The sequence below is a fragment of the Pipistrellus kuhlii genome, unplaced genomic scaffold, assembly GCF_014108245.1.
Source record: "Pipistrellus kuhlii isolate mPipKuh1 unplaced genomic scaffold, mPipKuh1.p scaffold_m20_p_1, whole genome shotgun sequence".
In the NCBI taxonomy this organism is placed as follows: Eukaryota; Metazoa; Chordata; class Mammalia; order Chiroptera; family Vespertilionidae; genus Pipistrellus; species Pipistrellus kuhlii.
In genome coordinates, this window is record NW_023425404.1 from 38323486 (window position 1) to 38395574 (window position 72089).

At 38.3% G+C, this 72089-nt stretch overlaps 3 protein-coding genes across 8 annotated transcripts; 2 read left to right on the forward strand and 1 right to left on the reverse strand.

Annotated features, from left to right (window-relative positions):
* Window positions 1-12230: 12230 nt before the first annotated feature.
* BNIP2 (BCL2 interacting protein 2) lies at window positions 12231-49747 on the forward strand. Of its 6 annotated transcripts, XR_004988422.2 has the most exons (12): window positions 12237-12369; window positions 16941-17047; window positions 18334-18401; window positions 18822-18998; window positions 20654-20830; window positions 24513-24615; window positions 25407-25538; window positions 26654-26740; window positions 26861-26959; window positions 44825-44943; window positions 46177-46281; window positions 49452-49747. XR_004988422.2 is itself a non-coding variant. In XM_036440146.2 (11 exons), the coding sequence occupies exons 2-11, from the start codon at window positions 16998-17000 to the stop codon at window positions 30882-30884; spliced, it is 981 nt and encodes a 326-aa protein (XP_036296039.1). In that variant the 5' UTR covers window positions 12237-12369; window positions 16941-16997; the 3' UTR covers window positions 30885-35412. The 6 variants fall into 6 exon arrangements, 4 of the variants coding, with proteins under 4 accessions (XP_036296057.1, XP_036296039.1, XP_036296047.1 ...); XM_036440146.2 differs by lacking the exons at window positions 44825-44943; window positions 46177-46281; window positions 49452-49747 and adding exons at window positions 28192-28227; window positions 30833-35412; XM_036440164.1 differs by lacking the exons at window positions 18334-18401; window positions 44825-44943; window positions 46177-46281; window positions 49452-49747 and adding exons at window positions 28192-28227; window positions 30833-35412 and having other exon boundaries at window positions 12231-12369.
* Window positions 44825-49747, forward strand: GTF2A2 (general transcription factor IIA subunit 2). The gene is made up of 4 exons (XM_036440184.2): window positions 44825-44943; window positions 46177-46281; window positions 47186-47312; window positions 49452-49747. Exons 1-4 carry the CDS (start codon window positions 44872-44874, stop codon window positions 49475-49477), a joined length of 330 nt encoding a protein of 109 aa, XP_036296077.1. The 5' UTR covers window positions 44825-44871; the 3' UTR covers window positions 49478-49747.
* A 9432-nt stretch (window positions 49748-59179) lies between these two features.
* Window positions 59180-62627, reverse strand: GCNT3 (glucosaminyl (N-acetyl) transferase 3, mucin type). Its single transcript, XM_036440141.1, has 2 exons — window positions 62383-62627; window positions 59180-60983 (listed from the first exon to the last, which is right to left on the reverse strand). Exon 2 carries the CDS (start codon window positions 60935-60937, stop codon window positions 59606-59608), a length of 1332 nt encoding a protein of 443 aa, XP_036296034.1. The 5' UTR covers window positions 60938-60983; window positions 62383-62627; the 3' UTR covers window positions 59180-59605.
* Window positions 62628-72089: the final 9462 nt, after the last annotated feature.

Here is a 72089-nt window from a genome sequence, read left to right on the forward strand (position 1 = left end):
TTGTTCTACTTAAGAAAAAAGCTACCAATTGAAATATATACACGCAATAGAACCTATACATAAAAACAGAGTGGGACACAAACAGGTTTATAGTTGTGAGTATGCGAATCTCATTCTCATAACATTACTTATTCTTGTAACATTATTTATTATTGTATTATTTTCCAAATGAATACATGTAAGCCTACTTTGCCCCATCCTATAAATAGAAAATAAATATATATATATATATACACACATACATGTCATCAGAAAATATTATAAAATGACTCTATAAAATGTATGATAAACAGTTAAACTGTTAAAGATTCTTTCAATATCTAAGGTCAGAAAATTATCAGATTTTTTTTCATTTAGGAAACAGCATAATTAATTGCAGATAAGCCCTTGTCTGATCAATCAAGTCCATGAAAACTTTCTTCTGATTTTTCACTCATTATTTATGTTTCCCCATTACAAATTTTATAACAAATTAGAAGAATAAGTCCAATTTGTTAGGACCCAACCGTTATGAGCTTTTACAGTGTCTTATTTAACCTCCAGACTATAAAAGACCCACGTTTACTTTCCATTGGAATGGGTATTGAGAGAAATGAGAGAGAAAGAGAAATATGTCTTTGCTTCATAAAGACTAATTATTGCCAAAACTGGTTTGTCTCAGTGGATGGAGCGTCGGTCTGCGGACTGAGGGGTCCCGGGTTCGATTCCGGTCAGGGGCATGTACATTGGTTGCGTGCACATCCCCGGTGGGGGGGTGTGCAGGAGGCAACTGGTCAGTGTTTCTCTCTCATCAATGTTTCTGGCTCTCTCTCCCTTCCTCTCTGTAAAAAAATCAATAAAATATATTTTTTAAAAAGACTAATTATAACCTAAAAAATTAGTTTATTGTCCATGGTTAAGTATTTGACCCTTATAAAAAAGTTGCATGATATGTTTTAGAATCGCTTTAATTACTAATTGCATTTCACTGCTATAATTATTTGCAATTCTCACCCATTGCCTAAATTAGTTTTTCCCTTTGACTAGTTTATTTTAATTATCATGTTTATTTTTCCAAAACTAAATTTTCTATTTTCCATTATAGAATTAATAAATTTTTCTTGCCCTAATAACCCAAATACGGTACATGCATATCTATTATTAAATGAGTTGCAAACATTTTAGGAATAAATACCAGAAATAGAAATTGATACCAAGTTTTAAGAATTTTATTGGAAAGTTTTATGGCACTCCTCTGGTCCCAATTTATAGGTGAGAATCTAAGAGCATAACACTCCAACATATAAATCGACAAATAAGTAACCATGCCTGACATAAATGTTTATTTCTCATGAACATGTCTCATCTACCCTAGTTAGCTAATTAGCCTTTCGGGGACAGAGCCAATAGGATATGCCCCCTGCATCTAGCATATGCCCAGTAAATATTAGGAAGTACTAAATGTTTGAATTGGTTTTGTAAAACAAATGAATCTTTGCCATATTTATTTATTTACCCCAAAATAACATGTTATGCCACTTAAGTTGTTCAGCTACTAAATTATTTGCACATCTGGTGAGTTCTTCCAGTTTAACAAGTCAGTGAACTTTATTTTTTATGGTGAGTACCTGAGTTTACACTTTTTCAATATACCAATTACAGGGGACGAGGTTGCTTTTGTTGCCCTAAGAGTATAGGTCAATCTTCACAATATTCTACAAAGCAGACCATTTCTTTTAGAAAATAACTTTTGTTCCCAGCTTACCATTTTTGCTTTTGACATTGACATTTTATGCTGATAGAAAAAAATAAAATTATTTTAAATATGCAAATGAAATAAAAGCCAACAAAAAATATCCTCTGCATTGGATAATAGAGTTTTAATGTATTTCTGCTGTCAGGTTGGTGTATTTGTGTGATAATTTTATGTGACAGCATAATTAAATTGTAAAACAATTCCCATTTCCTATGTATTTTATCTATTTATCATCATTTATTTCTTTACCTTCTTTTTCTGCAATAAATATTATTGTAAGGAGAGTTAAATAAGTTAAACCAATGCAATTACTTTTATAGATTGAAATTAACTTCATATATCAATTTGTGCACATTTATACAAAATACCTACAACTTGGATGGTATAAATAAATGTGTTTATTGCAGTATATTTATGATGTCACTGTGGTTTCCATGTTTGCCTTCCTTTTGAGTAATGATCTATATGTTTAAACTTGACATTTTAACAGTATTTTCAAACAATTTCATTCATTATCAAATAACCATTTATTACACTATGGCAATTTCATACCACTTACTGAACCTTTGAGACAGTCTTAAACAATGATTTATCAACCAATATAGAGATTTTAATGCTTATCACAGCAAATATAGAAAGTAACATTAAACAGTGACTTGACGAGAGATAACTAAATTATCTTTTTTTTAATCTTGATGAGTCATGTTTAGTAATAGCCAGTATGCACTTATAGCTATACTAGAAATTAGAAAAGTATATTTGATTGTTATATCTTCAAATATTAAGATGGTTCGTTATAAAATCTATATGCACATCAACCATATAACCCCAAATGTTGACTTTTTTAAAGAAAAGAAGGAAGAAAGGATATTGTAAATGATTTCAATGTTGACCAGCTAGGTAGCTTTCTGTGTCTGGACTTTCCCATAGTAGGGACAACAATTCCTGCTCAGGAAAGTCATTCCTCCGAGTGACAGATCTGGGTGATACAGATGGATTGTGTTGTGTGAAACCAATGGCTAGTGACAATAATCCTATCTGCTTGCTGCACACAAGACATACCCAGATCATCCTCATGAGGCCTGGTCATATTATCCTTGCAAGAGCATCCCACACAAGTTATGTGGTTGTGAGCTTTATTAAGGAGAAAATTTAATTTATCCACCCATAGGAGGCAAGTCACACAGCTGATCCAGTGAAAACTCCAGTCCTCATAAAATGCGGAGAGAAAGTTTAGGTTTAAAAACAAACAAGGATCAAAAGGGAGGAGGGAAAAACAAGACAACCTTCCTTTCAGGTAGGATCATTTACATAAAATATTAAACCTGATAAAGGTTTCTGTCCATGTGTGGAAGGTTCTGTATTTCTTTAGTTATCCACATCCAGAATGAATTAATTTGACACTAATTGCAGAAGGATTAAATTTATTCAATCTTTATAGACTATTCCTTGACTATTAAAATTAAATGAAGAAAAAAATAAATTATTCTTTCCTAGATCAAAAATTAAACAGCAAGCCAATTTATGAGGTTTTGTGGGGGTGAAACAGGCAGTGAACTTCACAACCTGTGACTTTTTCCCCAAGAGTAGATTGAAATGAGAAGCTAATTTTAGGATAGATTTATTAATTTAACAAAGGGATCTCTTATTTAGGAGGCACTAAGACATGTTTAGAAAATATACCCTAGCTATAAGAACCTAAAATTATTGTATACATTTTTATTAATACTTTAATAATATATAGCTATGCCAAGAAATTGATTTCCTGGGGAATGGCATTTTAATACCCAAAACACAAAAAGAATTATTAAAATGAAAAAGAAGGATAAGTTTCAAGTAATTTCATTTCAGTATGTGTCTTCCATAGATACCTCTAGGTCTGATAAGGAACTAAAGCAAGGACTGTTATAAGAAGAGGCAATCTTATAAACTAAAGTTTGAAGAAACACCTCATTTTCAGAATGGAACTTAAACAATAATGATCAGCTTAGGGCATGGCCCGAGACTCTCTGAGACTGCCATCCCTTTTCCCTTTGCCATGGCCTGTTTCCTAGTCTTAGAGAATGAGTATTGCATATGTATATTGTATATTGCATACTGGCATAGATATATGTGTGTATATGGATTGTCTTCTTTTTTATGTCATTTTTTTAAATGACATATAAGATGCGTAATTTTCAGATGTTTAAGATACACATAACATTTTATTGAATTCCTAAAATTTAAGGAAAGGAAATGATAAGCCCCACTTTAGGCAAAATGCTCAATTAGGTAAAAGGAGTCTGTGGCACCTCATAAGGTACTGGCAAGGAAACTGGTGAGGATATGCAATTTGTTCAAGGTCACAGAGACTGTTGCTGAATAAGGACTAGAATGACTCTCTTAATCCCAATCCAGTCTCAGCCTTCCATTTTAGCAAAAGGTTTATGTGTTAAACCCTTCTGTAAAAAATAATTGCATTTAAACATGAATCGGTGTCATAAGCTAATTAAGGAGATACTAATAATGTAATTTCAGGCATTAGTCATCTTATTGATTCAAATTCACCTCACACTCTCATATCCCAAACTACACACACAAGGCATATTATATACAATTTTTGTAAATTGTGTCAATAGTGCCTGGGTAAAATTGTTTAATGAAATGCTATCTCAAATTTATATAAATTACATTTATATGTATGTAAAGTCCCTCATATTAATAAGTGGTCTACTAAAGAGTTAGTACTACTTTTAAAATATCTATAAAGTACAGCAAAAGGAATATAGTTAATATTGTGACCTGGCCAGTGTGGCTCAGTGGTTGAGCATTGACCTATGAACCAGGAAGTCAGGGTTTGATTCCAATCAGGGCACATTTCAGAATTGTGGGCTTAATCCTCAATAGGGGGTGTGCAGGAGGCAGCCAATCAATGATTCTCTCTCATCATTGATGTTTCTATCTCCTTCGTCCTTCCTCTCTGAAATCAATAAAAATATTAACATAAAAAATAATAATATTGTAATAACTATATATCGTATCAGATGGGTACTAGACTTGTCAGGGTAATCATTTCATAAGTTATATGAATATCTACTCACCATGTTGTATAGCTGCAACTATTATTGTATGTCAACTTTTAAAATGTTTTAATTCTTAAAAATAAAATTTTTCTTTAAATCTAGAATTTTAGAGATTAAATATCTTTTAAAGATGACAATTCATGTTAAACTTTTGTCATTTCATCTCTTCTCATTACATTAAAATTCTGAAACTGGAAATGTTTTCTTAGTAAAGTATATTTTGGTGCTTTAACAATTACTATATTAGAAGAAAGTGTTTGTCTTTTTAAGTATCTTAGGGGAACCATGTAAATGAAAAATAATATTATACTATTAATATTTTCTCCTAATTTGTGCTGAAAATTATTTAAAATAATTGAATTAGTACATTTTACCTACAGAGTTCCCATGCTTTAAAATATAAATAATCACCTAGATTCTCTCAGTTGAGGTAGTTACTTTAATGAAGTTAAGTATCTTTGGACATACAGTTACAAAACATTTAGCCCATTGCAATAGTAATTTTTTTAATTTTTATATTTGATTAAATAAAATGCATTTGCCTTATATAGATCAATATTAGCATTTTGTTTATTGTGTGTTTTTTTAAGTATATTTTATTGATTTTTTACAGAGAAGATGGGAGAGAGATGAGAGTTAGAAACGTCGATGAGAGAGAAACATTGATCAGCTGCCTCCTGCACGCCCCCCACTGGGAATGTGCCCGCAACCAATGTACCTGCTTTTGACCAGAATCGAACCTGGGACCTTTCAGTCCGCAGGGTGATGCTCTATCCACTGAGCCAAACCAGTTTTGGCTAGCGTTTTGTTTTGTTAAATAGAATGAAACTTCCAATTATCCCAACAATAATTGGTATATTTTGAAATGCACTTGTTTTCTTGAAACAAGATTATAAAAGAATTTAAAAAGTATTGTCACTGGTAAAAGTGATCAATAAAGCAATCAATTAATCAATCAAATTCTGCTTTTATCCTAAAAACAATTTGAGGGCTATTACTAATTTGTATGTTTCTAAATATATATGATTGTACTGCTACTAACATTTAACATTTAACATAGTAAAGAAGAGTGAAATTTACTTCCCTCTTTGAAATTAATATTTATTTTAGTCATAAGCCAAGCATGTGATATTATGTTCTGTACTTTTATAAAAGCATTAATTAATAAATGGAATGGTTTTTTAATGACCCTTATTCAAGTTAGATGGATCTCTGTCCATTGTCTTTTTTCCAAGTGATTGTATTATAAAATGTATACCCTCAATTTTAAACTCATTTGACATTTCTTTTATGACATTGAAGAATGAATTCAAAGAGGACTTGAAAATGGACTCTAAGATTGGTCCACACTAATAGTTTTGATGAGTAATCTGAAGTAGTACTAGCCTTTTCTATCTTGTGTTGGATGAAATGCACATCTCTCATTAACATGACTAGTCTAAATCTGAACTCTTGCTCTCACATGACTTCAATCCATAACTTAGGTAATTCCCTAAATGACTTGAATCCTTAAAGTCCTATGAACTAAAATTATCCAGCAAATAAGCCTAGTTTTTCCCCTTGAATGGCCATAATTAAACTGTACATATGGGAGTACAGAGTTTGGTAAAAATAGATTTACAGTTGCTTGTATAGAGAATAATACAATAATTAATCCTATTTAATAAAAGAGTAATATGCAAATTAGCCAACATTTCACTATAACCACAAGCCATGCCCACCAGCCAATTAGGAGGGAGTATGCAAATTAATCTCAACCAAGATGGCTGCGGCCACGGAGCAAGCAGGAGGGAGGCTTGGGTTTCCCCAGCAATGGAGGAAGCCAAGCTTTCCACATATCCTGGTGGGCCCAGGCCTCCACTCAAGGCTACAAAGTTTCAATTATAGAAGATAAATAAATCCCAACAAAAATGGCAGCAGCCCCAGAGCTGGAGAGAGCAGGAGGCTAGGGTTGCCCCCAGCAATGGAGGAAGCCACGCTTCTGCAGCCCTGGCCTGTCTCGGCCTCCGCTTAAGGCTACAAAGTTTCAATTATATTGTAGAAGATAAGTCCCAACAAAAATGGCTGCCACCACGGAGAGAGCAGAAGACTTGGTTTCGCTCCAGGCTACAAAGTTTCAATTATAGAAAATAAATAAATCCCAGATACCAGGGACTCCATGTGGACACAAGATGGCTGCCACAAGATGGCCAGCAGAGGAGGGCAGTTGGGAGGGACCAGGCCTACAAGGGAGGGCAGTTGTGGGCGATCAGGCCAGTAGGGGAGGGCAGTTGGGGGTGATCAAGCCTGCAGGTGAGGGCAGTTAGGGGTGACCAGGCTGGCAGAGGAGGGAAGTTGGGGGTGACCGGGCCTGCAGGGTAGGGCAGTTGAGGGGGGGGAGACCCAGGCTTGCAAGGGAGAGCACTTGGGTGAGACCAGGCCTACAGGGGAGGGCAGTTAGGGGCAATTAGGCTGGCAGGGGAGTGGTTAGGGGTGATCAGGCTGGCAGGCAGAAGTGGTGAGGGGAAATCAGGAAGACAGACAGGTGAGCAGTTGGGAGCCAGCAGTCCTGGATTTTGAGAAGGATGTCCGACTGCCCGTTTAGTCCCTATCCCAGTAGGATTGGGCCTAAAGGGGCAATTGGACATCCCTTAAGGGGTCCCAGATTGGAGAGGGTGCAGGCTGGGCTGAGGGACACCCTCCCCCCCCCCCCAATGCATGTATTTTGTGTACCAGGCCTCTAGTTAGTAATACAAGAATACAACTGTAAACCTGTTTTTGCCCCACGCTGTATTTCTTAGAAATGTTTGCTGCTGCTTCCCTCTATGTACTCTGTGGAATGTGGAAGCATCACACAAAGTGATGTGTAATATATGTGTATTGTTCAATTTGATTTTCTGAAGAATGAAAGTACAAATTCTGTCTGGAATAATTTATTTCATACTGATTCATTATAGAAAAGAAACTTATCACCATGCCAAAGACAAAACTGCTTCTAGGTTAATTTTGAATTTTATAAAGTGAATAAGTGAAAAAAATATATGTACATTCATTTCAGACTCAACTTATAAATAATTAAATAACTATATAATTATATCTAGTTTTACCCTCGAGCTCAGCCAGCAAAGACATATCAGCCCATGTAAAAAGAAGAATAAAAATCTCTCTGTAAAATTATACATTGAAGAGTGTAATGGCATTCAAGAGTTTTGTTTAATGTACATTATGCCTTCTGAAACTTAAACTTACACAAGCATTTTCTTCAGGGTGTCTTAAATGTCTTCATCATCTCTTTTCTTCTTTATCATCTTTTATTTTACCTCTGGTCTAAGGTTGGGGTGAAGCTGGGGAGCAAGTACAGACTCAGCACCCCTTCAAGTTTACCTTGGGGTTGAATGCTGTATGAAGTATGATAAAGTAACATGAATAAGTTTAATGCACACACTAAAGAATGTTTTCCAGCTAGAGGCCCAATGCACAAAATTTGTGCAAGGGGCTTGGCCCTCGAAACTGTGGCAGCTGCTTTAGTCCTTGCTGCTCTAGCTTCATGTGGAAGGATGCCCAGAACGTCGTTTGGCTGTCTGGTCTAATTAGCATATTATGCTTTTATAGATAAGTATTGTTTCTCTAAAAGCACTTCTCTCATCATATATATATAATTCTGTCAAAAATTATGCAGGACATGTTTCAATCTCTTCTTTTGAAATGCAGTTAATAAATAATAGTTGATTGCTTTTGCATGTTGTTCATTATATTGGTTCTGAATAAATCCTTAGCATTAAAAAAAAAAATCCCTTGTTATCTGGCCTTTGGCTACTTATTTTTTACTATTGCCCTGGTGTACAGATTCATGCACATTAAAAGGAAATTAATTAGGAGAAATATTTTAAAATCACTATTCACCCTTTATAATAGAAGTATCAACCAAATTCAAGATCAACAATGACAGATTGAAACACACCCATTTGATTGGCACTAGGAAGAGCTTTATACTAGTATGTATCGCGCATGTACAAGTCAATTAGCCTTTTATATATACATTAGAGGCCTGGTACACAGAATATTGTGCACGGGGGCGGGGGTCCCTCAGCCTGGCCTGCACCATTTTGCAATCTGGGACCCTTCAGGAGAAGTCTGATTGCTGGTTTAGGACCGATCCCTGTGGGGAGGGGCCATGGGTGGTTGGCCAGTGGCCCTGACCCTGATTGGAGTGGTGAGCTGGTCTGGGGTGGGGCCACGTGGGGGAAGGGGCTGCAGGAGTTTGGCCAGCTGGCCAGCCCCACCCCCTATAGGAGTGGGGATGCAATCAGAGGTGGGGCTAGCCAGGGGTAGGAGTTGTGGGCATCAGGGTGGTGGGGGCCCTTTGGGAGCATGGCCAGCTGGGAGGGAGGGGCTGCATGAGGTTGGCCAGGTGACCCCGCCCTGTATTGTGGTGGGAAAGGTGATCAGGTGCAGGGATGCAGGCTGATCAGTGTGGTGAGGGCCCATCGGGGGAGGGGCTGGCTAAGAGGAAGGGAAGGGATTGTAGGGAGGTTGTTTGGCCAACAGCTCTGCCCTTGACCAGGTTGGGAGTGTCTGATCGGGGCAGGTCGGCCAGGGGGAGGGGCCGAGGGAGTTCGGCCAAGGCCCCACCCCCTAATCAGTGAACGTCATAATGACTGGTTTACTGTCACTGGCTTTATATATATATATATATATATATATATATATATATATACAGATAGATAGATAGATTGTTATCTAAACTAATAAAAGAGAAGCATGCAAATTAACCATTCCTCTGCTACACCCACAAGCCATGCCCACCAGCCAATTAGGAGCAAGTATGCAAATTAACCCAATCAAGATGGCTGTGGCCACAGAGTGAGCAGGAGGCTTGGATTTCCCCGGTGATGGAGGAAGCCAAGTTTCCTGGCCTGCCCTGGCCTCTGCTCAAGGCTACAAAGTTTCAATTATAGAAGATAAATAAATACCAGGTCCTCCACTTGGGTCGCTGGGAGGGCGTGGTTGGCCTGCAAACCACCACAGGCCCCTTGCTTAGCCACCCCACAACCCAAGGGAACCCCTACCCTGATCCGGGATACCCTTCAGGGCAAACCAGCCAGCTCCCACCTGTGCACCAGGCCTCTAGCCTACCATAGCTAATAAAAGAGTAATATGCAAATTGACCGTCACTCCAACACACAAAATTATTGCCCCCATGTGGACACAAGATGGGTGCCACAAGATGGCCTGAAAAACTTATTTTCAGGACATATAAAATAATTACAAAATTTGTATTATTAACCAGTTAATAGCTAATTAATCCACATTATTATCTAGTTAATAGTTAATCAAAACTATTAACCAGCTAATAATTAATCTGCATTTTTAACAATCAATAGTTAATCCACATTTTAACCTATTAATAGTTAACCTGCATTATTAACCAATTAATAGTCTGTACTATTAACTGGTTAATAATCTGCATTTTAATTGGTTAATAGTTAATCCGCATTAACTTTGTAATCAAAGAAAGCACAATAATTTTAAGAGAAACATCACAAGTGCTTTATTCAAAGTAATGTCTATAGCTAGCTACACATTTCCTCCATCTTTCAGGTAATTTGTGAATACTATCCCAATAGAATTTTCCTTGTTTTGAGGCAAACCATTCAGAGACCCAATTTTCACTTTGTACTTTTTGAATTGCTGCTCAGGAAGTGCATGTGCCATCAATCTGAACTCATGGTAATCTGAGAGAGCAATACAACAAAATAGCATACATATCATATCATATATATATATCAGAATATGTGTAACTCCATCTATTGAAAAAAATCCGCATTATTAACCAGTACACCTAGTATCTGTAAGTTTCTAACGTTTCAACTATAAGTATAGATAATTCATGAAATGGGGATAAGACGAAGAATGGAAGGCCTTATTCAAAACCAAAGACAACACTGATTAAGCTTATTAAACAATAAAGTTACTGAAAAGAAAAATAAACTACAGATTGTGAAATTATTGTATATGGTTTCAAATTATTTCTTGCCACCATGTGGAGAATACTACTCATTGCAGGTCTGAAATAAGCAAAATCTGGAACCATGAAAAGTCTATAAACGCAGATGAAGTTATAGGAGCATGGCCCAAGAAGTTAATTAAAACTGTTCATCATTTGATCAGTTTTGTTTTCTCTGCCAGCTATTTAACAAAATTTCTAGGATAGAAGGATAATAATAATACCTAACACATATATGATTACAATATACCAAGTACTGTTATCATATACAGGGTAGCTAAAATAAGTTTATAGTTATGAGTGTGCAAGACAGTTTATTTTTGCATTATTATTTGTTATTTTATTATTTGCCATACGAACAACTGAAAACCTACTTTTGTTCATATAAGTAATTATTATCTCTCTTCCCGATCCCATCTCCGCCCCATTTTATCAATGAGACACAGAGAGTTTAACCACCTACCAACAGTGAGTAAATGTTAAAACAGTGAGTAAATGTTAAAAGAGCTGCATTTGGGATCAATGATTTAAATTTTTGAGCTTTTCAGTTATTCTATGCCCCACCACTCCCTAATGCTTTGCCCAAATAATAGACTGCTCGGCCTTTGTAGGGATTTAGTGATCTTTCTGAGAGGGATTATGATGTTCTCCAAACTAATCCTATTTCCTTGAAGTTGTAGGGCGGGTTTGCTACTCAAAGAATGATCCACAGACCTGGACCCGTTAGAGAACTGCTGGTTACTTGGTTTTCGGCAAGGATAGTACAATAATTGAGAGTAAGCATTTAGAAGAAGCCTTTATGGAAATTTAAACATGTAATTGAAGGGTACTGGCTCTACTGGTAAAATGTTTATCTTATTTTTATCTTACCAAAGCAAATCCACAACTAACTGAAAATTTTTTAAAAAAAAGAATAAATTGATCGCTTCCTGCATTACACTTTGAGAATTTACTGTTTCAAGGCTGTTCACCCTCGAGTTTTACCAAACTCTGGATTCTTCTGAGGGCTAGTTCCCCAGAATGAGGCCTCAGATACTTTTCTTCCCTTCATTTTATCCATTTCATAATATACAGTTAAACATAAAGACTATAAAGATGGCTCTTTGAAACGCTGGGCTGCGTGCACCCAGCGCAGGTCAAGGTTGCGCCTACAGCCCGGCAGGGCCGCACAAAAGGTGCCCCGCCGGCCCGGCACTAAGACAGGGCGGCCGCGCGGCGCATGCGCAGGGTTTCTCCCTGCGGCCTGAGCGGGGAGGGGGCGGGACTCGGGGGTTTCACCAGAATGCCACGCCTGCGCCTGCGCCCCGGCCCGCGCCTGCGCCTCCGCCTCCACCGCCTCCACCGGGCGCGGCGCCTGCGGGAAGGTCGGCAGGTAGTCACTTCCGCCGGGGCTGCCCTCTGCATCCGGGTCAGCTACGCCGCTGCCGCTACCGCTGCATCAGTGGCCGGGGTCCTGGGCTCCAGTCTACGCTGCGGTCCGAGGGGAGCGGGCTCCGCTCGGCGCTACCTTCTGCGACCTGGCCGTCAGCCCCACGTCGCCGGCCTGGAGGGGCGAAGAAGACGAGGGGGCCAAGGCTTCCTCCGGGGTGAGCGCGGCCCGGGTGGTGTGGGCTGGGCATGGAGGGTCCGCGCTGGGAACATGCGTGGGGGCGAGCGTCCGAGGGTCGCGTGCCGCCGGAGGGCCAGAGAGAAAGCCTGGAGGGCCGCCCTTTGGGGGGGGGGGGGAGTGCCAGAGAACCTGCCCGCCGGCGCTTCCCTGATCCCGCCCCGCGTCGGCCCCCGCCCTTGGCTCGGCTCCTGTTTGCTTTTGCCATCCTTGCACCTCCACTCCCTTTTCCGTTTGTGGGGTTGTGCACCGGCTGGAACTTACCCCCTTCCAGGGCGCCCCCCACCCCACCCCACCCCACCCCCTTGCACACACCCCGGTCTGAGACCGGAGACTGGGCCACGTCGGTCCCCTATTTGTGGCCAGCCTTGTCCCGGTGCAGAACAAAGAAACTTAAACTTCTGGTGTGCCTCCTACCTTCGGAGAGGAAACACGGAAGCGGCGTCTGTAATCGGAGCTTTCATAGACCTTCCTACTTGAAAAGACGGGTGTCTGCGTGCATCCGGACGCTATCGTTTGCCTAGATATCTGGGGGGAAATGGTTTTGGTGTCCTGGATGCATTTGATGCCCCTGGAGATCTAGGTCAGCTCATGTTAAATGAAAACTTTATTTGGTTCTATGGCGTTGCTTCGAAACTTCCCTTGTCCTGGGAACTCTTTTTTTTTTTTTTCCTGCCAAGAGCCATTTGGATATTTATAACGTCATTCGAGGGCCACACAAAGTTGTCAACTTAAAAATTAGCCAGCTATATCTGGTTATACATTTAATTAACTCCCCCCTAATGCCTTGGCAGGGTCAGGCCAAATGATTTCCCCGGCGAGACGTTCCCCACCCCTGGAGGTGGTCATAGCGCCTTCTACATAGTTGAAGTGTGTGATTGCATTTTTCATCCTCACCTTTTTTTTTTTTTTTTTTAAGAGCTTTATTTCGCTTACTGCTTAACTTCTTAATTTTTAAAGTTAAATGTATTCTTTCTCTGATAGTTTGAGATTTGCAGTTTGTAAATGGTAAGATGCCTCAAAATTGTAACTGAAGCTACCCAGTTTAGTTACCCTGCAGACTATATTCTTGATGATCTTTGAAGCTAAGTGTAACCTGGCATTACAGGCTTATTCTGTATAAAGTTGCCAGTGAACTGGAGACACTGCTGTGTTAGAGACAGTCTAGATCTGGGAACCAGGATGTAGAGTCATTTGCCTCATATATGTGATAAATCTAGGATAATAACACCAGTGTTTTATACCTCACAAAATTGTTGGTTGGGATATATGAAATGATGAATGTGCAAGTGGTTAGTAAATGTGAAAAGCACTCTTTGGGAAAGCAGTTGTGTTCATTCCATCAGGAGTAGTAATGCTGGTAGAAAGAGCAGTGAGGAAGGAAGGCGTTTAAGAAAGGAAGTAGTATATTTAGCCAGATCTGATAAATTAACCTTGGCTGGCAGGGGATTGAAAGACGTCTTGTTAATCTTACCTTCTGTAAAGCCGAACACTAGCATAATATGATGATAGTAATTTTCCAAAATTATAATATTTGTAACTATAGGAAAGTGTTAGAGATCAGTAATTAGACTTTAATTCTTTTAAAGGTCTCAGCATGTGTGTTTTATAAGTGGGATAATTATCTTTTGCTTTATTTTTACAATTTTAAGAAAGGTCAGCACCATTATAATTTTTCTTAAATTTTGTGTTAACATTTCTGATAAGAGTATCTCATTTTATTCTTTGTTTTAATGGACTTATAATTGATATAGATCATATTAGTTTCAGGTGTACATGACCTGATATTTGTATATATTATAAAATGTTCACAATTAAATCTAGTTAATATCCATCACCACACACAGTTACAAAAAATGTTTTCTTGTGCTGAGAACTCTTAAGATCTACTCTCATAGCAACTTTCAAATATATCATAGAGTATTGTATATTAATTGTAGTCACCATGCTGTACATTACATCCCCAGATTTATTTTATAACTAGAAATTTGTGCTTTTTGGCCCCCTTCACTCATTTTGCCCACCATCCCATTTCCATCAATCTGTTCTCTTATCTGTGAGCTCAGTTTTTTTTAAAGCTCTGTTTCTTTTTTCTTTTTTTAAATATGTTTTATTTATTTTTTTACAGAGAGGAAGGGAGAGAGATAGAGAGTTAGAAACATCGATGAGAGTCATCAATCAGCTGCCTCATGCACACCCCCTAATGGGGATGTGCCCGCAACCAAGGTACGTGCCCTTGACCGGAATCGAACCCGGGACCTTTCAGTCCGCAGTCCGATGCTCTATCCACTGAGCCAAACCGGTTTCGGCTGTGAGCTCAGTTTTAATTTTTTGTTTTTGTGTTGCTTTTTAGATTTCCACATGTAGGTGAGGTCATACAGTTTTTGTCCTTCACTTAGCATAGTGCCCTCGAGGTCCCTCCATTTTGTTGCAAATTGCAAGATCTTTTATGTACTGAATAATATCCGTGTGTTTGTGTGTGTATACACGTGTACATTCACATATACACATACCACATTTTACCCATTCATCCATTAATGAGCACTTAAGTGGTATCCATATTTGGCTATTATAAATAATCCTGCAATAAATATGGAAATGCACATGTCTTTTTGAAACAGTAGATTTTATTTTCTTGGGCTAAATAACCAAAAGTGGAAATGCTGATTCATATAGTGGTTCTACTTTTAATTTTTTAAGGAACCTTTATACTGTTTTCCAGGTAGCTGCACCAATTTACATTCTCACCAACAGTGTACAAGGATTCTTTTTTCTCTATGTCCTACCCAGGACTTGTTATTTCTTGTCTTTTTTGTACTAGTCACTCTTACAGGTGTGATGTGACATTGTGTCATTTCATTCTAAAAAACCTATATGGCCGAAACCAGTTTGGCTCAGTGGATAGAGCGTCAGACTGCGGACTGAAAGGTCCCATGTTCGATTCCTGTCGGGGGCATGTACCTTGGTTGCGGGCACATCCCCAGTGGAGGGTGTGCAGAAGGCAGCTGATCAATGATTCTCTCTCATTGATGTTTCTAACTCTATCCCTCTCTCTTCCTCTCTGAAAAAAAAAAAATCAATAAAATAATATATTTAAAAAAAAAACTATTATTAAAAATAAAAAACCTATATGACCTTGCTTTCAAGGAAGCAATGATAAGAAAGCATATAGGATTTTTCCAGGAGTGCTTGGTGATCTTCATAAACACATAGGATGACCTACATTATTTTCCTGTAATGCTAACAGTGTTGCCAAACTCATAGGAAAAGTGAACATAAATATTTAGAATGAATCCCTTTCATTTAAATGAGGAAGTGAAAAGCTTGCCTGGGCATTTCCTTCTGCCAACTGTAATTGATTTCCGCAAAGATGTGGTTACTAGTACCTATTCCAGCAGCAATGTTAAACTACATAATAGTAAAGTTACCATGTAAAATTATGATTCAGATAGTTCTAAATATGATCTTAATATTTAATTTTTGTTTATCTCTATGACCTCCACTCATAGCCAGCAAAAGTAATGAAATGCCACCACTACAATAAATGTGTTGAGAAGTCAGGTTATTCTTGTTGCTTTGGGTTATTTTACTTTTACTTTTTAAAACATATTTTTATTGATTTCACAGAAGAAGGGAGAGGGAGAGAGAAAGAGAGAAACAGCAATGATGACAGAGAATCATTGACCTGTTGGCTGCCTTCTGCATGCCCCCTACTGGGGATGACCCTGCAACCTGGGCATGTGCCCTTGACTGGGATCGAACCCAGGACCCTTCAGTCTGCAGTCCAATGCTCTATCCACTGAGTCAAACCAACTAGGGGTGCATCGGGTTATTTTAACAAATAGTCTCTTAAAGTATTATTTCCTCATTCCTTTTTCCCTCATTCTAATTTACAAAAATGGGAAGCAGCCAGTTAATGCCTAAGTCAGCAATATCCTTTGGTATTTGTGCTTATATTGCTCCTTTCTTGTTTATTTCCTGTTATTAGAGCTGCTGATAAAGTGCTTCCAAGAACAGTACTCTCTCAATTGTTTCAACTGTTTTTATCTACCTACTGTACTTTTCCTCCTAAAGTTTGTGATGAAATGTTTGAGTGAATATATCCTTCTCCTTCCTCCCCAAACTAAATAGCCACGTTTATATGCTCTGCTATATTAACATCACAAGATTCAATATGACATTCAAGTAAAAATTGAATGAACTGGCTAAGAGAGCTGAAATACTCCGGCTCTCTGTATTTAGAAGGGCTGTTTTCTAATGATACAATTGTTCAAGGAGTAACAAAGCTGAAAGATACAGTTTGTCTTCTAGACTCACAACCTGGGATACATGCATTTTTGCAACTAAAAACATATATGAAAATATATACATACTCTGATTATTTTCTATTCAAATTTCTTTTTAAATGGTAGTTGTAATCCAGTAAATTGATTTTATGACCAGACCATTGAGCTAAAGCTAGAGGTGTGAGCTAAAATATAAGATTATTGTACCTTTTCAACCAATAAAAAGTAAAATGACAAGTTGTTATAAATTTTTCTCTTTTCACAGGACATTGGCTCTCTGGATTATCAGGAATTTGTAGTTGACATTGAATCCAAGCTGAGGATGGAAGGTGTAGAACTTAAAGAAGAATGGCAAGATGAAGATTTTCCAATGTGAGCAGTGCTTATAAATGAAAATAAATATAGAAAACTTCAAATTTATTCTGATGTCACCTACTAAATGATTATTGGGCCGAAACCCGTTTGGCTCAATGGATAGAGCGTCCATTGGCCTGTGGACTGAAAGGTCCCTGGTTCTCTGGTCAAGGGCACGTACCTTGGTTGCGGGCACATGCCCAGTAGGGGGTGTGCAAGAGGCAGCTGATGGATGATTCTCTCTCATCGATGTTTCTAACTCTCTATTCTTCTCTCTTCCTCTCTGAAAAACCAATAAAATATATTAATAAAAAATATTTTAAAAAAATGATTATTGGGCCAATTGTTCTGCTTTTAATCTTTTTTAAAATGTATTAAATAAATAAGCCAGGCTTTCCCAGATCATGTGACTGGCTACCTTGACAGATTTGCATTTGTATTTACATTTGTATTGGCACCAATAGAATTGTTAGAAAAAGAGCAGAGACAAACTTTTTCTTTTCCAGTTTTATTGAGAAATAATTGACATACTAAGTTTAAGACAGACAGCATGATGGTTTGCAGATCTTATGTTTAAATGATGTTTCCATGCCATCCTGGTAAGAAAATCAATCCAGTACATGGTAAGGTTCCTTAGCAGTTGAAAGGGACGGGTGAGACTGAGTCATACTGAGTCATTGCATAGTACATGATGATAATAGTAAGGTGAAAATGTTAGTACTCAAAGCAATTACCATAATCCCATTGTGAGCAATAATTTAGCTTCATCATACATTGTATCATGTTAAATTCATACATTTCAATTATATTTGGTTGATAATTTTTATAGTTGTATTTAAGGGCAGTAACATAAGGAATGTATACTTTTGTGTTACTGAAATAAATATGTAAGTCAACTCTGACAATCTGGAAATATTTTCTTTAAAAGTGTTATTTTATAAAGTCAATTTTCTACATAATTGTTTTTATAACCTTTTTTTTTTTAATCTTCACCTGAGGCTTTTTTTCCATTTATTTTTAGAGAGCATGGGAGGGATGGGGAGAGACAGAGAGAGAAACATCAAGTGAGAGAGACACATCAATTAGTTGCCTTCCACACGAGCCCCCACCAGGGCTGGGGATGGAACCTGCAATCCAGGTATGCCCTTGACCGGAATCAAACCCAGGAACCTTCAGTCCGGGGGCCAATGCTCTATCCACTGAGCCTTACCAACGAGGGCTATAAGCTATTTTTAATAGAACTTGGGACTTGAAAAAATATTTTTTTTTAATTTCTTACTTAAAAGTATGTCTTTGTCTTCTAGACCATTACCAGAAGATGATAGTATCGAAGCAGATATATTAGCTGTAACTGAACCAGAGAACCAGCCTGGTAAGAACTTGACACTTTTAGTTTCAGTAAAACGATAGAGTGTGCTATTTTTGAACACGTTTCTTTGTCAAGGAAAAAATATACTTGGTGTTTGTTTCATCATAGGGGACAAAAGGTAAGTTGAATGTTGAGGAAAGAATTTTTGGAATACTTTGGAGGTTTTTGGAAATTTCTACACTAAAGGGATGAGAGTTGATCACTTTAAGTAGTAGAGGTGACTATGAGATCTGCCTTTATTTAAAAAGATGTGTCTTTGCTGGGATATACCATCTTGCCATGACGTAAAAACAGCCATGATCAAAATCTAAAGTTGTAAATTAGTGCTTTGAGATTAAGATTAATTTTATTTTTTCTCAGGATGAAGTGATGGACATTTAACATTCCTTCTAATACATCTTTCGCTTGCTTTACCCATTCCAGGCTCACTAGAAGTTAATGGAAATAAAGTAAGAAAGAAACTAATGGCTCCAGACATTAGCCTGACCCTGGATCCTAGTGATGGCTCTGTGTTGTCAGATGATTTGGATGAAAGTGGGGAGATTGACTTAGATGGCTTAGATACACCATCAGAGAACAGTAATGAATTTGAGTGGGAAGGTAAATATTTCGTTGTTTTTATCTCACTTTTATTAATGAATGTTTGTCTTTATATACATGCATGTTTTTTGTAATGGCATTCTCATAGGATAATTGGAAAAACTTAAAACTTGACAGTTAAAATTAATGATTAAGAGATTTTTATTGAAATATGTTATTTTTTTAAAGTTATTTTTTCCTCTTTTTTACTAAAGTATGAAATTTTGCTAACACTGAATAGTCTCAAAGCTTTCAAACTATTTTTAGTAGATTACACAGGTGGCTTTTTTTTTCTTCCCCTCAATTGCTATGAAATTACATTTTTTACATGGTCGCTCCCAAAACATTGCTTGATAATTATGGCATATTCTTATGTCCACTAAAAAAAAAAGCTTTGAAGAGACATAATTTAGGAGATATGCTAAAAGTAGTTAAGGGTTTGCAGAGAGAGATTCCTAAAGGGAGTTTTTTGAGAATGATTAAAAAAAAAAAATAGGATTGCTGATATTGCTGCACTTTATAAATAACCAGCTTGAATTAATGTATACTGTAGCTTCAGTTTTATATTCCTCTCATTTGTTATTTGAAATCCAAAGGAATTTGCATGTGTTTTGCTTCGCGTGCTTTCTTTAATTAGGTAATTGTTGGCTATAGTGTCTTTGTATTATTAATAATTTATAGGTATATACTATCTTTAAAATTATTTTTACTTCAAAGCAGTATTTAGCACTAAGTATATTATCTACAGTGAAGGTTAAGATCCTTGATGTGCTATATCTTTTGTTCCTTTTTTCTTCCCTGTTTATTGGTTCAATAAGCAGTCCAGTAAGAAGCAATATTTTATAAAGATACTGAAATAGTTTTCTGCCTATGTGTTTGTTTCTTCTTTCTTTAATGCATCTCTAGTCATTTCCTGGAAGGATATTTTCCGTTAACTGCTTTATCTTGGAAACAAACAACTAACATGCAGTAGGTTTCCCCTCCCCACATCTTTTGGTAAGGACTATGATACTACAATTTTGAAAATCATTACAGCATTAAAAATTATCTAAAATACAATCTTGAAATATAAATTACACCTAATCATTGGTGCTTATGCTTTGTCTAATGTCAATTTAAAATACACTTTTGCATGTAAACTTAAGAATATTATCAATAAATTTCTGCTTTAAAAAACTGATCAAATGAGCAGTAATCATTGACTAGTTAACCACTTTCTACTGGTATAATGTTTGGGGAATAATTTTGTGCTCAATAACAACAAAAAATGATTGGCTCCCAGATAATTAAGTAACCTATAGTGTTGATAACTGTCAAGGACAGTCTTGTTATAAACAGAATCTGGCAAGGCATTGTAGGGCCATTGTACTAAGATTTCGGTGTCTGTATGAACTATCTTTTCTGAACTTACAGATATATTATACCTTGTACTGTGATTAGTGCTTTCTGAATTAGACAATACAAACAAAAGAAAAAAACATGATTTCCAAAAGCATAAAATGACTTCATCTGAAGAGCAAGACTTTCCTTCTATTATGAAAGAAATATTTAATATTCCACATAAGTGTAATGAAAAAGTCTCCAAACATTCTAATTAGGTAGCAGAGTGGTTAACATGCAATTTTATTTTGTGATGTAAGTAACATTTGGAATTCAAAAACCTTTTATTTTGACAGATGATCTTCCAAAACCCAAAACTACTGAAGTTATTAGGAAAGACTCAATTACCGAATACACAGCAGAGGAGGAAAAAGAAGATGGACGACGCTGGCGTATGTTCAGAATTGGAGAACAGGACCACAGAGTTGATATGAAGGCCATTGAACCCTATAAAAAAGTTATCAGTCATGGAGGTAAAAGTTACCTAAGATGGTTCAGATTTTTTAATGCAACATCAGAAACCTAATTGCTTAAAGAAATTCTCCCTTAAGATATTATATAATTTTGAAAAAAATAATAAATATTTATCATGTCATTTTAGTAACATAACAGGTTTGAACTAAAAGAATAAAGCCAACATTTAAAAATCATTAATGCATGCACTATAGTAAGTTCAAAAGTTATAAGAATATGCAATGAAAATTCTCCCTCCCACCCTCTCCCTTTACACCATTCCCAAAACTGAGACTTTCTCCCCTTTGTATCCATTCATAATTTATATGCAGTGAAATGTTCTAAACCATTTTTGTAGCATTTACAAATTTTTTTCCAGCTTCATTGAGATATAATGGACATATAAGTTTAAGATGTATAGTTTGTTGATATGATACACTTGTATATTGTAATGTGATCACCACCATAGCCTTAGCTAACACCTGCATCAGATTACATAATTACTATTTCTTTTTTGTGGTAAGAACATTTTTAAATCTTAGCAACTTTCAAATACATAACACAATTACTAACTGTTGTCACCATTCTATACATTAGATCTTCAGAACTTACTCATTTTCTAACTGGAAATTTGTACTCTTTGATTTATCTCCCCTTCTCCCACAGCCCATAGTAACCACCATTCTAGTCTTTTTTTCTGAGATTGTTTTTTTTAGATTCCACATATAAGTAATATCATATTTTTATTCTGTCTGACTTATTTCACTTAAAAATGTTCTAATCTTCAGTGTATAGTTCAATGAGTTTTGACATATACCCATATAACCATATATACCCCTATATCCCACACCCCTAGACATATAGGACATTTTCATACTCCCTTCCAACGATTACCTCTCCAGAACCACTATTCTAATGTCTACCCCCTGGTTAGTTGTACCTGTTAATAGAATTTCTTGTGACTGGAGTCATATGGCGTACAGTCTTTGATCTACTTCTTTTGTTCAGCATCATGTTTTTGAGCTTCATCCATGTAGTTGCATGCATCCATAGTTTATTTCTTACTGCTGAGTGGCTTTCCCTTGCATGAATAAGCCACAGTTTGCTTATCTGTTCTTCTTTTGATGGACATGTTAGTTTCAAATTTGAGCTATCGTTATTAAAACTGCCATGAACATTCTTATACAGTCTTTTGTGGATATAGTAAAACCTGGCTTTTTAAAGTATGATTCTTAATTTACCTTAAAACCCTGATTGGCTCAGTGGATAGAGCACATGTGTCAAACACAAGGCCCGCGGGCCAAATCCGTCCAGCCAGGCCTTGCAATGTGGCCCGCACCGCGCTGTCATCACTGCACTCTGCTGCGTTTCCATCACAATGACAGTTTATGACTGTTTAGTAAACCATTCGGCCCGCGATTTAGGCTGGATTTTAGATTTTGGCCCCTTCTCTGATTGAGTTCGACACCCCTAGGATAGAGCATCTGCCTGCAGACTGAAGGATCCTGGGTTTGATTCTGGTCCAGGGCACATGCCAGGGTGCGGGCTCAGTCTCCAGTGGAGGCCATGCAGGAGGCAACCAATCCACGATTCTCATCATTGATGTTGCTACTACCTGTCTTTCCCCTCTCTCTTCCTCTCTGAAATCAATAAAAATGTATTTAAAAAAAACAACAACAACCCTGAACAAAACATTCATCTTTACCTCAAAGTAGAAAACCAGTTCATTCCACATTTTTATGTAGGTTCTATTTTACTATTTGTGGGATATATAAAAATATAAGGCTTTTTGTCCCTTCCCCTAAGAAATTTATAAGTCAAATAGGTAAAGCAAATAGTATCAAGACAATTATAACTTGTCAGTCTGTCTTTGCTCTATATAGAAGTTTACCTCAGCATTGTGCAAATAGTGCTAGAATGTTAGTGCTAGCCAAAATGCAACTCACTCTGTACAGCATGTCATGTTACCTGAAATCCTCCTAATGCAGGCAGGGAGCCACATAGGTCAGGCTGATAGGTTTTTATCACATAGAATTATTTCCACTTAATGTATTCCCCATCAAAGGCTCCCCCTTGCTTATTTGTATAGTCTTCATTCATCTGAGAGCAAATCACTTGAATATTTGCAGTTACATTATCCTGCCTAATTTAATCTTACTCAGATGAAGAAGAAAAAAAAATCCACCACAGGATAATCTGTATTAGGAAGTCCACAGACATATTAATTCAGATAGTTCATAGGAAGCAGGTTGTGAGACCTAGCTCATGGCTTAAACATCGTATTTTTCAGAAATAATACTTTATTTTTCTTACAGGAAATAATTAGGGTTATTGTATCCTACTGAACTTATCATTATATTTGTGACAGGTATTAAGAAAGATAAAGTTTTAATGCATTTGAAATGTTCAAATCTTTTTAGTGCATGTTTGTGAACAACAGAAAAGAAAGTTAAAGCAAAACTATTATTGGATACACTTAATATCTAGAGATTACAATTCAAAAAATATACATTTTAGCTCTGTTTTTCTAGAATTATGTCAGAGATGTGATGTTTTCTTAGGTATTAATACCCTAAAATCTTTAAAACATTAGGCAATGTTGAACATAACTCTTTTTTATTTGTTTGTTTTGTTTTTGTTTTTTACATTCTCACCCAAGGATATTTTTCCATTGATTTTTTAAAATATATTTTATTTATTTCTTACAGAGAGGAAGGAGAGGAATAGAGAGAAACATCAATGAGAGAGAAACATTGACCAGCTGCCTCCTGCACACCCCCCACCGGGGATGTGCCCGCAACCCAGGTACATGTCCTTGACCGGAATCGAACCTGGGACCCTTCATTCCGCAGGCCAATGCTCTATCCACTGAGCCAAACCGGTTTTGGCTCCATTGATTTTTAAAGTGCATGGAAGAGAGAGGGAAAGACAGAGAGAAATATTGATATGAAAGGAACACATCGATTGGTTGCCTCCTTCATGAGCCCTGACCAGGTCCCAGGCTGGGGAGAAGCCTGCAACTGAGGTACATGCCCTTGACTGGAATCAAACCTGGGACCCTTTGGTCCAAACCAGCTAGGGTGAGCATAACTCTCTTTTTAAAAAGCATCCGCTTTATCTCAGTTGCTGTGGCTCAGTGGGATGAGCGTCATCCCATGTACCAGGAGGTTGCTGGTTCAATTCCCAGTCAGGGCACACGCCATGGTTGCAGGTTCAGTCCCCAGTACAGGGCCTGCAGGAGGCAACTGGTCGATGTTTATCTCTTCAATGTTTCTATCTCACTCTCCCTTCCTCTCTCTGAAATCAATAAAAACATATATTTTTTTAAAAAACTTAAAAAGAAAATAAAGTACCCACTCTAAGCTAAGTTGCTTAAGGATGTTTTATTGCAGATCTTTTCCTGTTGTGTCTGCTTGGATTACATGGTTATTTTTGTTAACTTGTTAAAACAAGTCTGGCTTTCTGATTATGCTGATTTAAGAGGGTTTCTGTTTTTTATGCCCACGCTTTCCTCTTCAAATGTTATTGTTGTCTTTTTGACAAGAGGGTATTTAAAGATCTAAAAAAAAAAAAAAACACAACTTTTTTATCCAAAATTTTGTGGAAGGTAAGCCACTTATACTCTAACAACCATACAGATGTCCTCTGAAAAATCTTCAGAGTAAAATCATGCTGGTGATTTTATCTTTGGTTTCTTTTCAGGATATTATGGGGATGGATTAAATGCCATTGTTGTGTTTGCTGTCTGTTTTATGCCTGAAAGTGGTCAACCTAACTATAGATACCTGATGGACAATCTCTTTAAGTATGTATATCTTTACAAAAATGTTTAGACAAAATTCCTAGTTAATTGGATGTCCAATTTAAGGAAGTGAAGTTTAGCTGGGTAAAAATTATAAATATCCCAAGTCTGGTTGTTTTTAAGTACTTATTCTTTAGCATTACAAAACTATTTTGTTTTTTAACTTATCTGAAAAAATTTATTATTTTAAAACTGGAAGGAATATTTCAGATGATCTGTTCCAGCTTCTCTATTTTATCGTTGAGGACACTTTGAGGGTAAAGAAGTGACTTTTTTATTTCAAAATTACATGACTAAATTATATTTAGCCCTGAAAAAACAAATATAACTAAGCTGGCTCAGTTCTATTGTATTTCCACAAAGTCATTCTTTTTCTCCAATTAGTGCAGTTTTTTAAAAACTTTGTTGTGGAAAGTTTAAAACATATACAAAAGTAAAGAGCAGTGTATTGAATCTTTGTGTACCAATCACTCAATTCCACAGTCATCAATGTAGACTTCATTCCCACAATTCAAACTTGGCCCTATGTATAATTTTGAAGCAAATCCCATACATCATATCATTTCATCTATGAACATTTCAATGTGTATTTCTAAAAGATAACTCAACCAATGTTATCTCAATGTAATTAATTTTAAAAATAAACTGAAGATAATTTAAAAAAAATAATTATACTAACATTAAAAACTTTTAATTGTTTTTTCTATCATTGAAGAAAAGGAAGGGAATTGTAGTTTGGATAACCTAGTTTGGTTCACAAAACTGTTACTTAAGGGTTTAATTTGCTTTTACAGGTATGTTATTGGCACTTTGGAACTATTAGTAGCAGAAAACTACATGATAGTTTATTTAAATGGTGCAACGACTCGAAGGAAGATGCCTAGCCTGGGATGGCTCAGGAAATGCTATCAGCAAATTGATAGAAGGTACTATAAATACAAGTTGAAAGCTAGTCTGAATAATTTTTATAATGGCCTTATTAGATTATTTTCTGTTGGCACTTAAAGGTCACGTATACTCTTCCTAAATTGCATTTATTAATTTCATAGAAAGTTTCTATTTTTTCAATACAGTATTTTTAAATGTTATGAAAGAAGTTAGTTTTGATCTGTTTAATAAAGAATAACTTTAATTCCTAAAAACAGATTTATATAACACCTCTTTATTTCTCTTTATTTATACCATGTTGAACATATTCCAGTAATTTACATTTTTGGGAAAGGATGGAGAATTTGGTACATTTTCTATTTTATTACATTCTAAGTTTTGCCTAACTTACATTAGCATATTTTATGTTACAGTGCTTATTTAGCTGTAATCCTTCTTTGGAATGAGCTCTAGAAGTGCATTCTATCCATGCTAATGAAAGGAACTTTGTTCCTCTAATTGGTTTGATTTAACCATAACTAATTTGAGCTAGTTTAATCAACTCAGACCCACTAATAGGTGTCTTTTCATACCTAACCATGACATGGACTAGTTTTTGTAATTTCAAAAAATATTCATAACGATCACTTTATTTAGGTGCAAAATATGTGTGATAGAAGATATTTGGTCATTTTAAATTATCTAGAATAATGCCTTTCATTTCTAATAAAAACTTTAGGCTTTGTGAGAATGCATGAGATCTAATTAATGCTGCCCGTTACTGTGGTGCTCTCCATCCCCAGCTTTCCTTGCACAGTGCCTTTCATGGTGTTGAGGAAATTAGTACCAGTTTCTCCCCAGTCCTAAAAAATGTGAACAGTTTACTTCTGTATTCAGTATTAGCCTCTACCCTTGGGTGGCAGAGTCCTGAAGACAAGTGGTATACATAAATGTAGCCAAATGAAGTAAAGTTCATTTCATACCAGCAGGATGGACCATCACAGTTCATGAGTGCATTACCTTGTATTTAAAGGAATATCACATCTAAAGGAGAACACTTAACTGAGGGATTTTCAATTAATTTTTATTTAAACTTCCATATACTTGCTGATGGCTTAACTTCTAACATTAGAATTTGTAAAGCTTGTTTAATTTTTCTTTCTCTTAACTCCAGGTTACGGAAAAACCTAAAATCTCTAATCATCGTACATCCCTCTTGGTTTATCAGAACACTTCTGGCTGTTACAAGACCGTTTATTAGGTAATTTTTTGAATGCCGTTGACACTTTTAAAAAGCAGGAACACAAACTCCTTATATGAATTTCTTGTCAGTGCTGTTGGTCAGAAATATTAAGGTAATTATTTTTATTTTCTTCCATAGCTCAAAATTCAGCCAAAAAATTAGATACGTCTTTAATTTGGCAGAACTAGCGGAACTTGTCCCCATGGAATATGTTGGCATACCAGAATGCATAAAACAGTATGTTTTGTTTTTTTTTTCTTTAATTGTATTGGATCTTTATATTTTGATGTGCAAGAGGTAAATATTTTTAATACTCATTTTTTCTCATTTCATAGATTGTAAGTATTTTGTAACTTCTCTTGTTTTTGTAACAAAATAAGAGAAGAACAAGCTAGCCCTGGCCAGTGTTGTTTAGCAGCTAAAAGTGTTGGCCCGAGCATTGAAGGGTCTCCAGTACGATTTAAGGTCAAGGACATATACCTGGGTTTACCTGGGTTGCCATTCAGTCCCCATCCTCAGTCAGGGTGGGTGCAAAAGGCAACCAACCAGTTGATCTCCCTCTCTTTCTCCCCCCCCTCCCTCCCTCTCTCCCTCTCTTCTTCCCTCCTTCTCTCTTTCTCTCCCTCTCCCCCTCTCTTCTTCCCTCCTTCTCTCTTTCTCTCCCTCTCCCCCCCCTCTCTCTCTCTCTCTCTCCCCCCCCCCCTCTCTCTCCTCTCTCTCCTCTCTCTCCTCTCTCTCCTCTCTCCTCTCTCTCCTCTCTCTCCTCTCTCTCCTCTCTCTCTCTCTCTCTCTCTCTCTCCCCTTTCTCCCTCCCTTCCACTCCCTAAAAATCAGTAGGAAAAAATATCGTTTGGTGAGGATTAACAAAAAAGAAGAAGCCATTTCCCAGCACCTTTCCCATAATTCACCATTTTCTTAAGTCTGTCAGTTGAAGAAATAGGAAGAATATTTCTGGTTATGATTAATTTATATTTGTAAAGACTGGCTTACAGTCTAAGAGATGATTTTCTGATTGGTCAGTGCTAAAGAACATACTCCAAATTTGGGCATGCTGCTCTCCTAATTTGAGTAAAAGCTTGTCATGACATTGAATAATATTACTAGAGAAATAAAATGTTATTTAGATCAGCATAGTCTTAATACTTTCCAGTGACTAGGATTTATTCTGTTTACCAAATTAACTATCATCTAACTTTTAAAAGGTCTTGGTAGAGGCTTTTAATGTAAAGTACTTGAGTATCACGGTGCTATAATGTAGAAAAAGTATTCTGTTAATCTGAGATTTTAGTCTGTTGAATGTGTCAAAGCCAGAATTCTTAAGTCACGTGTGATTGTCTATATTACTGTATTAGTTTTTTGGGTTTTTTTTTTACCTGCAAACCTAAATGGTTTTATTTTAAGTTCCTTTTTTGAGTTTTTGCTTATCTTTATAACATGTGTATTTACTCAAATAACTTTTCCCTACCAAGGTATGAAGAAGAAAAGTTAAAAAAGAAACAAAAAAGGTATATGCACACCTTGACTGGGTTGCATCTAGACTAGTCCATTTGCATTGCACAGACTAACTCTTCCTTACTGGTTGGTTAGCTTGTAGACAAAGATAATAGCATTTGTAAATATAAGTAAACCCCAGAATGTAAATGCAGAGTGAATCCAAAGTTCCTGATGCTGCCTGTTGCTTGGATTTACTCTGTTTTAACAGCATATTTATTGCCAATTAGTAATTAAAGGTCACAGCCTGTGCTCCCTCCTTTTGGGTATAAATACTAGTAAACCAGAGGAATTACTAAGAGTACAATTTGAAAAATCAATTGTTTTTAATATTTTATTATCTTTACCATACTTTTTTAATCTGTATCTTGTGTTTTCAAATTATTTATATACTTTTTAAAGAAGTTATTTTACTTTCCTGGGGTTAATAATTATATTTAAAATGCACATATTCTTTGGCTAACCAACATTGATTTCTTTGTATGCTTAAATGGCCTGCTAACCAGTCAGATTCTACATGTGATAAAATACCTAAAAGATCAATGTACCATTTAATAGTTAAAACACCCCGCTTTCCATCTTAAATTTAATTTTGAATACTTCTGCTTTGAGCATAACAAACTATTATCTATTAATACCTTGGCATAGAAGATGAAAGGCAGGGGTATAAAACAGCTACATTTTATATAGTAATTTTTAAAAGTGTAGGATTTGGATCTAACTTGTTAATGGACTTAAAATATTGATAATTAAATTAGAGATGCAGTTTAATGCAAACTTTCTTAAGAGTTAAGGTGAGAGATTTATGTAGTTATCATTTTGACCATTCTAAAGAACCAATTGTAAGTAATTGGAACTTGAACATTTTTAACTTGGGACATGCTTTGTCTCTGTTGATGAGCAAAAATTCAGTTGACCACGTGTTAAAATAATAGCTTTACATTTCTATATGACACTTTAGTTTATCAAATAGTTTAACACAGATATGGACAGTGATATTTAGATCTGCTAATTTCTCGTTCCTTTCTAGGCATTGGTGTACATTTGCTGGATAAGGGGCTGAAATTAAAAATATAATCTGTAATTGTAGAGTATTTTGAAGCCATCTGCTTCATGGATTTTAAAATGAATTGCCTTTATTGATGAAACCTGTATTGTACATTTTTACCAAATTCTTAGTATTTAGTTATCAGATTTAGGCATCAGAAAAACGAAGTGGAACTGTACTTTTTATTTAAATGTATTTTTGGAACCTAACACTACTATTTTATTGGTTGTGGTTTTTTTATTATGTTCTTTTTTTTTTTTTACTTTTGTTTAACCTTAATAGAATCATTATGTATATATCTTTTAGGCACTTTTTAGTTTTTATATAAAGCTTAACCTTAAAAAATTCATAAATCCATGTTAGCTTGAAAATGATAATATTCAAGTTTTAAAAATAGAGGGGCATGTTTTTTAAAACCAAAAGTTATCAGTCTAAATGTGGGGTAGCTTACTTTAAGTGAAATCTCTGTGATGAGTGAGTACTGATGAAAAGGACAGTACAAAACTGAGTGGTGAAGTACAGTCATGCGTCACATAACGATCAGGAGGGATGTGTTCTGAGAAATGTGTCATTAGGCTATTTTGTCATTGTGTGGACATCCACAAACCTAGGTGTACACCCTATGGCACATCTAGGCTGTATGGTATGGCCTATTGCTTCTAGGCTATAAACCTGTACAGCATATTGCTGTACTGATACGGAACATACTAGGCAGTTGTAACACAGGGGTAAATGCTTGTTTTGTCTCAATAATTCCAAACATACCATGTTTCCCCGAAAATGAGACCTAGTGCATGGAAAAATAGGACATCCCCTGAAAATAAGATCTAGCGCATCTTTGGGAGCAAAAATTAATATAAGACACTGTCTTATTTTCGGGGAAACAGTGTAGAAAAGGTACAGTAAAAATATAGTGTAAAAGATAAAAAATGGTACACCTGTACAGGTCAGCTGTCATGAATGGAGCTTGCAGGACTGGAAGTGAGTGAGTGGTGAGTGAAGGTGAAGGACTAGGACATGACTGTCTCATGTGTGGTATGGCCTTACAGTGTCACTAGGCTATAGGAATTTTTAGCTCCACTACAATCTTGTGGGACAGTTGTCATATATGTGGTCCATCCTTTACTGAAACATCGTTACCTGGCGCATGACTGTAGTGGCATTTTAATATACCACTTAACAAAATCATCTTTAAAAGAATTGTTTTTCCTACCATTGCTTTTCACTTAAATCCCTGCCCCGGCTATGTTACAATCCAACATTTCACTATGCACTGTTCAAGATGTAAAGTTCAGTAATTTGAACTTTTAATAAAGGTTATGTGCATTTGTACGTAAGTATTTTATAATTTTAAAAGAAACAGCAGTTAGGTTTCTTGTCAGTATTCTCTTGACTTTAAAAATTATCTTTCTTTATTGGGAAAGTGTTTGGTAACCTTTTCACTGTGTCTGCTTCTTGGCAAAGCTTTGTTTTTAACAGAATAATTCTATGCTAAAAGTAATCATTATTTTTAAGAAGAAAATTATTCAGTTGCTAGTGTTTTATTATCTATATTGTTTTTCATTAAACAGAGTTGATCAAGAGCTTAATGGAAAACAAGATGAACCAAAAAGTGAACAGTAAGTTTGGCATCTAGTCCAAACAAGACTGAAGAATGTGCTGATGAAGCAGTGCTCTTTTTTGCATTTATAATGCATTTACTGGCCCTGATTTTTATGTAACCTGTTACAAAATCGACTTGACTTTTTCTCAATGGACTTTTGTATAAGGAACTGTTCACTACTGTTTTGGTTTGCAAATCTCTTGAATTTAGCTCTTTACTAGCTAATGATATTGTAGTCATTTTGTATTTTATATTGCTTAAAGCAGAGAACCACACTTTATATAAAGTGGTTTTTGCATTTGTTTATTGAATGATGCGTCTTCTTCAGTAAAATATTTATATGCCTAATTGGTCAAGGAAAGAGATAATATATATTTTTATGTTTTGACGATATTTTTTAATGTATACCTGTCTTTTGGAAGAATATGCAGATAAATAAGACCATGGTTTTGTAAAGTGCATGTTAGAATTTTTGTGTTTTATAAATGCTAACTACATTTCGTGGGTAACTTAAAAAAGAAGTGGCTCATAGGGATAGGGACTATTAAACTGGTTCTCATGAATACCCAAAGGTCATGCATATAATCTAAGTAGATTAGTACCATCCTAAGCTTTTTAAATCACTTAACATATATTGTTCCTTAATTCAGAAGCACAATTATAAGTGTAATGCACACTTTTTCCTTTTTAAATTTAAAGACAACTTTAAAAGCCAGTTTTAGAACTGGAAAATTTAAGAGGCTAAGAATTGAGGTTTGTACATATATGTATATATGGGACATTTTATTTTCTGGCCAAAAGACAGACCTTTATAAAAATCTTAGATTTGTTCACTAATGTGAAATAAGCTGTGTCCAGGGTATCACTGTTATGAATTTGTGTGGGTGCAGTGTACTATTCGGAGAACATGATGAGTTATTCACTGTCACTTTTTTATGGAAAACAGGAGCTGCTTTTTTAATTGCTCCCAATGTGGGCACTTTATCAAAATACTTCCATATCAGTTATTTGGGCTTAGTAAGTAGTCAGATACAGTGTATTTTCACATTTCCTATAAGTTAAGCTATTTTCTAAATCTTAGAGCATCATTGTATTATACTGTTTTGGATGACTCATTTGATATAGCATATAACTCCTCGGTTAATTTGGTAAATACCTTGTCTCTACATTGAAATCAATTGTACTTATGCCTCCAAAAAGAACTAAATTTACCCACAAAGTCATCCTAAAAGAGCCGATAGGTCTACTGTTCTGTCATATACTTATGTGACTCAGACATTTGGTAAACTCCTAATTTGAGGTCACATCACATTCTAGTCCTTCTTATAAGGTAATTTACAAAAGTGCCCTGGAGTGGCATAATTGAAGTGGATGAGAGCTAAACTTTAAAGATTTATTCCATCCTGGACTGAAGACACGTGGCTTTTACCATTTCCACTTTCAGTATAAAGTTCCTGTTACAAAATGCAATTTTTCTTTACTTTTTGTCCTCTTCAGTCATAAACTTGTATGCTAACTTAAGTCCAATTAAGGGGGATTCTGGAGGATACCAGGATGAGATGGCCCTCAGTTGCCTCCTGACAACTTGGATCCAGCAGCTATAGGCAGATCCCAAACTAATGTCACTAGATTGAATAAAATCAAACCCTTATTACTTGCTCAAGTGTTAGAAACACTTTGTACTGAAACACCAAATTAACATTAATTTAGGTATTCCTTCTGACCTCACTATATAAGGATTATGAATAAAGAATAACATTGAATTTAATTGTGATTAGAGTCTATATTTGTAAAGTGCTTTACGTAACCTTTTATCTATTAGTGTTCATCTGGCTCAAAATGGACTGAGCTTTATTAAAATAGGTAGTTTCCCTCCACATCAAGTACCCAGTTCAGTTTCAACTTTATTGTGTTTATTGACTTTTCCTTTTGTAATCATTGTTTCTAACTACAGATACAGCTTGTTACAAAAATGATGTGTTCTTTAAATAATTTTTAAAAGTAGAATTAGCCTGTATTCTATTAGAACATTAAGAGTCAGAGGGTACAGTGATAACACTGGAATGTAACAAAAGGGACGTGCTGTGAATAACTAGATTCAAAGGATACCTGTTCTAACCAGCCTACACCTTAACAGAATCTGGCACAGGGACATGCCCCATAATAAAGGTTTCAAAATTTTAAGACTTAAGTAGGTTAGAATAAAAGCATTTATTAAATTTGTAATTTTTAGCTTCTTTAACATTTCCCCCAAAGCACTCAATTTTAATTCTCCACTGTTGACCGAGATCAAAGTACATATATTACTTTATCTTTCTGCTGGGGTCATGGATCTAACTTAACTGGTTTAATTTGATGAATCTTTTACTTTTTGTGTGATACTTGGGCTCTGAGTGCCTTTTTTTAGTCAGTAGTTTCTCATATAAAGTAATTTGTGTTCTGCTTGGTTATATTTTTAAGTACCACCAACAAAAGATGCTATATTGACCCCATAGTTTAAGCTTAATAGTCCCTAACTCTGGAAATCAGGGGATAGGTAATAAATATGATTCTAAGTAGAGCCCAGCAGGTAGTTGGAAAAGAAAACAAGGAAGTAAAAGAAAACTATGAAGGGGTAAAGAGTTAGCTGTTATCTAAGATGCCACTGAATGTGTTCCTGTTACAGGAAGAACTGGTAGCTGTTGGTACCATTTTGAGTATCCAGCAGGAAAATCTTCATGCTAAACACAGAATATGCGAAGGGGGAAAGGCTGATAATACTCATAATGATAAATCATATTTTCTTCTGCTATTTCCCTTCATACGGAAGCAAGTTTGAACAAAGAGGGTCAGCAATTTATAGTGTGCAAGTTAAAGTTTAGGACTAGGTTATTTATCATATGTCATGGTTGGTAAATATTAATATAGTCTTCCAAAATAGACATCACTATTTAGTAACTGCACTGAATACTGAAATCTGCTGATTGACAAGCATATTTTGTTAGATAGGAATTCTTCAACTGTAATTCCAGAATTTAAAACAGTAAGAGGTCTGGTTTTTGATAGAGACTTTGTAAATGGCTCTTTAGTGTTGCTATTTAGCTGTTTGTATATGAATGCTCAGGGAATTTGAAAGTGATTTAATGCAAGCAGTGGCTTTTTAGATTTCTTCAATTGATAGATAAATTAGCATTAGGATATGTCAGAACAGGCAGTTTGCTAATGAGATTGGTAAGGTTGTATATAATGTGACAGCAGCTTCATTCCCTTTTCCTCTGTCATATGGAAAATTGCTAATATGGTTCAACCAGAAGAGAGGAGGGGTTAGGCTAAAAATAAGAGACTGCTTCCCCATTTTTTGTTTTCATGCCTATATTTTCCCCTTCATATTCAGATTTTTGAGAATGGATTATAATTCTCAGAAGGATGGGTAGAGGAATTATTGTACTTACAGTAACAGACCAAATCTATTAGATTTTATCTTGTCATAGGGAATAGGAATTATGTAATTTGAGCTGCTGAGAGAGTCAAGAATTTAGACTTGCATAGGAAAGTCAGCAGGATAGGGAAGTGTAGGAGACCATCTACTCAGTGTTCCAAGAACAGAATTTACCCACTGGCCTTTAACTCTCCTCTTCCTGTCCCAAGATTCTGAATGAATTTGAGTTAGACCAATGGTGAGTCCCTGTAATGCAATTTTCCTTTAAAGTTCTAAATAGTAATTGAAAATAAGGTAATGTGTTGAGCAGTAAAAAGTGACACTAAAATTTGAACAGAACTGTAACTGTTGTATATGACAGCTACTTAATTTCTTACGCTTTGAGAACTACTTTAAAAAATGCTACAAAAAGTTCACATGAAGCACTTAATAAATCAAACATCAGATGAAAATCAAGGTTTAATTCTTTCAAATTAAAGAATTACAGTAAGCTGTCCATTTCAGATAGCTGTCTGATTCTTCTTATAAGACATTCTACAAGAAGCTAAGACGTTTGCATTTTAAAAGTTTGTTTCAATTTTTTTTTTTTTTTTGGATAAGGAGGAACTTGGAAAACATAAATTAGCTACTCCACTGCACTTTTTGTATATGAACTTTCTAAAGTTTGCCCCTTACACAGTTCATTTACATACACCTAGCTAGTAAATATTGGTGCTGTTCAAGGCCACTAACTTGCATAGCCCTTGGGGCATTCAAATAGAACAAAATTCAGGGTTTGTTCAATACTAACACACTTTGATATGTATTTCAAAAATTCAAATATTTTTCTTATCATTGGTTCACATGTTGCCATTTAAACTAAATTAATGTACTGTGATCATTTTACTACCGTTCAGATGCTTTTGTCTAGCTTAGTGCTTTTATTTTTTACAGTGTTTGAGAAATTCAGTTCTGATTGATGGTTGTGTGTGCAAGATGTTTATGTGGTCCCTGTTAGAAATACTAGGGTTGGTATTGATTTACTAAGGAGATGTAATATTTTGTTTAGGAATACAGTCACTTGTGTCCTGATCTGTTGCACATCGTATTTTTGCAACGTTAATGAATTTAAATAAATTAATTGGAAAGTTTGTTTTTGTCTCATTTTATCACATTTTTTCCGTCTTCCATTATGCTACTGGATTTTTACACTGAGTTATCTTGTCTTTCAAATCGTTTTAGACCGTTACTTTTGATTCTTTTCCTATTATAATCTGGTGCTGCTTCATATTTATTGTCCAGGGTGGTGCTTTTAATTTTAATATTAACGTTTTTGTTTGTTTATTAAGTAAATTCCCAGATTTTGTTAAAATTCTTAAGATCTTTTATAAATATTGACAAGATCTGATTAAATTGAATTCTAAGTGTGTATTATAATTCTGTAATGAAGGGGTTTTTTTATTTTATTTTTCAATTACAGTTTGCATTCAACATTATTTTGTGTTAGTTTCAGGTGCACAGTAGTGGTTAGACCATCATCTATTTTACAAATTTTTCCCCCATTAAATGTTAACTATAACCAAACTTTGTGTTTCATAGCTTAGAATTTTTTTGGTTAGTGGACAGTCCAATGATGAAATCTGTTCAGTAAGTGGCTGAAAACATGGTACAAATGACAACCTGAATAGCTTATAGACCTGCTTGGAGAACCCATCTCGTAGCACTTATTTTGCATTTACTCCTTAATCACTATTCAGCCACTTAATGGCAAACAGCTCTGCACATTACTGATGCTTTTATTCCATAGGAAAGCGTTTGGGTTTATATAGACTCAAAATACAGGGTTTCCCCAAAAATGTATACACACCTTGGATAATTATTAATTCCAGTGGGTTAAATCTAAAAAGAAACATCAATTGAGATATCAGCTGTTAAGTGTATACATTTTGGATGGACACCCTATATGAGTATTTGTCTTGCATTTGGAACAAATATTAAATACAAATCCTCCCAAATTAAAGTTCTTCATGAATCACAAACTGAAAGCTTTCTGGGCTAAATTAATTGCAGCCCTATTTTGAATGGTAAATTCCAAGAATTGGTCTTAAGTTTAGCATTGCAAGGTTTTAAACAGTATTAACGCTGAACACATCTCAGGCATAAAATATGACTGCCTTGTGTTTCCTAATTGTGCATCTTACAGTGGAAAAGTTTATTTCTAAAAGTTATAATTCCCTTATGAACGATTTATTAACCTGGTGAATTACTGGAAATGGTTACCTGTCCATGGGCCCCACGCCCCTCCTCTCGCCACAACTCCGCCCTCCCCTCGCAGAACTGGAGTAGCGTACGGGAGGAGCTGGTGGGCGGGGCCTTCCTGGCCTCGCCGTGACGCCACTTCCAGGTTTTGCGAGCACTTCCGGGTCGTTGGCCTAGTTCTGCGGTTTGTGCTGCGGCGGGAGAGGCGGTGGGGAGAGGTGGTGGGAGCCTCCTCCTGGGCTCCCGGCGGTGCAGATCCTGTCTGCTCCGCGGCGGGCAGCGCCTTGCCCACAGGTACAGTGAGCCGAGCCCGCGCCCCCTGCCCCGCTCCCAGTGCCGGGGCTGCGGCCGCGTGGGTCTTCCGAGGGCTGCATGGAGGACGAGGCCCTTCGCTCCCCAGCCCCGGGTCGACCTGTTACCGACTTCAGTGCCGGGTCCCCGGGAGCGAGGTGGAGGGAGGCTCGTTCTCCCCCGGCGCCCGCCGGAGGGCGCTCGGGGAGGCCTGCGCCCAGCCCCGCGCCGGGCTTTGGCCAGGTGCGGCCAGGTGAACGTCTTCAGGGTCCGGGGGCGGGGAGCGCGCCCCCTCCTTCTGGTCCCGCTTCGCTCATTCTTGTGCAGCCCGCCTTCCCATTCAGTGCGAACTTCGGCAAACGGGTGCATTTAATGGGTACTTTGATCAGGGACTAGGACTTTGAGTTACTTCCAAATGAGGGACCTTCTCATTTAATTCTCCTTAAACTGCAAAATGAAAGAGTAGTAGATTTGTATGGCTGATAACATATCTAAAATGTTTCAACATTGCAAAGGAATTTTTAAGATCTAAAATCATTAACGCAAGTGATGGTATATGTTATAGAAATGATCACCACCACCACCACCATAGTTTTAAGTTTGTTTTTCTTTGTGATAACTTTTCAGATCTCTCTTAGCAACTTTCAAATATGCAATACTAGTCAGCATGCTATATTTTAGTGATATTCAACCAGCGTGCCGCACAATTGTAGTAATTAGTTTATGGGTGCCATGAGATGAAAAGGGTTGAAAATCGCTGCTGTGTATTATATCCCCATTATATGTTATAAACTTTATAAATGGAAGTCTGTAACCTTAGGACAATTCCCCGCCCCGCCGTCCTTCCCCTTCTCCCCCCTCCCAAACCATCACTCTGTTGCATGTTTGCTTGTTTTGGGGTTTTAAATTCCATATATGAGATCATATGTCTCTCTGACTTATTTCACTTATCATAATATCCTCAAGGTCCATCATGTTGTCGCAAATGGCAAGGTTTTAGTTTTATGTTGTGGCTGAATAGTATTTTATTGTGTATACTTCAAAACCTCAAATAAAGTCGTTTGATTATAATGTTGATGAAAAAAATTGGTTCCAGGCCAATATCACTGTTTGTGTGGAGTTTGTCTGTTCTCCCCATGCCTGCATGGGTTTCTCCAGGTGCTCAGGTCTCCTCCCTCATCCCTCTTCCATCTGGCAACTTTCAGTTCTCTCAATGAGTCTGTTTCTGTTTTGTTTACTTGTTTTTTTAGAATCCACATATAAGTTAAATTAAATAGTATTTGTCTTTCTCTGTCTGACTTATTTCACTTAGCACAATACCCTGTAGGTCCATCCATGTTGTTGCAAATGGCAAGATTTCATTTTTTTATGGCTGAGTAATATTCCATAGTACGTATATATGTACACATCGTCTTTACCCATTTGTCTACTGATAAACACTTAGGTTACTTCTATAACTTGGCAATTATAAATAATGCTGCAATGATCATAGGGTGCATAAATTTTTTTGGAATTGGTGTTTTGTATTTTTCTTATCTAAATACTCAGAAGTAGAATTGCTGGGACATATGGTGGTTCTATTTAATTTTTTTAGGAACTTCCATACTTGTTTTCATAGTGGCTATACCAGTTTACTATCTATCTACAGTAAGTGAGGATTCCCTTTTCTCCAGTCCTCACTAACACTTATTTGTTGATTTATTGGTGATAACCATTCTCACAGGTGAGAGGTAATACCTCATTGTGGTTTTAATTGGTATTTCCCTGATGATCAGTAATGCTGAGCATCTTTGCATATGTCTATTGGTCATATGTACATCCTCTTTGGAGAAATGTCTATTCAGGTTCTATGCTCATTTTTTATTGGATTATTTGGGTTTGGGATGTTAAGTTGCATGAGTTCCTTATGTTTTTGTGTGTATATGGGTTTTTTTATATTAACTTCTTATTCTATCTAATAAAGAGGGAATATGCTAATTGACTGCCCTGTCCTCAAAGATGGTCGCCCGGGCTTGCTGTGCGTGCTCCAGCCTCTGGAGTCCCCCAGTTCCCTCAGCCACCAGGGCCAGCCCAAGGTGCAGGCAGCCTCGGATGTGGCTGCCCAACCTCCCAGGGTTGCCGGAAGCTCAGGTAACCAGGGCTGGCCGAGGCTTGCGCTGCCGGCAGTGGCAGCAGCAGAGGTGTGATGAGGCATTGCCTTCCCCTGATCGCTGGGTTGCCTCGAACTGTGAGGGTGCAGGCCAGGCTGAGGGGAACCCCCGCCATCTCTTCTCCCTCCCCTTCCCTCCCCCCTCCCCCCGCCTTCAGTGCATGAATTTTCATGCATCAGGCCTCTAATAGGATGTGTAATTGGCAAATATTTTTCTTCTTTTCATGTTATCTTTTCATTTTGTTGATGGTTTCCTTTTCTGTGCAAAACTATTTAGGCTGATGTAGTCCTATTTCTTAATTTTTTCTTTTATTTCCCTTGGTCAAGGATATACTATACTAACATATTATATAATGTTAAAGAGTTTACTGGAGAAAAGGGAATCCTCACTTACTGTAGGTAGATAGTAAACTGGTATAGCCACTAAGAGTTTTTTTCTAGGAGTTTTATGTTTTCAGGTCTTATATTTAAGTCTAATTCATTTTGAGTTTATTCTTATATGGTGTAAGAAAGTGACCCAGTTTCATTCTTTTGCATGTATCTGTCCAGTTTTATCAAAATTTATTGACAAGACTGTCTTTATACCATTGTATATTCATTCTTGCCTCTATGTCATAGATTAATTGACTAAATAGGTTTGGGTTTATTCCTGAAAATTTGATTTCTGTTTCATCTGTGGCAGCAATTTTCAACCTGTTTCATCTCATGGCCCACATAAACAAATTAGTAAAATTCAGTGGCACACCAAAAAAATATATATATATATATTTGCTGATATAACAAAAAAATATGTATAATTTTTTTAAGTAAATCTTTATTGTTCAGATTAATACAATTATTCCTCTTTTTCCCCCAGGTATAATTTTTATTCATTCACACCAGACAGCTATTGTTGTCATTTTTTGTTTTTGTTTTTTTTACTTGACAATCTAAGAGAAGAGAAGTCAATGCCCCTAACTAGTCAGGTATTGCATGTTTTAATTCTTGTGACACACCAGTTGAAAATCGCACTTTTATTTTTTATTTATTTTTTTAATATATTTTATTGATTTTTTACAGAGAGGAGGAGAGAGGGATAGAGAGCTAGAAACGTTGATGAGAGAGAAACATCGACCAGCTGCCTCTTGCACACCCCCTCCCGAGGATGTGCCCGCAACCAATGTACATGCCCTTGACCGGAATCGAACCTGGGTCCTTTCAGTCCGCAGACCGACGCTCTACCACTGAGCCAAACCAGTTTTGGCTGAAAATCGCACTTTTAGATCTGTTTAATTTCAGTGAACTAAACAGATAAAAGTCCCTGCCCCGGAGAAATTTACATTCTATTGAAGGATACAAAGTACAAATAAAATAGGTGAATTATGTAACGTTAGAAGGTGATGGTGCCATCAAAAAAATATAGCAGGAATAGGGGATTGGGAAGTTCCAGAGTAGAGGTGGGAGTTGGCTTTTAAATATGACAGTTTAGGCCTCCTTAAGTAAGTGTTATACTTGAAGGAATTAAGAGAACCAAGTCTTTGTAAAGGCTGTTCTTTCTCCCTGGAACACTGTTCCCCAGTATCAACTTGGTTCTCTTAATTCCTTCAAGTATAGCACAACATTCCTCGAGGGGATCCAGATTGGAGAGGATGCAGACTGGGCTGAGGGACACACACACACACATTGCACAAATTTCGTGCACCACGCCTCTAGTCTATATATATAAAGAGCCAGGGTACGTAATGTACCCAGAACAATCCAAGGGACGACCAAACGCCAGGCTATGTGTGTAGCAGGCTCAGGTGAGTGGGGACTGGCGAGTGAGCAGGCTGACTGCTGATCTCTTGAGGGGGGGGGGGGGGGGGGGGGGCTTATCAGCAGCTGCCCCAGGCTGCTGGTGAGGCCTGGAGGGGGGTGGGGGAAGGCAAGAGCTGATCAACCCTTTCCTATCTCAGGGCCCCGCTCTCTCTCTCCCCCCCCACCCCTCCACCCCCCCCAAAAAAAGGTTAGTTCAGAGCACTCGCCAGAAGCCAGGGGTAGCTGCTGATCAGGCCCGGAGATGGTGACTGGCTTAGAAACTGACCAATCAGAACCAAATCTGGGTGAACTGCAAGGAGCCAATGGTTGCCTAGGAGGCAGAGCTTCTGACACTGACTGGCATAGAAACTAATCAATCAGAACCTAATCTGGTGAACTGCTTAGGCAGAACCTAAGGTGGGGGCTTAGGAGGGGTTTTAAAGGCAATAGCTGTTTGGTGTAAGGTGTAAGAAAGCAGTTCAATTTTTTAATGACCACTTTGGCAGTATAGTGCATATGGTTGGCTATCAGTCCAGATATAGGGGTTATGTACTTTTGTCCGCCAAGAGCATCTCCTCCCTCTGAGAAAGGGTTTTCCTTCCAATTTAAGCAAACCTATCCTATATAATCTATACTAATAAAAGGATAATATGCTAATTAGACCAGGTTAACCATCTTCTGGACGTCCACCTTCCTTCTGGACAAAGCCATGGTGGTGGGGGCCAAGGCAGAGGCAGTTAGGGGCGATCAGGCAGGCAGGGGACGGCAGTTGGGGACAAGATCAGGCCAGCAAGAGGATAGGGGCAATCAGGCTGACAGGGGAGGGCAGTTGGGGGAGAGATCAGGTTGGCAGGGGAGGCAATTGGGGGAGAGATCAGGTTGGCAGGGGAGGAAAGTTGAGGGAGAGATCAAGTAGGCAGGGGAGTGGTTAGGGGGTGACCAAGCTGGCAGGCAGAAGCAGGTAGGGGCAATCAGGCAGGCAGGCAAGCAGTTGGGAGCCAGCAGTCCTGGATTGTGAGTCGGACATCCCTCGAGGGGTCCCAGATTGGAGAGGGTGCAGGCTGGGCTGAGGGACACCCACCCCCCTCCTCGCCTACCCCCATCCCCCAGTTCATGAATGTTGTGCACCAGGGCTCTAGTTAATAAGTAATGATACAATGATAAACTGTGTTTCACATACTCACCACCTGTAAAACCTTTTGCTGACCTTGTATATTGAATACATAGTGCATTGTTCTAGATGGTAAATATATAACTTCATGGAAAATCTGTTAGTGGATGAAAACAGAATAAACGTATAAAATGTCAGCCTCGGTTAATAATATGAATAAGAATAAAAAGCATAAGCGGTAGGGAGATAATCCTTTGGTTTAAACTGATGGGGAAATAATTCTTTACAGAAGTCCTTACTGATGAGGTGACATTTGGGCAGCACTCTGAATCAAATGAGGGAATGAACAATGCAGGAACCTGAGAATACAGTTCAAAGCAAAGAAAACAGCCAGTGCAAAGGTCTTAAAGCAGGAACATCTGCTATATTGAAGAACAAAGGACCAGCCTGGAGCCAGTAAATGAGGAAGTGGAAAAAGAAAAGTTCTGAGAGTTAGTGGAAGAGGGCCCAGATCATGTAGGTTTTGTTATCCATTAAAAGAACTTCTTTACTCAGCTAAGATGCTGGCATCGGGACTTTTTAATAAATGAGTGATGTGGTTTGATTTTATGACTCAAAAGGCTCAGTGTGGCTGCTCTGGAGGTGGGAGGTGGGTAGGAACAGGGAGACTCCTTACTGGGCTATGACAGTAATCAGTGACAGATGATGGTGACTTAGTGTTTGCAGTGGAGATGGCAAAAGTTGTCAGGTTCCGGCTATATTTACTAGTAAAAGGAAGAACTGAAAGGATTGGCTGACGTGGGATGCAGAGAAAGAGGGAAGTTAAAGTGGATTATAAGGCTTTGGAGCTGTCTACTGTTGACTGAGGTGAGCAAATTGAAGGCAGAAAGCTTTGGAGGGGTAGTATCAGGAATTTGGTTTTGACAAATTTAATATGAGTCACCTATGTATATGATAATTCCATCCAATGCCAAGTAGACAATTTCATTATATATAGCAACAAGGGGAAACTAGAGCAATAAGCATGGAGAAGACATAAGAAGCCTTCAGGTACTAAGTAGTTGGGTTACTGAGGAGGAACCAGCAAAAGAAAACTAGAAATACACAGTATCCAGTGAAGTGGGGGGGAGAAGTGACTGTGGGGTCCTCCCCACAAAACAAAACAAAAACAAAAAACACGAAAAACAAAGAAAAGGCTTCAAGAAGGCAGAAATGACCTAGTATATCACGAGGTGTGTGATGTGAAGATTGATAATTGGCCATTTTTGCTGAGTTCTGACTGATGATTAGACCTTGATTATATCTCCTCCTGTCCATCTCTAAACTGAAAGTGCCATGAGTTCAGGGATGTTATACCAAACATGCAGCAGAAGCTCAGTAAATATTAGTTGAATCTGTATTACTGCCACCTTCTTTCTTGGAGTCTTCATCCCTCATTCCTATTAAAAAAAATAAAATAAAATAAAAAAATCTCTGCTGAAACCGGTTTGGCTCAGTGGATAGAGCGTTGGTCTGTGGACTGAAGGGTCCCAGGTTCGATTCTGGTCAAGGGCATGTACATTGGCTGCGGACACATCCCCAGTGGGGGATGTGCAGGAGGCGGTGGGTCGATGTTTCTCTCTCATCGATGTTTCTACTTCTCTATCTCTTTCCTTTCCTCTCTGTAAAAAATCAATAAAATATATATATTTTAAAAATCTCTCCTGGGGATTTTTTTTTTTTTAATAAGTTTTTATTGTTCATATTATTACAAATGTTCCTTTTTTTCCCCCCACCATTGGTCTCCTCCACCAGGTTCCCACCCCACTCCTGGGGATTTTTTATTGATTTTTTTTTTTTTTTAAGAGAAAGTAGAAGGGAGGAAGGAGTAGATGGAGAAAAGGAAGAAAGAGAAACATTGATGTGAGAGAGAAGCATTGATGTGAGAAACATATTGATTTGTTGCCTCCTGTTCACACCCTGACTGGGACCAGAGATGAAGCCTGCAACCAAACTACATGCCCTTGGCATACCCTCAGGTCTATGGGCTGATGCTCCAACCACTGAGCAAACCGGCCAGGGCCCCGCCTCTCTTTCTAATCTTGCTCTCAAGTACATTCTTCATTTGGCTGCCAATTTGCATGACCTTTCCTACCTAGAATGCTTTAGTAGCTCCCCATTACCTTCGCTATGAAACCCTTCTCTTCTCCAGATAGAACAAATCCATCCATGCCATCTTTTTCAAACTCGTCTTTTACTACTTCATACCTGTACCGTAATAATACAGAACAATTTATAGTTCTCTTTACAAAATATTATTTTACCCTTCTCTGGCTTTAACCATTCTATTCTTTTAGCCTGGGATGACTTTCCTCCTTTGCTTGGCTAAACACTAGCTTGAAGATTTAGGAAGCTTTTTTGAACCAACTCAGTCGTCCATAGTCAGCCTCCATAGTACTTGATATATCTGTAAAACCGTTCTTTCTCTCTTTTGAATTTAACTTTTTTATATGTCTGAGTATAATTTTTAAGGTCAGGAATGTGTATTTATCTTCCTTTCCCTAGTACCTACCACAGTACTATCTCTTGGTAAGTGCTCTATAAATACCAAATATTTAGAGAACAGGAAAATGAAGGGGAAGGCATGCAAATGTGATCTAAATATTGTCTGAATCAATGACTTGACAGAAAGGGGAAAGAATTGTACATGGTAAATTCTAGGCTAAGTCAAAAGGTAAATTTTTGAAAGAAATGATAAATACTGTATGTACATTTTAATAATTGTAATATATATATACTTTGTATAAAGGAATATAAATGCCTATGTCAAAATAACATAATTTGGAAAATCATTTTTAACTAGTCCTTGTAATTCTAAAATTATTGTATAGTAATTTTCATTTTCTAAGAGTTCTAATCGTATATGTTAGAATGTAGAGACTTTACATACATAATTTATAGTGGTTTTTTTTTTAATACTTTTATATTAAATTTTTAGAACATCAATGCAAGACTGAATAAGAAAAAGTCCCTTCCTTCTAAGCCATGGCATATCAGTTATATAGAAATACCACTTTGGGAAACAGTCTTCAGGAAAGCCTCGATGAGCTCATACAGGTAAGAGACTAAAAATCAGCATTTTTATTTAAAGGGGTCTATAATAATTCTTGTTAGTAGCCCTATGCACAATTCCATGTGCCAGTAGCTCACTGCTACTCTCCAGTAGCTCTCTGCCCACTGCCACACCTCCCTATAGCTTCCCCCGCCCCCCTTCCTCACCTCTCACCCCTCATAGCTCGCTGCCCTGCCCTCTCCTGTAGCTCCCCACCACCCGCTTGTAGCCAGTAGCTCACTGTAGCCCCCTCCGCGCGCGCGCCCACACACACACACACACACACACACACACACACACCCTTCCTCCATAGCTTCCTGCCCTTCCCCCTCCTGTAGCTCTCTGCTGCCCGCTTGTAGCTTACTGTCCCACCCTCTTGCTGATCCATGATCTGGTGGTTATTCGGTGGGTCATTACACTTCACAGCGTAACGACCATTTGCATATTACATCTTTATTATATAGGATTCCAGGCAAAGAGGTTCAATATCAGATTATTTGGCCCAGTAAATCAGTATTCAGATTAATAATCTCAAATACCTGTGCATTTATACCAAACTACTATGAATCATAAAATGTAATGATTGAATGATGTAGTTGCATATATCTGAATTTTCAAATATTTTTGTTAAAGATTAGTGTTTTGATTTTCTTCATATATATATTCAATATATATATATATATATATATATATACACACACACATATATATATATACATATATATGAAAGACATTCTATGTAGCTTTAAGCTAAATTTGAGCAATTTTCTAAGTTTTTTGAGATTTAAGTAAATTAGAATTTTTAATTTTAAGAGAATTTTTATACTAATCTCTCATTTAAGAACATTAAGTATTTCCATTTGCTTTTATATATTTAATGAGATTTATTAGATTTTTTAAAAATGTATTATTGGTCATATGTTTTTTATTTAAATGAAATGTGGTAAATCTTCAGTTTATCAAATGCCTCTTTCCAGATACCATAAGAAATGAGTCAAAGTTTTGTCCAGGCATTGCAGTATCACTGCATGTTTTCTTTTCAAAATTAGGTTGTGTCAAGATAATGCAAGAAAATATTGTCAGGCTGATTGACTAATTGTCAGTTATGGCAAAGGAAAATAAGGGGTGTGAGCTTAGAGGCTCTGGTTAACTTCAGTGAGATTTTTTCATGATAATTCATGTTTTTGTTTATTTTGTCTTTCATGTTCCTCTGATGTATGACCTTTACTTTTCTTCAGTCTCAACAGATCACTCCCCAACTTGCCCTTCAAGTACTACTTCAGTTTGATAAGGCTATAAATTCAGCATTGGCTCAAAGGGTCAGGAACAGAGTCAATTTCAGGGTAAGGATATTTTTTCCAAAACCTAGTAGCCTGTACCAATGGTTGTTTCAACAGTGGTTCTTAGGACCCCTATATATTTATTAGTCATGAAGAAATGGCTCAATCAAATTTTGTGGCATGTTTTATAATAACAAAATTATATTTTTACTTAGTACTTGATACTAAAGTTCATCCATTTAACATCAGATACAAAGTTTATTTTTGATATTTTTTATTCCATTGTTTCACAAATTAACCTATGTATGTTTGGCTACCTTCCCTGAAGAATTAGTGAGATTTCAAATGCCTAAAATATTATCTGCAGGTTTGAAGGTAAGTGACAGAGTAATCCAGTAAGGTTATATTTTTCCAACTCCTGCTCCTAAAAAAAAAAAAAAAAGAAAATCATTAGAAGAATATTAGTTACACAGGACAATAATATTGTAGTCTGTTGTTGTGGCTAATACAGTAATTGCCTGAATCACAGAATTAAAATTAATGTTTTGTACAGTTTTGGAGAATTAACGTACACAATGATATATGTTCTTTTAAACAGTGTTTACAAAAAAATTCAAGTGAACTTTCATGATTTAGCCACATGAGGGCAGTAGAAATACAGATTCAAATTTTCTTGAGTTCTAGTAGGCAATACAGCTTTCTTCAGATTTCAGGTAAGCAATTTACAGACTTACAGCGTTGAAAATAGTCTGCTCATGGAAAATTTAAACTCTTCCCTTGGCAAGTTTATCTAGGGATTTTTAAAAAATTGTTAGGATGAAAATTAAGGAAAATATTAAGCAAGGTAAATATTAAAGAATTATACTATTTTAAGAATTTTGTACTTGGTGGCTAAGTCTCAAATTGCTTTGGAGGAAAATGTGAGGAAAAATGACTTCATATTATGTCTAAATTTTTTGTTTTAAAGGGCTCTCTAAATACATACAGATTCTGCGATAATGTGTGGACTTTTGTATTGAATGATGTTGAATTCAGAGAGGTGACAGAACTTATTAAAGTGGATAAAGTGAAAATTGTAGCCTGTGATGGTAAAAGTAAGTGTTCGCCTAATTACTGTGAAAGCAAAGCTACTTGAAATCTTGTTTTTAATGAGTCTTTAGAAAATCTTCATCTGAAACTAAGATGGAAAGCTGTCAGTGATCCACTCCTAGAAAGAGTACTGGCTTCTCAGCTAGATTCTGAATTCCAGATTTCAAATTAACTTTAGTATAGATATTTCATGTGACACATAGACTACTTCAAGATTGAGTTGGAAGTGTGGAGAGATTTCAGCTACAGATTTGAAGTATTCATCAGGCTTTTTCACCACCACCTATTTAAGGAAGCATTTAATTTGGACAATTTACCTTATGGTTTCTGTGTTGCTGGATAACTGCACATTTTATATTTAAAAGATGGTTATTTAAGATTTTAATTAACCATAAGAACCTTATCAATTATAATAGTATCCATTTCTAATCTGTGCTGGTGTATTTTCCACAGCCAACCAAGAGACTTGTTCAGGTCCTTCAGTGCTTCAGAAAGTATACCTCTCTGCTTTCTGTTCCATGATTAGTTTTCCTTTTGGCTAATTGTATTTTAAATATGTACTTAATTTTACTTTATCATCTGAACCATCTGTTTAAAGCAGCTATTCCTGAAATTAAATAGAGAAGACTGTCCAAGAAAGGGAGTTTTAAAAAGCAAGAGACTTCAGAGGGAAGGTAGGGGTGGGTGGGGGCAAAAGGGAGAGATCAACCAAAGGACTCATATGCATGCAAATAAGCATAACCAATGGACACAGACACCAAGGCGGGGAGGCAGCAATGGGGAGATAGGGACACATATGTAATACCTTTAGAAAGAAGGGGGGAGCAAGAGAAAGATAAATGTGTAGAAAGTAATACCCTTCGTTTCTCAGGTTATGGGTTGGGTTTTTTTCTCTATATTTGGGATTTTTAAATAAATAATCACTGAAAAAAAATGTAGAGACAGTAAAAACATGCAGGAGGAAAATATTTGTAACAACATTTGATGTTATCTGAAGATAACATTTTTAATGATTTTTTGTATAACCTAACCTAGTCTTATATTTTTACAGTAATATACATATGTACGTATATACATTTGCGAATCATTTTCAAACATAGTTGATTACTCTGTAATTTTGTTAGGGCAACTGAGAAATCTAATGCTTTAATTTTTATTTAACTTCATTAGCTAACTTTAAGTAATTTGAATAGCTATAGATGGTTAGCCTGTGGCTACCATATTGGACAGCACAGATGTAGACTAGTAAAGTGTCATTTTAAATCATTAGAAACATAGAGAAAAACCACAAAGTCAGTAAAGAAGGCCTCTGAGTAAACTTAGGTATTTTACTTACAGGGGCTCCCAGTTTGTGGTGGTCCTCAAGTATATTACTCCTGTTTAAAGATACAAGTTATCTGGTTTTTTCAAACTTAACTGGATGAAAAGCAGCAGATCAGCCTCAACTATTGCAGTGGCTCCTGAGTAGCTTGCCCTTCTACAACACATTGTAGTAATCTTCCAAGAAAGCCTTATTGAGTATTCAAGAGAAGCTTAGCTTGTGTGCCATTACTCTGTGTCAGCAGAAAATAATACAATTTTAGAAATTTTCTTTCCAAAATTAAAGCAAATGGTTTGGCATTCAGAAGTTGAAGTAATTAAGAAAATATACCATTCCTTAGGTATCAGATATATGTGGTGCTACTATGAAATAAGCTCATTTGTCCTAAAAGTCAGCTTTCTGAAGTAAACTTAAGTTCTTAATAGAACAGCAGAATAAAAGTGATGGAAGCTAGAATTTTGGTGTGTTTCTCACTAGGAATTAAGTTATATAATTCTCTTCTGATTATATCTTACAGCCCTTGTGGTATAAAATTTTGGGATAGTAAAGGACTTGGAAAAAGTATGGTTATTAGCAGTTAATAAATCAAATGTAGTATGTAGTTTTTCTCTAGCATAATATGGAGAGCTAAGCATTTTGTTTTGTTTTACTTCTGTCTTAAAGGGAAAGTTCTTTTAAGCCTCTAGGTATTTCCATGGTCAGCTTCTCCTCTTCTTCCCCACCCCTCAAATCATCACCACGATTAGTTCTTGTTTTATTTTTAAGGTATTATTTTAAAAATTAAATTGCTCCTTGAATTTACTCTTTCTCTCCTGTTTCCTAGATACTGGCTCCAATACTACAGAATGAATAGAAAAATGGCTCTTTTATGCCATCTTCTGTTGTTATTCATCACTTTTTAAAGAGAAGCATAGAAGAGACTTTATTTATTCTAGCATTGCAGAAACGACTACACTGTGCTATACTATCAGAGAATCCAGTAGCAAGATGCTTGTAACTCTGTAGCCTCTTATATTACCTATATTCTGCAGCATGAAGAAACAGACTTTTTTTTAATGACAAATCAAACGTTGTTGCCTTCCTAATAATATTCTTTAATAAATTCATTTTAAAACTCAATGTGGGTAATAACTGGTAGAGCTATTAAGCTAGAAATATGAAGATATTAGATAAGCATTTTGAAAGAGCACCATGTTCCTTGCAAAGGAGTTTAGAAAATGCATTCATTTCAATAAAGGCAGGTTAGTTTTATCAATTTTAACAGCTGCTAAAAGCATCAGCAGGAGCAAAACCAAATTCTGGATTGGAATTTTACTTAGAAAATCCCTTATCTAAAAGTACAAAACCATGCCAAAACCGGTTTGGCTCAGTGGATAAAGCATCGGTCTGCGGACTGAAAGGTCCCAGGTTCGATTCCGGTCAAGGGCATGTATATTGGTTGCGGGCACATCCCCAGTGGGGGTTGTGCAAGAGGCAGCTGGTCGATGTTTCTCTCATCATCAATGTTTCTAACTCTCTATCCCTCTCTCTTTCTCTCTGTAAAAAAAAAAAAAAAATCAATAAAATATATTTTAAAGAAAAAATAAAAGTACAAAACCAAGAGTAATCATCACTGTAAAAAAAAAAAAAAATGCTAATTACAACTGAAATAGGACGAGTTAGATAATCGTTAGACAGCTTCCATAGCCAAAACAAAACCAAGAAACTTATTTCCAAACAAAATGGTCTCCACAAGACATGTAAAATATTTCTTGAACTGGCCATGTTGGCCAAGTTATATACATTTTTAACTGATCTACATTTTGCTAGGTATTAAGACTTAACTCAGAAGGGGAAAAGTTTCTCTTGTCTGTCAATTAGGATTATATAGATAAATGAAGACTGGCATTTCTGAAATATCACAGAGGGAGAATGTTGCACAAAGTAGCTTAACCAGCATTTAGCAGCTGCCTACAGGTGAATCAAGATCAACCTTTTTTTTTTTTTTTTTTTTTTTTTTAAATATATATATTTTATTGATTTTGTACAGAGAAGAAGGGAGAGAGATAGTTAGAGGGAAACATCGATGAGAGAGAGTCATCGATCAGCTGCCTCTTGCACACCCCCTACTGGGGATATGCCCGCAACCAAGGTACATGCCCTTGACCGGAATCGAACCCGGGACCCTTCAGTCTCCAAGCCGACACTCTATCCATTGAGCCAAACCGGTCTCGGCAAGATCAACCTTTTATTGTTTTTTTGGATCAACTTTTTAATCAAGACCTGGCCCTATTTAATAACTTAGAGTAGACTCTTAACTGCCCCCCATTCTGTAGTGAACCCCAATTCAACCCTACTTCAATGTGCTGAAGCTACCACACAAAGATGGAAACTCACTTTTCTCCAGCTGAGAATAATAGTAGTAATCTTCAGCAAAATGACTTTTCATAAACCTGTTAAAATGTTAAGTAGTTCTTTATAGTAGACACTAGAGGCCTGTTGCAGGAAGATTCCTGCAAGAATGGGGCTTCATGTGGTGGTCTCCACCGCCCCACCTGCTTCCCTCCCTTTGCGGCCGCCTCACCTGCTTCACCACAGCTTTGCTCCCTTCTGTAGCACTTGGCTGCCTTCTACACTATCCTCAGTCTTCGCTCTGCGCCTGGATATGCAAATTAACCACCATCTTGGTTGTGTTGATTTGCATACTTGCTCCTGATTGGATTGTGGGCGTAGCAGAGATACCCTCAGTTTACATGTTTCTCTTTTATTAGCTAGGATAGTCCCCCTATTTTCAGTTGTAGAAGCATGTTCTAATAGATGTGTGGTTTTTCTATTTTTTATTTGTTAATTCATTCCAAAGAGAGAGAGAGAAACATTGATGTGACAGGAAAACATCAGTTTCCTCCTGCACACACCCAAACTGGGGATTAAACCTGCAACCTGAGTATGTGCCTGACCAGGAATTGAACTTTTTGGTATACAGGATGACCAACTGAGCCACACAAGCCAGGACAATAGATGTTATTTTTAAGCAAACAATGATCAAACCTGATCCATATAGCAGCAAAAAAATAAGACTTTATTTATAAGATAGTAACAAACATTACATTATTTGGGTCAGACCAAGTGCTATAACCTTAGCTATATTCTCCTGGATAATCCTCACAAACCTGAAAGAACTTTGTTCCCTTTTTACAGATTTTGAAATTGAAACAAGTTACAAAAGGTTACAGTAATTAGGATTTTCTTAATAGCAATTGGTCAAACTCAAGATCTTTTACTTTGGAAGTACAACATCATATTTAGGAGATAGGTATGTTAAGTAAACTTAAAATTCCTATTTCTTAAGGAATAAGTTAAACTTTTTCGTTACTAATAATCACTGAGAACTTACAGAAATACAGGGCTGGAGTTTGTATTTCTGTTTGGGGACTTAAAATCCTTTGAATGATGTTTGTAGATTGTGTCTACAATCTATTGACAATCTCAGCTGGGGAAGCAACCCATTGACCCTGGGTGAGGAGTTTCTTGTAAGAAAGGATTGCCTGGCTTGACCTACTAATAGTAATAGTGACTTAAGCCATTCTCTGGGCACTCCAGTGTTACCTCAGCATGGTAGTGTAGTCCTTGACACTCCATTAAAACTCATCCTTGCAGCTCATTCTGTGTCCTCTACTCCAGTATTTTCATCCTAACCTTTACCAGCCATTACATGGTCAGCTCCAGTTAAGTTTGAAAAAGAAAGTCAGAGCTGAGTTTACTTATGTCTTTGGCAATGCACTTTCCTATAGTTTTCCTGCCTTTCAGAATCAAAATCCTACCTATGCTTCAAAACTGAAACACAATTATATCTATTATCTGCATTGATCTCTTTACTGTTGGCCTCATATGAAGAAATTATTTATATACACAAAAGGAAACACAAAGGACAGGAAGATGTTGGGTCAGTCCCAGTACTCATACAGGTAACTAGTATGTAATGCCCAGGGTTTATTCTGCATTCCATCAGACAAATCTGGTTCTGAGATGGATTAGCCCCATACCCACCCCTGCTTTTGGTTGGGTGGGAGTGCAGAGTCCTAGCCAGGCATTTCCTCCTATGATTTGTAAATACTTGTGTATACATCACACAACTGACACTTGCATTGTGGAGTAGAGCTTATTTCCTACAGTGATACTCAGACTTTCCTAAGATTACAGAAAAGAGTGACAGCAACTGAGTTCACACCACTTTGTGCTCTCCCACCTGACCACGGGCTCCAGTGATAAGCTTACTTGCCTGTTAGTGTGGAAGAAGAGAAAATCCATCAATTGTCTACTGTCAGGACTAAGTACAAGCTTGGCTTTTGTAATGAAGAGTCAGTCCTCGCCACATGCATTACTAAGTGCTATTTTAACTCCCAAATAAATAGTGGGCAAAGAATAGCCTCTGGGATTAATGCCAGACTGGTTATTGGTAGGCTGTTTATTGTGAGCTATCTTTGGCTAATTTTATTTCTTGGTAGACATAATCACAGTGTCATAAGGTGTGCTACCATCATTTTTTGGTGAGTCATAATTAAATCACTAATAAAAATTTGAGATTTTAAAATATGTATATTTAAGTATTTCAACTGGGGAAGCAATTTGTAGCATAGTTTTAAAATTTGGACTCAATAAAACTGCAGGATAAGAGAAGGTACAAATATAGAAGAATGTGCAGCCTTTGCTTTGTCAATCCATTCTAAAAATGTACTCTAATTTGTTCATCCAGCTTTTTAAATATTTTAAAATGGATTTTGAGAGAGAGGAAGGGAAAGAAACATGGATTGGCTTCCACCTGCATGCTCCCAACCTGGAATCGAACCCGCAAACCAGGCATGTGCCAGCAATCGCACCGGCAAACTTTCAGTGCACCAGACAACACCTAACCAACTGAGCTACACTGGCCAGGGCCAGCTCTTTTTCATATCTAGGTATAGATGATACAGATACAGATACAGATATAAAAGCCTAAGTGACCATCACAACCAAACGGACAATTGAACAGGCTACATGGGGCAACCAGGCCAACGGGGTTAATGAGGGGCCACCAAATGACAGAGCAGGCTGTATGGGACAACCCGGCCTCTGGGGGGAGGGGGAGGCAGTTTTGGGCAACCAGGCTGGCAGAGGTGCAGTTAGGGGTGGTCCAGGATTGTGAGAGGGATGTCCAACTGCCGGGGATTGGGCCTAAATTAGCAGTCAGACATCCCCCGAGGGGTCCCAGATTTGAAAGAATGCAGGTTGGGCTGAGGGGACTGCACCACGCCCCCTGTAATAATAATGGAATCTATTATTTTCCTAGTGCCTAATAGGTAGGTGTAGAATTTGCATGGGGTTTGGTGCAAAACATTTCACCTTGACAGCATACCAAGATTTAGTGGGATTAGCTTAAAAGAGCATTGTGAAGAAAGACTGTCAGTATTCTCTCTTCAATGCTCTATTCATTCTCTTGATCCTGTGAACTTCCTAAAGTTCTGTTACAAGAGAAATTGGCTATAAAACTGGTTCTTTTGTCCCTGAATAGAGAACTGAGATTGTTCTTGCCATTTCTGGACATGCATTGACAGCACTGATCTCTTTTCTGAATTAATAGACTGAAACATACTCTGTGCTTTTCTCCCTCTGCTTTTACTCATTTTATTCCCTCAGATTAACCAAAAAAGACCCCAAATAGCTAGAGCAATCCTGAAATAGAAGGAACAAAGCAGGGTCATCATGCTTCCTGATTTCAAACTATTACAGAGCTACAGTAATCAAACAACATCATGTTGGCATAAAAACAGACACATAGGTCAATGGAACAGAATATAGGCCAAAAATCAACCCACACTATGTGGTCAATTACTTTATGACAAATTTATAACAAAGGAGCCAAGGATATATAGTGGGGAAAGGATAGTCTCTTCAGTAAATGGTGGATGGGAAACATGCTACCTTATACCATACACAAAAATCAACTCAAAAAGGATTAAAAATGAATGTAAAACCTGAAATCATAAAACTAAGAAAATGGGCTAAGCTCCTTGACATTCAGTCTTGGCAATGATTTTTTGAATTTGACAACAAAAGCAAAAGGAAGACATTAACTAAAAAGCTGCACAACAAAGGAAACCAACAAAATGAAAATACAACCTATGGAATGGGAGAGAACATTTGCCAGTCCTATCTAGTAAGAGGTGAATATTATCTTCCTATCTAATAAAAGAGTAATATGCAAATTGACTGTCACTCCAACACAAGATGGCCGCCCATGTCATCAAAGATGGCTGTCCCATGTGGACACAGATGGCCAGCAGGGGAGGGCAGTAGTGGGCTATCAGCCAGCAGGGGAAGACGGTTGGGAGGAACCCAGGCCTGCAGGAGAGGGCAGTTAGGGGTGACCAGCTGGCAGGAAGGGCAGTTGGGGAAAACCAGGCCTGCAGGGATGGGCAGTTGGGGGCAACCAAGCCAGGAGGGGAGGGCAGTTGGGAACAACCAGGCTGGCAGGGGAGGGCATTTAGGGGTGACCAGGCTGGCAGGGGAGTGGTTAGAGAGTGATCAGGCTAGCAGGCAGAAACGGTTAGGGGCAATCAGCCAGGTCGGCAGGCGAATGGTTGGGAGCTAGTAGTCCTGGATTGTGAGAGGGATGTCCCACTGGGCCTAAACAAGCAGTCAAACATCCCTCAAGGGGTCCCAGATTAGAGAGGGTGTATGCTGGGCTGAGGGACACCTCTTCCTTGGGCCCCCCTGACACACACACACACACACACACACACCATGCATGAATTTTGTGCACTGGGCCTCTAATAAAATATAAATAACTCATAGCATATATGTATATACAACTCAATAACAAAAAAAAAATAAAATAAAAATAAATAGGGGCACAAACCTGAATTGACATTTTTCCAAAGACAACATAAGTGGCCAACAGGTTTCTGAGCTGGTTCTTGGGTTATACTCATCTTCAGTGACTTTCAGCAGCTCTGGGCACAGTCATCAACCTCTTTCCTGAAGCACTTTCTCATCCAGGCTTCCAGAACACTACCTACCTCATTTCCCTTCTACCACACCTGCTGCTTCTTTCCAACTTTCTTTTGGTATGTAGTTCCTCCTCATCTCAGTGGCTCTGCGTTTTGCAGAGCCCCAGAATTCATCTGGGGCCTCTTTTATATGGCTGTCCACTCGATTGGAATTCTCCAGTTTCATAGCTTTACACTATCCATAAGCTAATGAACACCAGCTAAATATCTTCAGTTCTTTTTTTTTATTTAAATGTTTTTTCTTTCTCATTTTTTTTTATTAAGGTATTATATGTCTATATACCTTACCAGTCCCCCTCCCCCCCTTCAATTCTTTTACATGTTTGGAATCAAACTACTGATCTTCCCCTAAAAATTCACTTTCACAGTTTTCCTATCTTAGTTAATAGTAACTATCCTTTCAACTGACCGTCAAGACAAAACATTTGGAGTCACTCTTAAATCATAAATAAACTCAATCTGTTAGCAAATCCTCAAATTGAACCTCCAAAACATTTCCAGGATCTGTCTACCTCCCTTTCTACTGCTGCTATGCTACCCTGGTCCAAGCTACTATGGCTAGTGGCATGATTATTGCCACAGTCTCCTAACTGGCCTCCCTGCATTCACCATCACCTCCCTGTCAGTCTGAACTCAATGCAGCATGAAAATGTTGATCAGATCGCGTCAGTCCTCCGTTCAAAGCCTTCCTGTGGCCTAAGGCACTCATAAGATGAAGACCCTATAATGGTTTACAGAGGCCTTCACAGCAGCCCTGCTCCCCTGTGCTCTGCACTTTTCTTCCCTCCCGCCCTTTACTCTGCTCCGTGTACACTGGCTTCCTTGCTGTTCCTCAAACACGGCAGGTGTGTTCCTGCTCAGGGCCTTGCCAAGTCTCTCCTCTTGGCCTAGAATGCTTTCCCACCATGGGTCCTCATGGATCATTTCTTCGTCTCCTTCAGATCTTTACTCAAATGTCACTTTCATTAATGGCATCCCTGACCACACTATTTAAAAATTCAAGCATCCTCTCTCCCCACCCCACTCTCCTAAGGTTTCTAGCACTTGTCTTCTAACACACACACACACACACACACACACACACACACACACACACAATTTACTTGTTTATAGTCCATTTCAAGCTAGTATGCGAAGAACATGAGAGTGGAAATATTTGTCTGCTTTGTTGATTGTTATATATCCCCAGGGTCAAGAACAATGCCTAGTAAGAACTTAGTTAATAGTTGTGGAATGAATAAATGATTCACTAAATGAAAGAATAAATCTTCAGTTCAATAAGGTACTTACGGCATATAATGTATTTAATGGTTCTTATACATATATTATTTCAGAGAGGAGAGAGAAAGAAGAGAAACATTAATGATAAGAGAGAATCATCGATGGGCTGCTTCCTGCACGGCCCCTACCAGGGACCAAGCCCACAACCCTGGGCATGTGCCCTTGACTGGAATTGAACCTGGGACCTTTCAGTCCATAGGCTGATGCTCTATCCACTGAGCCAAATTAGCAGTTCTTTCCATTTTTAATTCAAATACATAGTCTCCCCCAAATAAGTTATGCTGTCTGTTCCCAAAGAAGATTAACTGCCTTTTCTTCCTTTTTTTAAAAAGAATTCACTCAATCAAGAAAACAAAAATTATAATAGGCAGAGTGTGCTTCAAAACAGTTATTAAAACAAGTTTACCAATAGACCACAAATCAAAACTAAAAAAGTAATTCAGCCCTAACTGGTTTGGTTCGGTGGATAAAGCGTCAGCCTGCGGACTCAAGGGTCCCAGATTTGATTCCTGTCAAGGGCATGTACCTTGGTTGTGAGCACATCCCCAGTTGGGGATGTGCAAGAGGCAGCTGATTGATGTTTCTCTCTCATCAATGTTTCTAACTCTATCATCCCTTCCTCTTTGTTAAAAAAAAAAAAAAAAAAAAAAAAAAAAAAAAAAAATCAATAATTTTTTTTTTTTAAAGAATTCAAACCGTGAGAAGTAATACATGCCTAGTTGCTCAATTCATTTATAAGATTCTTCCTTTCCAGAGAGAGGTTAAAAAAACAAATATGACTTAGAGGGAAGAAAAAAAATCAACAAATGTGTTCACTTAATTACATGATTTCTGAAATAAACTACACAAATGAGGGAGAAATTGGACCCTTCAGATAGGAAGACTTTGTTATTAAATAAAGAGCACTTCCTATGCACTTGAATGTATTTCAAGGAAAAAAAAAAATATATCAGTACTTTGAAAATTCCAGAAACTTCTTCCCCCAAAATTACAAGTTCACAATTTAGTTTATTTATATAAAAAAGATAATTTATTTCACATGAAAATATACAGAGGAAGTCAACAATGAGGCCAAAGACCCAGCCAGGTTCTTTCCTGAGAATGCGTGCATTCCTGGAAGCCTTTCTGCCCACTTCCCACAGCAGTGAGGGTGTCTGTCAGCTCCCCTGCTGGGAAGAGGCCTCACAGAGACTCATCCGCGGAGCCCATGACTGTCCGTCAGCAAGGTGAAGAAGACTCTATAGTACGATGCAGGTAAGTTGGTAGTGGCAACACCCATTACCAAAAAGTACAGCTTTACCAAAAGCAGTCGCTATAGATAGAATGTTCACTGTCAGACAGTGATAACTATGTCAGAGTACATGGGTTATAGGGAGAGTTGATTATGAGAAAAACACTTGATTGAGTCATAATCAGACACGAAGAAACTATTATGACATATTAATGGGAACATCATTCAAATTTTGCAAATTAATTTGTATTTAAATAATTTTTCCAAAGCACATTATATGCAGAAGATCAATAGCCTTCCATAATGCTATGACAATTATCTCTGAAGCTTCAGGGATCATTGTTTCACTGGGTAACATTTTCAGGGAGTGGAGGCAAATACATACAAAATTGTCTCCCCAAGGAAATGTATAAGCCAAAGATCCCCAAATAGTGACTCTTCCATTCACATACTTAAGAGTTTTCCCTCAAAAAGCCTATATGTGAAATAACCCGATTTCCTGGTTTATCTAAACAGTCCTAGATTATTCTTGTTTTCCCACATAATTTTAATAGTACAGCCACCCTCCCTCCTGTAAAAGTGTTTCAGTTTGGACAATAAATTATATGGTGACCTTACCTAAACTAGCTATTATCTTTATTATGGAATGTTGGCTGTGAAGCCAGCTAAATTAAGGTTGTAATTTTCCATAAAGATACAGTGGTCAGATTGGTTAAATCACCCTGCCTTTCCCATACAGAAGAGTCACAAATCTGGCAATGTAAACAACATGAGGAGGGCTTTCAACAGTGACAGCATCAGCTCTGTACCTCTCTATATATTTTTTGAATTTGCTGTTTATACAGCCAGACATGATCGTTTTTGGAATAATGGGGAGACTCTGGCCAGCCACGAGGGATTTTAAATGCCACCAATAGTAATGGGGGGGGGAAAAAGTATCACACTTTTATTTTATTTCTAGCTTCCCAAACAGAAAGCGGAGGTAGAGGTTTGAATTAGGAGCTATTTATTTTCAAGTTAATAGTACAAGAGAAGGTCTTATTTCCATCAAACTCCCCCTTCCCCCTACCAAGCCTAGAATTATTAGGAATGGCATCTCCACAGAATGGAAAAGCTGGACACCAAGCATTCAGCTAAAGCCCAAGGTCCCCTGTCACACTTCCCTCCCTGGCTCTCCCAGATAACTAGTTCTTCTGCTCACTCTGTGAGAAAGTCGGTGCAGGGGCTACTGGGAGTGGGGTGAGCTAAGTCAGTGTTCGTCCAGGATAGCAATTTGCAAGGCAACAGACCTACTTACCCACACTCCAATAGCAGCCCCCTAGTCCCGCGGGAAGCCATGGATTCCAGAGACCTGGTCTCCCACCCTACACTGTCCCAGCACAATCTGGGCACGTTTGCACATGTTCTTGCCCCACATTTCAATGTGAGGTAGCAGTTCTTTCAGTGTGTCTCAGAGTTCAGTCTGTAGATGGCCTTATACCGTAAGTATTCTTCTAAGCACTGGAGAACATTATCATCCACCTTTGGGTCGAACTTGTTGGCCAGCAGGTGATGGTTTTGAAGAATCCAGGGAAGGTCCCCAATGCCATAAACACAGATAGACCGCTGGTGGATTCCAGAGCAAGGTTCATAAGGTGCCCCCATACTGATGTTTCCTTCGTGGTCTTGCCATTTTACCAGCCTGGCAATGGCAGCCATGTCTGACATGTGAAACTTGGGGTGGTAGGGAACAGAGCCAGGCATCCATGGCATACGCTGAAGCGTGGCCCAGAGGTGTTCATCGGGACTATAGGTATCTTTGGACCACTCCATCAGTTGCCGGGCTTTGGGGTTCTCGAAGACCTGCTGGACAAAGCCTCGAGAAGCCACGATGTAGGCATTCCCCGTGAACACAGGCACATTAGCAGGGGGAGGGTCCTTCCTCTTGTTAGTCATGTGTATGGTGTCTGCTACCTCATAGTGGTATTGCCAGCGAGATCTTTTGTTCTCAGTAGGTATCTCGGACTCCATACTGTTCTTCCCATTCAACATCTTGAGGGCCAGGACCATCTCGGCATTGGTCTTTATGGGAAAGTCTGTCCCGCATGTATTCAGGAAGTATTTCCAGGGCACTGAGCTCCGGAGCAAGTCTTCCATACAGTTCAGGTCCGCCTGCACCCTGGACCAGGAGGCATAAACCACCTGAACCAACTTACTGGCCAGGAAGACATTTGGGAAGCATGAAATAATTGCCCTGACTGCCTCTTTGAAAGTGTCTGGGGACTTCTGATCCACGTGGACACAATATACGTTCTGAGGGGCATACACAGCTCTCAGCAGCCTTTCAAAGTTTTCAATCTTCTCGTGGACCACCATAGAGTATGCAATAGGGAAATCTAGCTCCTCTTTGCTGAGTGGATACTGTATGAACTTCCTTTTGGCCTTAAAGTACTCACAGTCTCTGGTCATGTTGATGTAGTCAGTGTCTGTGAAAGGCTCCCGCTTCTTCTTGACCTCCAGCCTGTCCAGGAGAGCCTCAATCACTGCTTCCTTATCCCCTTGGATGATTCTGGAACAGTTGATGGATCTCTTTGCTCTCAACTGCAGGGACTTGTACAAGATGTCCCTACAGTGCTTGCTTTGAAAGTTCCTGGACTCCAGATCCAGGGAATCAAAGTTGCATTTCAATCTAAGAGAGAATTTCAGAGCAACAATGGCCAGCAGCAAATAGCAGCCCAGGGCCCACAGGTAATGCTGCCTGTAGAGTTTCTTCTTCCACCAAATCATCTTCATGGTATCAATAGAGTTTGGGCCCAGGAAATGAGAGAAGGTTGGAATCCTTGGACAGAACAAAATGCCTTCAATTACAAACTAACCCTGAATGTGCTCCCAGGAACAGCAAGTCCAACTCCAAAGTGATGGCAAAATATATTTCTTCTCTAGACAAATATCCTTAGTCAAGACCTTTCTAGGAACTTCTTACGCTTGGGTTACTAATGGAGGTCTACAACCTAACCATACAAAGAAACTGCTCATGCTACAGTCAGGACCTAACTCCACCTCTACCCTAGGAGAAAGGGAAATGGAACTGAGGACCTGCTGATGTAGAGGTGGAATTAGTAAGAGGAACTCCCTACCTTTATTCCCCATTCTTCCCTCCACCCTGTTTCTAGCATAGCTCTTATTGGGACCTAGAATTTCTGATGGGTCTAGAGAGAAAAATCCATGAATTTCAGACTCTCAGTATCAGTTGTAGAAATTCAAAAGTCCTTTCAAGTACATTTATTGCTGTTATTTGACAATTTATATGTTAGGATGCTTTTACCATCTATAAGTCATTGATTAGATTAATATCTAACCACCCTTTTATAAAAATATTCCTTTACCCTGGCCAAGAAGAGCACCATCCTAAAATGCTGAGGATATGTTGCAGGCTCAATCCCCAGTCAGGACACATAGAGAAATTAGCCAATAATTGCAAAAATAAGTGGAAAAACAAATCAATCTTAAGCTCAATCTCTCTCTCTCTCTCTCTCTCTCTCTCTCTCGCTCTCGCTCTCGCTCTCGCTCTCACTCTCGTTCTTTCCCCCATCCTTTCCTTCCTATCTCTCTCAAATCAAGCAATAGATAAATAAATTTTTAAATAAAAAATGTTCTTACAAAATTGTATATAATCTAAAAATGAATTTAGTCATTCATATAGATAACACTTAAGCTATCAAAATTTAAAATATTTTACACACAGATACATACAGAGCTATGCATAAAAAATATTTAATGAGTGCTTTCTATATGCCAGAAATATTTTTTACATGGTCCCACTTAATCTTCACAACATATATACAATGAAATATTATTAGGCCTTTTCTAGATAAGAAAGCAGGTGCTAAATAACTTGCAAATATCACATATTAAGAAGCAAATCTGGAACTCCCTCACTCTTCCCACACACACACACCCTTTTTTTTTTTTTGTCTATAATCTTAATACTTATTCCTCCAAATCACAGCTGCTTTTCAAAAACAACATAGGATACTGAGTGTCATTTAAAGAAAACCAGATACTCTAGATAAAAATCCCTAAAAGGAGAGAAAGAGAAACAAAATGTGACACCTCCAGCAATGGTTGTTTTTCTCCTTCTGTATCCTCTTTCTAAGCATAAGTTTTGTGTACTCTTTAGTAATAATTTTTTGGGCATCTAAGAGGAAGACATGATGAAAGATTAAGAAAATTCTCACCTTTAATAGCTTCTTTCTTACTTAGGGTAGATCTCTTGCCACCGTGTTTCTGTTTCCCAGGAAAGATTGGTTGGGTTCCATGGAAGCAAATGTGAACACCATATCCTGGGTCTTCTTTTAACCCCTCCAAAATATACTTTCTGATATTCACAGGGTGTCCAAGAAACTGCCTCCAGCCCTCCTTAATTTCTGCAGAATAGAGAGCAGCAAGTGGCTTTATCATTCACCTTTCAGTTTCCTGCACTCAGCTATGTCATTCAGGAGCATAGTCTCAAGTCGTTCAGGGAGGTGAGTAAGGCAGGAAAAAATGCTGTCACTATCTGAGAAGGCAAGGCAAGGCAAGCAACTATTTCAACCAGCACAGCCCAGTTTATATCCATGCTCTCCTGCCAGAAAACAATTTATAAAAACCTGTCAATGGCTCATATAAGAATTTAAAAGCTTCCCCACCTCCACGTCCACCCTAACCTAACAAAGAATCATAGAAGCACACAGGTATTTCCTCTGCCTTCTTATAGCCTGGAGTCCAAGTGTTGCTCCTCTTATGTTCCCTGAACATTAAAAAAGTAAAGCAATAAAAAGACAAGGATCGTTCCTTTTGTTTTTTGCTTTCACCCCCCCCCCTTTTTTTTTAAGTCAATGAAAACCGGAATGTATTCTTCAGATGGCAACTACTTAAAAAATTTCATTTGCCTGTCTTTTCATGACTGTTAATAACCTGCACACTAGAAACAGCCAAAGGGTTCCAGATTGTAGGTCTCCCTCATTAATACCTGTGAGTCTCAGGTTCATTATAGTCTGAAGAATGGATACTCTGGGCAGTTGGACCTCAGTGAGAGCCCCATGAGCCGATCTTGGCAATGCAGAGTAGAAAATGCCTTTTTCAAAGACACTGGCATCGTCACTGTTTGCCCCATCTCCTCACCCCCAAACCAGCCCTCCAAAAATGTAGCATCCTGGCCAAAATATTTGAAATAGCAAATCTAATAAAAAGAACTTAACTAGTTATAAAGTTAAGTAAATAACTGAAAAGGTGTGTGTGATGTGAGAGGGAGAGGGCACTAAATGATTAGGGAAGTAGCAATTGCTGGAAGTAGCTACCACCTGAGGCTGAACGAATGAAGGAAAAAAATGGGAATTATTAACCTTAGAATTTGGGGGGGGAGGGGAGAAAGGTGCCAACAAGCTGAAACTCAGAGCTTTGATTGGGACTGTATTACTATTGCTGCACTGAGCTCAGAGCCAGACCTCTTATGAGATGGCTGGTGTCTGTCAGCTGAGTTTACAAACCATCACTCCAAAGCGTAGGCATGGTGATGCTCAGGGCAGGAAGTAGATAGGAAGGAAACAGGAAGTCCCGCCTTCAGCCTAACCATCTCCCTCCAGCGCCCCCTGTTGGCAGAGCCTAGTAGTTGGCTGCTAGCAAAGCACAAGAATCCCCATCTCTGCATTTCAAACCTAGTCCATGGTGCTGGACTTCCTTTCAAGGCAATAGCATAATGACCAAGTGTTGCTGTCTTCCTATAAGACTATTTATGCAGACCCGAATATACAATACATAGTGGGTTGGGATCTTTTTCTTTTTTCCCTTCCTTCCTTCCTTCCTTCCTTCCTTCCTTCCTTCCTTCCTTCCTTCCTTCCTTCCTTCCTTCCTTCCTTCCTTTCTTCCTTCCTCCCTTTCTTTCTTTCCTTTTCTTTCATCTCCCTTGTGTCTTTCTAACTGTAGATGAGGGCAGCCAAGGCAGGGAGCCATACAGAGTCATCTGCACCCCACTTTTATTGGCTCCACTCCTCTGCCAGCTTCAGTCACTCCAATTCTTAGTAACTCTCTGTTAAGCTGTAAAATCTCTGAGGCAAAAATGATTCAAGGATAAACACCTTCTTCAGTATCTGAATCTAGAAAAATCTCTCCCATTTCTTTATATCTGACTTTTCTTTGGTGCTCTCTTCAAAGTCCCACCTTCTTTCCTATAAAAACCACACATCAGAGTCTCTCAATAAAGAGAAAACATTTTGAATATTTGATTTATAAGGTAATTAAAAGAGGTATCCCATCTCAATTGCTAAATATGCTAACATAATATTAACAAATTGTGTATGTTTTGTTGAGATAACCTATATGTTAGTAACACCAAGTAAGTAGTATTAGGGTCCCACCGGGGCTATTAGGGTCACACAGGTGCAGAAAAGATTTCACAACATGAGTCCAGGTGACTATGAAGATATGTTTATTAAAGCTAGGGACAGTGAAACAAGCACAGAAGCAGCAAGAGGAGAGAGCCTAGGCTGGGCTGCTTTAGCTCATGGGAAAGTCAGCGAAAAGGGGGTCTTGGGAGCAGGGCCTGGAGGTTAGCCTGAGACAAGCTGTCATTACCCATTGCTCCCCTGGTTGCAAGTCTCATAGAGTCACTTAGAGTTTAGAAGATCTGTGTCTTTTGGCAAGAAGTGGGGGAAGAAGAGGGAAAAGGGAATGATGCAGGTATGCTCCCCAAAGGGAGAACGTATGCTGGGTTCTTTGTCTTCAGGATTTTCTCGCTCTCTTGCAGGTTGGAATCTTAGGAGAGATCTTAGGGGAGGATTTTAACAGAATATTCATCAGTTTTCCAGGTGTGCTTCTTCAGGGTCCTGGTCTCTACTGATTGGTCAGTGCCTGGGTGGGTTGGTTTTCATTGTAGCTGGTCCTAGTGTGCCTCAGTGGTTTTGCTGCTTTTCTGGACCTGGAGCTGAAATACAACTGAGGCTAGATGTTATGTCTAGGGAGGGTCTAAATTGCCCAGCTATTTGTCTCAGCTTAGCTGTTCCACTTTTCCTGCCTCACTATTAAGGTGCTGTTTTTAATACAGCAAACTCTTCCCACCCAGATCTCTCAGTCCTTTTCTCCAAATCATTAGGCCTGCATCCCTTGAGTTTTGAATTATAAACCCTGTATGTTTGTTGGAGGGTCTAAGAGTTCCAGCAGTGGAGAACAGAGAAACTAAGTCAGATTCCCTGGGGTGGATCTGAAAGAACCCAGTGAAGTTTAATGTTAACTTCAATGGGGTTCATTAACTCTCTAATCTATCATAATATCACTAGAGGCCTGGTGCACAAAAATTCATGCACTTGGGGGAAGGGGGAGGAGGGTCCTCAGTCCAACTTGCAGCCTCTCGCAGTCTGAGACCCCTTGGGAGATGCTCACCTGCCAACTTAGGCCCACTCCCTGGGGGATCAGGCCTAGGCTGACAGTCAGACATACCTCTGGCATCCCAGGAGTATTTGGGGATGTCAGACTAACAGCTTAGGCCATTCCCTGCAGGGAGTGGGCCTAAGTCCTCAGTCAGACATCCTTAGTGCTGCCGCTGATGTGAGAGAGGCCATGAGCTGGCTTCTGGCTGAGTAGTGCTCCCCCTGTGGAAGTGCACTGACCACCAGGGGGTATCTCCTCCTTCAGCATCTGCCCCCTGGTGGTCAGTGCACATCATAGCAACCAGTGATTCCTGGTCGGTTCACCATTAGGGTCAATTTGCATATTACCCTATTATTATATAGGTTACCCTACAGTCCCAACAACAGGGTCAGAGGAGGGCCCAGATAGCAGGGATCCAACCATTGTAAGCAGAATTTACAAATTGACATATACACTCTTTTGCTTATTTTACTATGGTGGCATTTATATCTGGTGTCCACTCAGCTGTCTTTATCTCTGTCTTTATATCAGCAGCAGGGAAATAGATATTGGCAGAATTCCAAGGCTTCCCAGAAGAGAAAGGTCATGGATAGCAAGGACAGTACCACAGACCAGAGAAGAGACATGACTCAGAGAGGCAAGAAGTGAAAATAGATAAGCTGGCACAAACTCAGTTAATGTGTTAGTGAATGGGCTGAAGCTGGGGTTTGAAAGAGACTAAAGAGGAAGAGGAATGGGTGGTTCTTTAGTCCCTAAGTTTATTTAATGTTTATTGTTAGTGAATTCATAGTGAAGATGGTGCTATGAGAAGTGGTTAAAAGATCTAATATGTCCTGGTTGGTGTGCTCAGTGGTTAGAGCTTTCGGCCCTCGGAAACCATAAAAATCCTAGAAGAAACCAGCAAAACCTCAGACATCTCTCATAGCATATCTTTACTGGCACATCTCCTAGGACAATGGAAACTAAGGGAAAAATAAACAAATGGGACTACATCAAAATAAAAAGCTTCTGTACCATGAAAGAAACAATCAACAAAATAACAAGAAAGCCCACTGCATGGGAAAACATATTTGCCAATGTGACATCCGATAAGGGTTTAATCTCCAAAATTTATAGGGAACTCACACAACTTAATAAAAGGAAGATAAACAATCTAGTAAAAAAAAAAAAAATGGGTAAAGGACCTAAATAGACACTTCTCAAAAGTAAACAGACAGAAGGCCAAGAGACATATGAAAACATGCTCAAACACTCTGAGAGATGCAAATCAAAACAGCAATGATATACCATCTCACATCTGTCAGAACGGCTATCATCAACAAATGACAAGTGTTGGCGAGGATGTGGAGAAAAAGGAATCCTAGTGCACTGCTGGTGGGAATGCAGATTGGTGCAACCACTGTGAAGAACAGTATGGAGTTCCCTCAAAAAATTAAAAATGAAACTCCATTTGACCCTGTAATCCCACTTCTAGGAATATATTCCAAGAAATTAGAAACACCAATCAGAAAGACATATGCACCCTTATATTCATAGCAGCACAATTTACAATAACTAAAATTTGGAAACAGCCTAAGTGCCCATCAGCATATGAGTGGATTAAAAAACTGTGATACTTCTATACAATGAAACACTATGCTGCTGTAAAAAAAGAAAGAACTATTACCATTCTCAACAGCATGGATTCACATGGAGAGCATTACGCTAAGCGAAGTAAGCCAGGCAGAGAAAGATAAATATCATGTGATCTCACTAATTTGTGGAATATAATGAACAACATAAACTGAAGAACAAAAATAGTTTCAGAGACAGAGAAACATTGAACAGACTGTCAAACCTCAGTAGGAAGGCAGGGGAGGGTGGGGAGAGTGTGTAAGAGATCAACCAAAGGACCTGTATGGATGCATATAAGCATAACCAATGGACACAGACACTAGGGGAGTGAGGGCATGTGCTGGGAAGATGTCAATGGGGGAGGAGGGGGAGGAGAGAAGACACATGTAAAACTTTTAACAACAAATAATTTAAGTTAAAAAAAAAAAGTGTAATATGCTCTGGCTGGATATTTCTCAGTGGTTAGAGTGTTAGCCCTCGGGTTTAATAAGTCAAAGGGTTACGAGTTCAATACCTGGTCAAGAGCATGTACCTCAGTTGCAGGTTTGATCCCTGGCCCCAGCTGGGGCATGTGCAAGAGGCAACCAATTGAAGTGTCTTCTCACAACAATGTTTTGTGGGTTTTTTTTTCGTGTCCCCCCACCACCCCTCTCTCCCCTGCTCCTCCTTCCCTTCCATTCTGTCTGAAAATCAATGGAAAAAATATCCTTGGGTAAGGATTTTAAAAAAATCCAACATGATCAACTTAGTTTCCAATCAGGTTATGAGATGAAGCTTATGGTCAGCTGTGGTTCTGGCTGGAAGGGGTGCTCTGCAGCCCCTCCTCAGAGCTCCACTCGCTCTGTGCACCCAATGCTCTCCCTCCCCCGGCCACACTCCGAGTGACCTGGAGTAAAAGAGAAGATATTCAAAGAAGCAAAGAAAAAAGAAACACACCCCACAGAACTCAATTCATGGTAATAGCAATTATTACAGAGGAAAATTCTGAAAGCAGGCAAGGCAACAATCTTTACAGAAGAAGTCATGCAACTTGTTCTACAGTAGAGAGAGCACCAATGGCCATGTATTTGTGCCACCTCCCAGACTGACGGAAATGCAGTGGTCCTCATTGTGTCACGGGGGCAAAGACCCGTGTCTGACTCTACTTTGCCTCCCACAGGAGCTAGAAGAGAACTTGCAGGTGATAGACTCACCAGGAATATTTCCTGAATGAACAGCTGCCTGAGAGTTCCGGGGCGGGTAAGTGGGTAAGGAGGGAGGGGGTTGGCCTTGTCCTCTGTGCCCTGGAGTCTTGGAACTTTAGCTCACAAATATTTACTCGAAGGCTCCCTGAGGTAAAAACACAATGACCAGAGTTGAAGCTAATTGAAATCCAAACATCACTAAAGGGATTAACTTTATTTAGGAAACTTCCTCTGAAGGAACCTCCCAAGAATGAGATTTGGAGGCCTGTTAATAATGAGATTAAGGTGCCTCCCAGGATGTGAATAGGAAGTAACTTTCTAAGTGGAACCAAGAACAAATGGTATGTAACTTGGCAGCATTTTATGCATTCATTCCACTTAGCAAGTGTTGATGGAGGAAGCTGCTATGTTTTAAAAACTAGAGCTACACAGTTGACTAACACAGTCCCTTCACTCAAGGTGCTCATTGACTTGTGTGGGAGAAATATTCAAAAATAGGTTATAATAATGAATCAGTGCAAAAAGAGGTATGCATTGGATGTAATGGAAGCCCAGAGGTTGAAACCAAAAAGGGAATGGTTAGAAATACAAGTGCCAACAAGTGAGAAGGGTCTTAGCTAGTGGTTACAAGAGGAACAAATACTAATTTTTTAAAATAAATTTTTATTGTTCATATTATTACAAATATTCCTCACTTTTTTTCCCCTCCATTGCTCCCCTCCACCAGGTTCCCACCCTACCCTCTGCCCTTTTCCCACCCCCCATTGTCCTCATCCATAGGTGCACAGTTTTGTTCAGGCTCTTCCCGCACCCGCCACTCACCTTTTCCCTGAGAATCGTAGGTTCACTCCCCTTCCATACCTCTGATTCTATTATATTCACCAGTTAATATTGTTCAACAGGCTTTTAAATTCCCTTGGTTTTTAGATTCACTTGTTGATAGTTACATATTTATTGCTCATAATTTTTATTTATATCTTCTTCCTTTTCCTAAAGAACTCCCTTCAGTAATTCATATAATTCTGGTTTGGCGGTGATGAACTCCTTTAGCTTTTTTTATTTGTGAAGCTCTTTATCTGGCCTTCGATTCTGAGTGATAGCTTTGCTGGGTAGAGTATTTTTGGCTGTAGGTTCTTGCTATTCATCAGTGTGAATATTTCTTGCCATTCCCGTCTGGCCTGCATGGTTTCTGTTGAGAAATCAGCTGACAATTGTATGGGTGTTCCTTTATAGGTAACTATCTGCTTTTCTCTTGCTGCTTTTAATATTCTCTCTTTGTCTTTTGCTCTTGGGATTTTAAATATGACGTATCTTGGTGTGGTCCTCTTTGGATTCCTTTTGTTTGGGGTTCTGTGTGCTTCTTGGACTTGTAAGTCTAATTCTTTCACCAGCTAGAGGAAGTTTTCTGTCACTATTTCTTCCATTACTCTTTCGGTATCTTGCTCTCTCTCTTCTGGGACCCCATAATTCTGATGTTGGTTCGCTTGAAGTTGTCCCAGAGGTTTCTTACATTATTTTCAACTTTCTGGATTCTCTTGTCTTCTTGCTTCTGCAGAGGAGTATCTTCTGGCTCTTTATGTTCCATATCTTTGGCTTGATTTGGAAGATCTTGCGATCTTCCATTCTGTTTTTAGGACTCTGTATAATATTTTTTATTTCAGGCATTATATTCTTTACTTCTAGTTGATCCCTTATTATTTCTAGTTGATCCCTTTTCATATTCTCATAGGTCTCATTTATTTTATCTGCCTTTACTAGGAAAGTCTTGAAAAACCTTATAACCGTGGTTTTGAACTCTATTTCCAGTTGCTTTTTGTCCTCCATTTCTTTTGTTTGTGATCTGTTTCCTTATCTCAGCATTTCGCTGCTTCCCTGAATTGGTAGGGTGGCTTTGTGTGCTAAGGTGTCCTATATAGTTCAGTGGGTCAGTCTCCCAGTTACCTGAGGTGGACACTCTTGGTGCAGCCCTCTGTGGAGTGTGTGTAAAACCTTGTTGTAGTTAAGTCTTGATTGTTGTTGGTATCACTGGGAGGAACTGACCTCCAGGCCAATTGGTTGTAGGATCAGCTGTGTCTATTCCAGGAGACAGTCTTATTCGACTAGACTTGGAAAATTGCAAACAATTTTGGATGGGGCAGAGTTCAGGGTGGATCCTACAGCCTTGGCTTCCTCTCAGCCCCATCCTGTGAGGTTCTTGAGTCTCAGTGTTCCTCAGTCTCCTTTGGTACTCACTGCAAGCACCTCTGAGAGAAGGTGCCCTTGAGTTTTTCCCACTACCAGACAGTCTAGTCTCTTCCCCAATGAGCCCGGAATTGGGGTTCAGTGCAGTTGGAAGTGGGCTCTGCTCTGCACAGTCTGGAGCCTTTGTCTCCCTCCTGCTAGGGCAATCCAGTAGCACAGTCAACAGTCCGTCTCTGGACAATGTGCGCGACTCCAGGGCTCTGCCTTTTGCCGTTCCCCTGAGTTTCTGCCTTATAGCCCAGACTCCCTCCATATGAGCCTGGGTCCCCAGGGTCACGCCCAGTACTGGGGTTCAGTGCAGTTGGAACTGGGGTTCAGCACAGTCCGGAGTTTTTATCTCCTTCCTGCTAGGAAACGCCAGCCAGGCACTCAGCCACCCCTCCTTCTCCAGCTCCATCCTCTCCAAGTGTGTACCATGTCTCCGTAGCTTAGGCTTTTACAGCTCCTCTGATTTTCCTTCTGGTTTTCTCTTTTCTTCTAGTTGTAGAATTTCCAGTCAGTCAACTTTCTGTAGTTCTGGAAATGTCCATTTTGTATTTTAGTTGTATTTTTTTTGAAATTGTTGTGTGAGGCTGCAGTTAGGCATTTACCTATGCCTCCATCTTGGTTTCTCTTCCAGCTATGCTTTTTCTTTTTTACCTCTTTACAGATTTGGTCTTTATTTTATTGAAGAAAGTAGATTGCGCGCGCGCGTGTGTGTGTGTGGTGTACATTTATGTCTAAAAAGATACTAGTGGAAATAACTTTTTTTTTACATTTTTTAATTAAATTATTATCTGTGTACATATTTTAACATCCCCCTCCCATACATACCCTCCTTCCCAGAGTTTTGTGTCCATTGGTTTTTCTTATATGCATGTATACAAGTCCTTCGGTTGATCTATTATCTCCCCCAGATCTCCCTACCCTCCCCACTGTAATTTGACAGTCTGCTTGTTGCTTTACTGTCTCTATATCTATCTTTTGGTTCATCAGTTTATAATGTTCTTTATTATCCATAAATGAGTGAGGTCATGTGGTGTTTCTCTTTCATTGATTGGCTTATTTCACTCAGCATGATGTTCTCCAATTCCATCCAGGTTGCTGAAAATGATGAGAATTCCTTCTTTTTATGGCAGCATAGTATTCCATTGTGTAGATATGCCACAGATTTTGATCCAATCATCTGCTGATGGGCACCTAGGCTGTTTCCAAATTCTAGCTATTGTAGATTGTGCTGCTATGAACATAGGGGTGCATATATCCTTTCTGATTGGAGATTCTAGTTTCTTGGGATATATTCCAAGGAGTGGGATTACTGGGTCAAATGGGAGTTTCATTTTCAGTTTTTTGTTTTTTTTTTAAACATATTTTATTAATTTTGTACAGAGAGGAAGGGAGAGAGATAGAGAGTTAGAAACATTGATGAGAGAGAGAGTCATCGATCAGCTGCCTCTTGCACACCCCCTACTGGGGATATGCCCGCAACCAAGGTACATGCCCTTGACCGGAATCGAACCCGG

Excerpts from the sequence above, each read along its gene's own strand:
- BNIP2 (XM_036440146.2), top strand. The coding sequence starts at position 16,998 with ATGGAAGGTGTAGAACTTAAAGAAGAATGGCAAGATGAAGATTTTCCA. Across the intron at positions 17,048-18,333 it reads CAAGATGAAGATTTTCCAAT|ACCATTACCAGAAGATGATA; the intron begins GTGAGCAGTGCT and ends TTTGTCTTCTAG. Across the intron at positions 24,616-25,406 it reads CTGATGGACAATCTCTTTAA|GTATGTTATTGGCACTTTGG; the intron begins GTATGTATATCT and ends TTGCTTTTACAG.
- GTF2A2 (XM_036440184.2), top strand. The coding sequence starts at position 44,872 with ATGGCATATCAGTTATATAGAAATACCACTTTGGGAAACAGTCTTCAG. Across the intron at positions 44,944-46,176 it reads GCCTCGATGAGCTCATACAG|TCTCAACAGATCACTCCCCA; the intron begins GTAAGAGACTAA and ends ACTTTTCTTCAG. Across the intron at positions 47,313-49,451 it reads TGTAGCCTGTGATGGTAAAA|ATACTGGCTCCAATACTACA; the intron begins GTAAGTGTTCGC and ends CCTGTTTCCTAG.
- GCNT3 (XM_036440141.1), bottom strand. The coding sequence starts at position 60,937 with ATGAAGATGATTTGGTGGAAGAAGAAACTCTACAGGCAGCATTACCTG.